Genomic DNA, 72,089 nt, shown 5'->3' with positions numbered 1-72,089 from the left:
TGTCTGACCTTGCTATTCTTCTCCTCAAGAATTATCTTTCTCCTTTTTGCCCTAAGGTAAAATGCAAAAGTCTGATATTTTGGCCTTTAAAACTTTCAAAGCCTACCTTTCCAGAACTAATTTCTCTTGTTCCCTTAAATACTCTCAGGATCCAGCTAAACTGGCTAGTTATTTTCCACTGAATTTTACATTGTTTTCTTCTTCCATGTTTTTGAACTCCTTCCTCATTACAGTCTTTTATATCTTTATTTTCTTTCAAGGTTCAACTCAGGAACCATCTCCTATGACTTTTTTTTCTGAATCCTCTCATTGTGAGCACTCTTTCTTTCCCCAAAATTTTCTCTATGTACCTATATCTATACATATTTATCCTTTATGAGCCACCTTTAAGGAATTCTTATGCATTTTCCCTATATCTGTACTACATAGCTCAGTACCAAGCTACTTTCTTAATTGATTCCCCTGCTTTTCTTCTCTCTCCTCTCCATCCCATCTTCCATACAGTTACCCAAGTCATCTTCCTGAAATATGTTTCTTCTATTTTACTACCATATCATCATAGGTGCTTACTCAATAAATGATAAATTGAATTGACCATGGTAGATAGCTGGTGGTGCGTTAGTTAGATCACTGTGCCTGGAATCAGAAATATGAGTTCAAATCTGACCTCAGATACTTATTAGCTTCATGATTTTGGGCAAGTAGCTTAACCTAACTTTGCCTCAGTTTCATCAAGCATAAAATGGAGCTAATTATAGCACCTATCTCAAAGAATTGTTATGAGGATGGAATGAGATAATATTTGTGTATTGGGGGGAATTTTCTGCTGTCATAAAATGTTTATTCCTTCCCTTTCCTTTCTACTGGTCCCATGCCTTCCAAAGGAATGTGGATGGATTTTCACAAGTTTGTAGAAAACTCTTTAAACTCAGTTCCTTACCTTGAGAGACTGTGGACTTTCCACACTCCACCCCTAAATACAAGAAACCTAGATGCAATGTTTTAGACTTTCAAATGACAGCAACAGGGCAAATAAGATGGATCTGGGGTGATTTCCCAAATAAGATGGCCCTAAAAAGAAAATCGGGCTCATTATCTTCAGGACCAATATTTTACCAGGAATGCAAGAAAGGGACAAATCAAGAAGCAAATGTGAATGTGATTAGTTCAGAAAGGTTTTTGTAAATAAATCGTTCTAAGATTCTGGGTAGACTCAACATTTCTCTTGTGTAGGGAATGAATAAGCAGGGATTCAAAGGGAATGCAGCATTTTGGAGACAGCATTCCTGGTGAGTGCCTGCTTGACCTTGGGGTGAGACACAGTGCTTATTTTTATATTACTTGCTCAAAACAAAATGTGCTGGTCTGCTGAGGTTGACACTGCAAAATGATTTATCTAGGTTCAAAAGGTTTTAGATTAATCTCACCCTAATTTCGCAGATGATGGTACCTGAAAGCATTTTGTTACCACCCCCAGGATAATGGATATTTTGACCCTGGGGCATGTTTTTCTAATATCAGATGTTCCTTCCTCTATTTCTTCATCCCTCTCTAAGTGATTCCCAGAAAAACTCACATATACTGGACTGCACAGAATCAAATCACGATAGTCAGAATGTTTTAGAGTTGGAAGCAAACTTGGCAATTATGGAGTCCAAACCACAGCCCCAAAGCTTTCCCTCTTAAACATATCTGAGAAGTGGTCAGTCATTCACACTGTGCTTGAACACCTCTAGTAAAGAGGAACTCAATCACCTTCTGAAACAGTCTTGTGCACAATGGAGTAGCTATAATTGTTAAGGATATTTTTCCTGACATCAAACTGAGGTTCTTTGAAACTTCCAAATGTGGAACAAATTTATTTCTTTCCATGTGACAACACTTTGAGCAATTAAAGACAGCTATTTCCTCTATGCCCAAGATTTCTCTTCTCTAAGCTAATAATTCCCAGTTCAGTTATTCAATCTATTGATTCCAGCCTGTACTTGTTGTGTTCATTGATAAACATAACGTGGTTAAAAAAAACAGTGTATTTTATAAATCACAATATATCTCCAATGTGAAAAACTCCTATTATTCTAGCTCTATGATGGAACTTGTTTTGGGGTCATTCAGGAAAGTTTCTTTTGAAGTCTATCTTTGTGTTTATGGCTTATCAATTTCATCCATTTTCCACTTGTCATGCGACAACTAACTCATTTTCATTTTAAGTCTAGCTCTTTTAAAATTGGTATTTTTGTTTTCATGATCTTGTAAAATTTAAAAATATATTTGTTCCTCCTTTCCTTGCTAATGAGCCATCCCTTCTCATGAGGAATATTAAATGAAAAATTTTCAAAGCATCTACTTAAAATTAATCTGAATCTGGTATTGTGTAGATTCAGGCCCATCCAGCATCACCTGATTTTTGGATTGAATGGGGAATGCAAAAATAGAAGAGCTACCTAGTAGCAGTGAGGTCTGTATGTACCTTGAACATGTCTCTAGAGGAAAATTTTGCCCAGATTGTAATCCATCTCAGATCCAGGAGAGCTATAATTTCATTCTTCTACAAAGTCCCATACAGACAGAATCAATCCATTACATATATCAACTTCAAAGGCTTGCACTGAAGTTAAGAAGTGTATGGACTAAGTACAAGAGGGGGAGATCTGATTAGCAGCAGTTCATATGAAAATCAGGTAAATGTTTTCATTTACTATATATCCAATATGAATCAAAAGGATAGTGTAGATGACCAAACCTATCTGTAGCTCCCCCCCACCCCAAAGAAACAAAACAAAAGAATCTACAAACAAATCCCTAATGAAATCTTGAACTATATTGATAGAATTCAAGGTCAAGGAGTTAAAATTTTCATGATTTCATTAGATGCTTTGCTGGTCAGTCCATGGTATTTTGTTCATTTCTAGACACTGCAGTTTATAAGGGAGAATGATGAACTTGATGTCATCCAAAGGAGAGTAAATAAAATAAAGCAAAATTTGAAAACTGAATAAGTAGAAGAATGGTTTAAAGGGACTGAAAACTTTTTTTTTTTAATTTCAGTTAACAAATGTATACTTTTCACCAAACTATCTTGTATGTATTATGAGTACAGTTATTCTTTTCACACCATGACTTTCCCCATTATGGTTTTGATATATCATAGGTCAGCATAAGAAATTAAATGAGAATTTTGGAGGAGTTTTGTGGGAGTACTGATGACATGTTGAGGCCAGCAGATGATATAGAAAAAGTTTAGAAATGCAGAACTCTATAAAAATATACATTGTATTGTATAATATCAACATATTTTATCTTTTAATACCATAATAATTCATTATTCTTCCCTGGTATGTGGAGTAGGTTAAAACATTTTCTGTGGATTCCAGATGCTAGGGGAACTATGCCTCTATCCTTTAAACATGCATAATATATATGGATATATAGAAACATATACATATATAATGATATATATATGCATATATATTATATATCCACATGTGTACATGTTATTTCTCCTGTTAAACTGTAAGCTTTCTTTGAAGAAAGGGACTATTTTTTGTGTCTTAAACCCTACTTCTCCATTTACAAAGTGGACCTCTAAATGCTTGTTGATTCATTGATATAGAGATATAAAATGATAATCACTTATATTTATGTTGGACTTATAGATTTATAAAACATATATTATTTTAGAATTATATTATTTTCCTGTAAAGGTACATATGGACATTTGTGTATATATAGCTACATATAATAAATAATATATATGTGAATATATTACATACACACAGTCATACATATACAGATAGAAACATGTGGTATGTGAAATATATATGTATGTATTATGCATGTATACATACACACATATCCACACTTCTACATCTTGATACTATATTGTTATTTTTCTTATTACAGGGCATTCAAAAGCACTCAAAGTCTTTAAAAATTATCTAGGATACCAAGAGATACTACTATCTGTCAGTGGTAGGATTAAAAATGGGCCTTCCTGATTCTAAGGTCAGCGCTCTACACATTCTGCCATGTAGTTTTTGTGAAAGAGCTCAAAATATTACTATGCCTTTTGTTTTATGGAAAAGGAAACTAAGGTTCAGAAAGTCTGTATAGTTTGTCCAGAATTATGCAACTCATAGGCATTAGAGCTTGAATTTGAACCTAGATGTGCCTTTCACTTCACAGCACTTGCCATAACATTCATTATTTCAAATATCTGATTTTATCATAAGAATCAAATAGAAAATATGATTTTATTTACAGAAATTTATTTTATAACCAAATCTTAAATATTATTTCTTAAAGCAAGAAACAAGATGAAAATAACACACACTTATCTTGAAGTATTTTTTCTGAGTCTCTATTATACACTTAGCAGTCATGTAACCACAGAGACAGATGCAAAGCAATTATTGAAAGATATATCAATGCATAATTCTAACCCGTTCAGTTGACACAGGAATTCTGAGCTGAAATTCCTGTTCTATCTAGGAGAACTGAGAACATGTCCTTGTGACTGGCTTTCCACTTAATAGTGCCAAGAATGCAGTTTCACTGAAGAAGGTTCATGATTTTCATTTCTTGACAATCACAGATAATTTGTTTATGCCAAATTAATGTTTAATGACTGTAACCTGGGGAATAATATGAATGTCTTTCCAGCCTCTTGTTGGAATGACAAATTGAACATATTTTTCTCTCCAATGGATTTGTGATCATCTTGACATAGTTATCTCTTCCAATATTGCAAATTGTAACCCTTTTTCTGCTTTCCCATTCTTTGTGACTCTTGTTGATATTTTCCAGTAAATTCATTACAAATAGCCCACCCACAATGTCTTTACTTCTACTGATATCTCAATGATAGCAGTATCTTATGGGAAAGTCATTGCATCCTTAATCTCAGGATGCAAGGCCATAAGAAAGTTGTTTGTTTGCTTGTTTTTTTTAATGAACCCAGGCTTTCTTCTAAAACAAACATTCATATTTTAAATACCAACATTCTCCTGATAAGAGACATCAATCAATGAGAGACACCATGATATAGGGTACAGCAGAGCTCTCAGAGTTGAGAAAACATGAGTCACCTTTCTGATGCGCTTATGCTGTTTGACAAGTCAAATTATTTAACCTTTCTTTGCCCCAGGCAGTTCTCTGAGATCATAAGCAACAGATATCCATGGATGAAGGAAGTTTCTGTCACTCTGAGTTTCCTGTATTAATAAAATTGCATACCTCTAGCTCCAGTTTGAGTGATTTTTCACTGACTTCTTCCTAGTAGAATGGATTCTCTTCTTGGCTTAGACAAATCAAATCTACATATTACTTTATGATGCAGGCTTGGCAGCATCTTCTTTATCAAGCCTTTGTTAATCCTATGGAACCCACAACTGCTAATGCCATCTGTTTCTATTCAACTGCTTTATATGTGGATAAGTATATTTGTCAATAGTACATTTCTTGTATATCTCTTTATATGCCCTTGTCTCTCCAGTAGAATGTAAGCTCATTGTCATCAGGTATTGTTTTATTCTTTGTATCTTCATCCCTGGGACCTAGCACAATTCATGGCTCATAATAGGTGCTTAAAAATGTTTTCTGATTGATTAATATAGGAAAGAAGTTTAAGAGGTAATAGCAGAAAGATAGGGCTCCATCTTTTAGAGCTTAAAAGTCAGATGGAGGAGCATAGATTTGGTATAAAAGGGAATAGAGAGACATTATAGATTTCCCTAATGGAGGTATGGTGTGATAAAAATAGTGTCTAAGGAAGATTAATCCGGCTATAGTGGGCAAAATGGTTTGTCACAATGACAGACTAGAGACAGAGAGGCCAGTTTAGAGGCTGAAGCAATAAACTAAGAATTCAGTCATGAGGCTGAAGATCAGAATGGTGACACACATGAATAGAAAGGAAGAGATTATAGAGATTTTATATATATATATGACATTTCAAAGGAAAAAAAATTCACAAAACTTAGTAACTGACTAAACAAAGAGATGAAGAAGAGGGATGAATAAAATATATTTCAGAACTCCATTTAGACCCTGATATATGCAAGTAAAAATAGTAATTGTCAAGAGATTCTTTGCAATGTTTACCCAGAATGAATTTAATATAGTCAGAGAAGTCTAAGTCAAAAAATTCACAGATACTTCCTGAAGCCTCATTTGTTTTATTATTTATTTTTAGATTTTTAAAAGCACACTCACTATAATAGTATCTGGGGGGGGAAAATCAATAAGAAATCTTACATGCAGGAGAAGCCAGCCACAACCTTCACTTTATCATCCCATTAGGTAAATGATTCAATAACATCACTGTAAAGACAGAGATTGTTTAGCAACATGATTAGGGAAAGTTCATAAGATGCTACCCACCTGGAATTCACAATCTTTTCATGTGTGTTTTTCTTGTATTTTCTCTTTCTTTTCTACTATATTCTATACAAGTTTTGCTTAAGGCTGTCTGCCATTGGATAGCTGAATTGTTCCTTGAAGAGACCATCCATAATGAAAACTGCAAGGAGAATTCAGACTAAAAATGATTTATTTTTAAACTGTGATGCTCTAGTGATTAGCTATAGTATGTGTGTGTGACAGCATTGCTTTGGCTTGTTAGCTACTCCCTTCATGGTCACAAAGGATAACTTGACTTAATGCAATCTGATCAGGCAGCTACTTCTCTATGTCTTACACATGACAATATTTTTGTAACTAAAAGAATCATAATTTGCTATAGATCCTTTTGCCTCAAGAGAGCATCACAAAATATTCCCAAAATACAGGCAAATTCAGTTTCAGTATAAGGGTACAAAGCTTGACCTCTGAAACCATGTTATGGAGAAGACATAATGACTCAAATTACAAGAGGTTGTAATTAGAAATGGCTTTAGGAAGAGGTGGAGAAAGAGATGGAATTATTTTTAATAACTAGGTACTAAGGTAATTTTTTGATCTGCTAAAAGCCTTCTCCCATATGCTGTCAAAACTCTAGATTTCCACAAGTTGGAGCAAGGTCCCACCCTTATTATGGCTTTGGGGATAACATTCCATCTCAGAAAAAAAAAGGGTGATAAATTGTTGTTCCCAACCTTGACCCCTACTCCTACTCTCTCACCACCCCCCCCACAAATATACGCCACACAGCACCACATCACACCCGACATATTTTCTTCACTTATGTACATCCTCTCCTCTGATAATCAATGCCAGATGACATTGAAATTAAAAGACTAACTCATGAACTGGTAATTGTAGTCCTACTTCATCCATAGTGAGATAATCTGGTTGAGTAAAGAATGAATGACAAAACTTGGTTTCTCATTCTTGCTCTTGGGACAGTCACATGATAAAGAGGCTGCAGCTGTGGACCTGGATTCAGGAAAGCCTTTAGTTAAAATTTCTTTTCAGATATGAGTTCTGTGATCATGAGAAAATCACCAAATATCTGTCTGCCTCAGCTTTTTCATCTATAAAATGGAGATAATAATATTACTACCACATATTTACCAGGGTTGTTGGGAGAATCAAATAAGATATTTGTAAAGCCCATTGGAAACCTTAATCCACTATATAAATGCTAATTTTTATTATTACTGCTCTGATACTAACTCTGTTTGACTTTGGAAAATATCTTTGTGCTTCTGTTTTCTCCCTCAAAACAGTATGGAGTCCTTATTGGCTCCAGTATAAAATAAGAACTCCTTTAGCATTAATAACTGTGTTTCTTTACTCTGGACTTCTGATGCTAGTTTCCTGCATATTGGCCATAATTACTACAATTCCAGCATTACTGATCTATTTGTAGTTCTCCACCTCCATTTTTTTACATTGGCCACCCCTTGTGTCTATTCACTCACCTCCCCTTTTGCTTTCCCTTCCTTTATTCAAGTGACCAATAAATAGTACAGTGGGAAAAAGTACTGGGCTTGGCACAAGCAAGATCAGAGAACTTGGACTCAGTTCTAAAGTCTGCCTTTTGCCACTGGTATGACTTTGGAAGAATCATTTGCCCATACTTTTCCAGTTTTCCATTTGCTTGGTTGTAAAAGGAAGAAACTAAGCTCAAGCTAGAAATCTACACTCTTTTGAGCTTTCAACTCTCAGCTCTAAAACTCTGGTTCTAAATAAGGAACACAATCTTAAAATATTCAAGATTAAAAGGAGAATTATTTCACCCAGAGAAACAAAGTAAAACAATGGGAATCTCTGCTTTATAAAACTTGCATGAGTAGACAAATGAGTTTCTATTTAGTCTACCATCAACTCTATACTTGTAGGCATCGATTGGTTATTCATTAAAATTTACTTTATACATGACCTTCACATTTCCCCATGAGGTTATGGATGAAAAAAAGAGGTGGGTCATATATTGGTTGATGAGATTATTTATGTACATTTCTTCTGGTGATAAAACAGTTTACATTTCAACAAAGTGGCTTCATCACACTCAATAAGAAAATCATTATGATGAAGAATAATGTCTCTGTAGTCTCCTTGGAATTAGCCAATTGCAAGTCATATTGTAAAGGAAATGAGGAGGATGCAGGGGGGTGGTGGAGAAGACCTAGAAATTTTAGCTAACAATGCTGATTCTGGCTTCTCGGGTTCATTCAAGTGACTGCAATGGCTTAGTTTAAGTTAGTTAGAGTGTTACAGCATGGTAATTTATCTTTATTTGTCAACTCCTAAGAGTTGAGCTTTTTTCAAAGGCAAAAGTGAGTAAGAGGCAAAAATAACTGCCTGATTTTGACTCATGATTGCCCTCAGATGTTGTGGCGAAGTCACTTTAAAAGTGTTCTCATTGAAAGAAAAAAATGAGCCCTTCCTCTAAGAGGTGAAAGCATAATTTAGTGGAAAATGGGAAATATTAATATATTCCATATTTTCTTCCTTGTAAAATTGTGATCAGATTAATGGTATTTGCCAGTCACTCAATAGACAAGTGGCATTGATTTCATGTAAATCAAAAAGTGCTAGGTCAGAGTAGAGTTATGTCATTGTGCAAGAGACATTTGACTCGGTTAATTTTTATATCAATGACATGCATTTGAAATCTCAGGCTCAGAAAGACTGGCATAAAACAAATGAAGGAAGTCTCCTAGGACTTTTCTGAGGTTCAAAAGTATATCTAGTCTCTTCTCTAAACCTCACAGTGAGAGAAATGGATGGTGTTTCCTTCCCTTTATGATACCTCATTGATTCCTATAACAAAACAGAAGTGTAATGAGCAATTCTGGCCCCAAAGCAATTCATTTTAATTCAATCCAGCACAGATTTATTAAGCACCTATTGTGTGCCAGACATGTTACAAAACTTAACTAAAATATCCAACTAAAAAGAATCCTTCAAAGTGAGAGGCAGTATTACCTAGTGAATAGTCTGGGTCCAAATCCTACCTTAGAGTCTATTAGCTGTGTGATCCTAGGAAAGTAACATATATTTTATGTTCTACAATTTCTTCATCGATAAAATGAGACCTTATTGGTCTTCTTTAAAATACCTCCAAGATTTAGAACTATGGTTTTATGAAATCAAGTTTCAAAAACAAAATAAATGTAAGAGCAAGGATGCTCCAAAACAAGGAGAATGGGGTCATCTCATGGCTTCCTACGGTAAATCCTCTAGCTGATTCATGTTAAATTTCAAGGGTCTTTATTGCATATGAATGTGTGTCATTATTAGCATATTACAAATTTCAACACTTTAGTTATCCGGTTCTAGTTACAACTCTGTGATTCAAAGAACTAAATAAGTGAAAATGAGCCCTCTGGTAAGCAATTACCCTCCAATACAATGGGAAAAAATGAAACCCCAGACTCTGGTTAAAGGTTTGTTCATTTTTAATGGTTGACTTCCTTTTTAGCTAATTATAAGTTTCTAGAGAGCAGAAACAATACCTTTTAATTCTGTTTCATACATAATCATGTATAATGAATGGCTACTTAGTAAATGCTTTTGGTGTAATACTATGTTGGTCATTATAATAACTATAGTCAAAGAGGATTCATTTGTTTGTCTAGTTAATATGATATTATCGTGTAACGATGCAATGGCTAGAGAGAAGGTCTCAGAGGCAGAAAGAACAGTGTTCAAGTTTTATCTCCAACACATTAAAAATGTTTGACTCTTGTAAAGTTACTTAACTCTCCCACATCCCAGGAAATTGTCTAAGAAAAAATTTTCCTTCAATTTTTCTATATTATAATTAACAATAATAATAACTAAAATTTATATACCCTTTGTTATGTACTAGGTGCTTCACAATTATCATCTCATTTGACTCACAACAATCCTAGGAGGATAAGTACTATTGCTATCCTCAGTTTACAGATGAGAAAACTGAAGCAAACAGAATTTAAATAACTAATCCGAGTCACACAGGTAGTAAGTCTCTTAAAGCCTCAGATCTTCCTTACTCCAGGGCTAGAGAGGAGCTCTCTTTCCATTGCTCCACTTAGCTGTGGATCCTTTTGTGAAGTCTGGCAAAGCTTCAGGGCTAATATCTTAGTATAATGTTTGTAAATGGAGAAGATAAAACACATAGAAAACTAATTGTATTGAAATACAATTAAAAGAGAAACACAGATCCTAACTTAATAGCATATGCTCTAAAAGTTGCATAGAAAGTGCTTATTAAGCATTAATAAAGAGTATTTTCTCATTCTGGAGATAACATGATAGGAGATGATATGCAACATAACATTATAACCTAACACAATATATGTCATAATGTTGAGGTATAGACCAAATGTTGAGGTCTAGATTTGGGGTACCTAAATGAAATTAGGGTTTAGTTAAGGTCTAGTGTCAGGTTTGGGGTACAGGGAGTGAAGCAAAGCTCCCCTGCAACCCGCTTGGATTCGGCGCAAGGATACGGTGGTAAATGAAGTCTAGTAGTGGCGCGAGTCCCCAATAAAAGCATTTATTAGCCCGAGAGCTAGATTGATAAAAGAGGTTTATTATTGAGTTTAGAAGTAGGGGATAGGTGAAGGTGGAGATAAGGAGGGCACTGGACAGAGGGTCCAATGGACAGAGGGTCCTCACATGGCGACCATGTTTGGAATCTCTGCAAAGAGGGGGTTCCCAGCGTGACCCTTTTGTAATAGGAGACTTAGCTCGAGGGGTTTTTGGATGTAGCCCCAAAGTTGGCTCAGATCCGGGTGGGGCTGGGACAGGTCCCAATCTTCTATTGGAATTCAAAGGGACCAGGATTTGTGAGTCAAAGGGTAATTTACATTAACTAGGGGGGTTGGGAATCAAAGATTGGAATCTTTCCCACATCAATAACATCATTACATGACAATATAATAATATAGCAATATGATATATATGAATAACAACTTACAAAGAATTGGAATACAATTTAACAATAAATACATATTAAACTTGCTTTCATCTTCATTTAATTCAGAAGACACTTTTGGTGGCATTTTGCAGAACCTCAAGGTCTTCATTAGGATATTGTACTGATAGCCCATGAAGAGCTGTCATCCAAGGGAAGCAGAGTACATCAAGCCTCCATTTAATTATTTTCTTTTCTGGTAGAGATGTTATTTACTTCAGAATATTGTGGTCTTGTAGAAAGAGCATTAGATTGGGAATGAGAAAATCTTAATTTTTTCCCTGCCACTCACTTATGGACTAGAAAAGCTAGAGCAAATGACTTATTTCTATACCTCAGTTGCTCCATTTGAAAAATACAAGCAGTGGAATGGATGTCATAGAATCTAAAAGTTAGAAAGCACTTTAGAAATCTCCAGTCTAGAAGTATCTAACTTACTCTATGTCTATCATATCCTTGATAGGTGAACATCTAGCCTTAGCGTTGACACATCCAGTGATAGAAAGCTCACTACTTCATACGGTTGTTCACTTTCTTTAGCACAGCTCTAATTGTTAAATGATTCTTCCTTAATAGATAATTATGAAGCATGTGTGAGAATAAAAGAAGAGTAATACATTATTGGTATATCCATCTCCAATAACGTGGGGAGAAAAACCTTGGAATTATGTGAAAAGCCATTTATTTTTATCCACTAACATTAGTTGACATATTATTCTTTTTTTTTATTATTTAATAGCCTTTTATTTACAGGTTATATGCATGGGTAACTTTACAGCATTAACAATTGCCAAACCTCTTGTTCCAATTTTTCACCTCTTACTCCCCACCCCCTCCCCCAGATGGCAGGATGACCAGTAGATGTTAAATATATTAAAATATAAATTAGATACACAATAAGTATACATGACCAAACCGTTATTTTGCTGTACAAAAAGAATCAGACTCTGAAATATTGTACAATTAGCTTGGAAAGGAAATCAAAAATGCAGGTGGGCATAAATATGAGGATTGGGAATTCAATGTAATGGTTTTTAGTCATCTCTCAGAGTTCTTTCTCTGGGCATATCTGCTTCAGTTCATTACTGCTCCATTGGAAATGATTTGGTTGATCTCCTTGCTGAGGATGGCCAGGTCCATCAGAACTGGTCATCATATAGTATTGTTGTTGAAGGATATAATGATCTCCTGGTCCTGATCATTTCACTCAGCATCAGTTCTTGCCTGTCTCTCCAGGCCTTTCTGAAATCATCCTGTTGGTCATTTCTTACAGAACAATAATATTCCATAATATTCATATACCACAATTTATTCAGCCATTCTCCAACTGATAGGCATCCATTCACTTTCCAGTTTCTAGTCACTACAAAGAGGGCTGCCACAAACATTTGTGCACATACAGGTCCCTTTCCCTTCTTTATAATCTCTTTGGGATATAAGCCCAGTAGTAACACTGCTGGATCAAAGGGTATGCACAGTTTGATAACTTTTTGAGCATAGTTCCAAACTACTCTCCAAAATGGTTGGATTGGTTCACAACTCCACCAACAATGCATCAATGTCCCAGTTTTCCTGCATCCCCTCCAACAATGACATATTATTCTTAATACTGAATATATACCCAAAAAGAAGTTAAAGACAGAATGGTCCCGTGTGTGTGTGTGTGTGTATGTGTGTGTGTGTACACATTAATAATGGCTCTTTTTTGGGATCAAAGAACTGGAAATAAAGAAGAATGCACTGAATGAGGACTGATTAAAAATTGTGGCAAATGAATATGATATAATACAATTATCCTACCATAAAAATGACAAATGTGAAAAATTCAAATAAATGAGGAAATACTTCAATAAGTCAGTGCAGAATGTGGCAAGTATAAACAGGTAAACAATCTACACATCAACTACAACAAAATATATGTAAACAAACAAAAAACAGGACTAAATGTTTTGTAATTATGATGATTGGCCTTTCAAAAGAGATAAGGAAATATGTCTTTTTCCTTTCACTGGAGAGGTGGGATATCCTGGGAATGAAATATGCCATATACTTCCAGGTGTCATCAATGAATTATTTGCTTCATTTAACTGATGTGTTGCTACTGCTGTTATTTTAAATTTTATTTTGGTACAATGAAAGATACCCCCTAGAAGTGAGGGTGAAAATCAAATGGAAGAATGTCTTGGAATGATCGTAAGGAAAAAAACAAATTAAGATTAGAGATTTAGAGTAGTAAAGGACCTTACTCCTTTGTGAAGACCGCGTATTTTAAAATTAGCTGGAGTCAGGAATTCAGGTTAGGGGAAAATCGTCAATCTTTATTCTCAGTGAAGAAAGATTGGAGGTGGAAGAGAATGGGCAATAGCAATGTGTGTAGCGGAGTCAAGAAGCTAGCTAGACCAGCAGCCACATGACCAGAAGCTAGGAGCATGGACCCAGACTCAATCTCTCCCAGCTTCTCTTCTTGTCTCCCTCTGCCTCCACCCACCAAAATCGTCATTTCCTCTACAACACATCAGGACTTGCACAGAGAGTGGGCGGGGGCCATTCTTTATCCAATCATGTATATTAATAGAGTATGGTCCAATTACTATTTAGCCTCATGTGCTTGGGACCTCAGTGCATCAACTCAAGCCTCAGCTCATTACACTCCTTCATTTTACAAATCTTATGTGACCCTGGGCAAGTTATTAACCTCTGTCTCATTTCCCTCACTTGTAAAATGGGTTGTAGTTTTCTCATTTGTAAAGAGAAGTATTCATTTCTAATACAGTAACAAAGCACATTTCCTCATCTCTTCTTTGAATCCATCCTTCTTAACTTTATGACATTACTCTATCCATTACACCATTTCTTTCTACGGATCCAAAATCTACCTGCAGCTTTTACTTTTTTGGTACTAATTCTGTTGTAGAAACTTAATTAGGCTAAAGAAATTCTCTCTTTTACAAAACAGCCTCTCAAACTTTTAAAAACAACTATCATGTAGTAATTAAATATATATAATAATAATAAAAAAACTTTATTGCTGCCAATTGTTCTTCACATTTCACAATTTCTGAGTCCTTTATCATTTGGATCATTCATCCAGGAATACACTGCCGATAGTCAATATCTATCTTACAATGTGGTGCCCAGAAGAAGTAAGCACTACATAGGTGGTCTGACCTGTATCAAATCCATCAGAAATATAAGGTTCTTTCTGACTCAAAAATTCTCTGAATTCCCCACAGTATCTTGTCAGACATAATGCCTGTGGAGAGCACTTGATCAATGCTGCGATCTTTTAAGATGTTTTTGAAGGTCATACAGAAAAATTTGAGGCTGAACCCAGTGATATTTTTGCCACTTAGGATCTTGTTAGTATCATGATACACACAAAAAGATTAAGAACACCTGTGTTAGAGAGAGCCTATCTCTTCAAAAGTAAGACACTGGAAACTATTTTGGAGGGCTAGTGGGTATTTTTACTATGCTATAGAATCCAAAATAAGGACAACCCAAAGGGTTACTGACCTAGATTGTGAAAGTCAAGCCCCCAAACATCACAGAATGTTTGTGTGATATAGGAACTTTGAGATCATGGAATCCAATCCATCATTTTATGAGAAAACTAGGGTCTACAAGTGTTGTAAAGGGAAGGTCTTCAAAGCAGAAGAGAGATTAAGTTCATTGGATCAAAATATTATACATTTAGAGTCAGAAGGAATTTCATATGCCATTGGGTCCAAACCCCTCATTTTATAGATGAGGAAACTAGGGTCCAGTAAATGTACATGACTTGTTCAGGGACATAGAGAGAGTACATGACAGAACTGTGATTTGAACACAATTCCTCTTCCTTCAAAGTCAGCATTCTCCACAGAAACATACTCAGGAGCAATTTGAACCCAGAACTTTTTTTTAATTTTTATTCTAATGCTTTTTGCATGCAATTCCTCTCTGATTCTGTCCTGTCCCATTTTGTCTGTGTTCATACTGAAGTGCCAAGAATCCATAGACTAATTTCTACCTTGGTATTTGGGCACATACAATTTCAGATTTGGGGTTGGAGAAGATCTTAAAGGTCATTTAGTTATAGGATTTCAGGCTTAGGATTAAAGGTCATCAAAACCAACTTCTCTCATTTTGCTTTTTTCATTAAATGTTTTATTAATTAACAAAAATCTATTTTTTTGTCTCTCCTAACATCCCTCAAATTGGAAAAAAACACAAAAGTTCTGTCATCAATATCCATAATAGCACAAAATAGATTCCAACATTTACCATGTTCAAAAACATAGGTTTTGTTCTGTACTCTGTCAGATGACACATAACATCTTTCAATCTCCTTATTTTATGGAAGAGGCAAAAATGTCCAGCAATTTTGATTGGCTTGCTCAAAGCCATATGGATTATCAGTGGCAGTTTTTGGATTTGAACCCAAGTATTTTGTATCCAATGTTCTTTGCACTGCTCAGTTATGAGCAGATATAGGTCATGCAATCTTCTAGAACTGGATAAATTCTATCTCCCTTGTTCTGGAGATGCTCACTGGCCAAATAAGAGGGTCCTACAGACAGCCACATCGGACTGTATGCCAAAATGGCATGGGTAAATCTCATGATGAATCAAAAGCCATCTATAAATCCATGTCCTTTTCTAATGGCATCACTATTCTTTCTAAATTGAGTTTCAGAATCTGTTTGTGAGAGAAAGAAATTCCTTTCAATCAAGAACTGATGACTGACAACAAGGATGTAAATTAGACTGAATCTTTACATGCCTTAGAAAAGTGGATTCATATCTGAAAGCCCCACATGTTTTTTATGGCAGTAGACAAACCTTATTTTTGTGACATTTCATTCTTTCTGCATCAGTATTTGAGTTCTCACAAACTACAATAGGTAAATGTTGCAAATGTCTCCTCCCACTCCACAAATCCCTTGAGATTAACTTTACGAAAATTCAAACTACTTTTGATGTTTATAGCTTTCCCATTGGGCTGGTTGAATATTTGTGCATGAGGATTTTCCCTAGGGGAGTAACATGGTATTTTTTAACAATGGAATGAAAAAAAATCTATTTTCTAAAAACAGAAACAAAACTTGACATTTATATTCACAGAGCAGCATGGATAAAATGCAATTTCTTTTGGTTATCCCATTGATATTGCTTAGAAATATATTTAAGAACTTGTTATCAATATAGAGCTTTTACCATTTGATGCCTGGAATGATACGGGAAACTACTTTTTGGAACAGGATAGGGTTATTAGGGCTTTGTATTAGGGTACATTTTTTTTTGTTCTTTTGTTATGTTTGTCCCTCTTTGTATTCTCAGTATTTAACTCAGTACTTGGCAAACATAGTAAATATTTATTTAATGTATGCTTTTTGACATGACTGGTTAGCTTATGAGGCTGAGGAGTAGAGATAATGTAAACTTCTCCTCTAGTTATGTTTACAAACTATCAATCCTTGACAGTCTCCCCACCATGCCATTTTATATATATATCCTTCTTCTCCTGCCCATTGCTTTTCATCTATTTCTCTGGGAAAAATAAACCAATCAACTCTGTCTTTGCTTCTGGGAAAGACATAATAATTGACTACCCAGTGGCTCCATTCATCCTTCCTGTAACTTCTCAAAAGAAAACACTTTTAACCTGTTAATTATATGTATCATTTCCCCCACCGGAATATTGGTTCCTTGATGGCAGAGATTATTTTATTCTTGTTTTTTATGCCCATAGTTTAGCAAATAAATGGCAAATATTGATTTTTCTTCCATCCATCCATTCATTTACCATGACACATACTTCTGGTCCTATGCTGGAGAGTTCACTCCTAAAGTTCTCTCCTAGGATATACTTTCCTTGATAAGTTTACTTTCCTTCTACCTCTTCTGAAGTAGTTGTTAAGTTAACAACCAAGGCTTTTCCTTGGGGGAAGGAGTGGGAGGTAAAGCTACTATCTTAGGGACAGGTACCCTCTCCCCTGGCATAATTGCATCCAGCCATGGCTGATTGTCCCACTTGGCCCTATCTGATGAGTGATTCCTTGTACTAAAATTCCCAATTACATCTCTGCCTCTATGAGTCATAAGAATAAGCTAGCACTTGAAGATTTGCGAAGTCCTGTATTTATAATAATTCTGTGAGGTAATAGTAATTGACATTTATGTAGTTCTTTAAAGTCTCAAAAATGTTCTGCATTTATAATCTCCAGAGATGTTCATAGAGGGTGGGCTGAGTGTGTCTGTCTGAGTAGGAATATAATGTTCATCATCCCTCACCCCATGGCGAACTGGCCTATCTGCTTCACATTTTAAGCACATTTATGATGATCTCCTTGAGTCATATAATAATGCAATGAGGTTAATACTATAATCATTCTTAGGGTCATTTTTTACAGATCATCAGAATCGCTATGTGATTTGCCTATTTTGATCACATAGGCAGCAAGTCTCAAAGAAGTTATTTGAACTCAAGTCTCCCTGATTCAAAATCCAGCAGCCTGCCCTACCTCTTTTTGGGAGCTAATATGAATGTCACAGTATGTGATGGGGTATGATTTAAAACTCCTTCTCTATTTGGAGTTCAAATCCCAGCATTGCCACTTACATATACTCTCTGTCACTGCACAAATCATTTGCCAATTCCCCTAAGCCTCATTTTACCAATCTGTAAAATGTGAGAGGCTTGAACTACGTGCCCTCTAAAGTTTTTTTTTTTTTTTCTAGATAATCCTATCATCATAGTAAGCACTATCAATATCCTGTGTCTGATATTGGACTTTGCTACCAAAGTGACTTTGACTTAACCATTGCCTTTCTCTGAAATTCAGTTTTATTCTCTGAAAAAAATGATTGCTATGGATCAGATGATTTCTAATCATCCCTTCAGTTTTAAATCCTTTGATTGTATAGTCCCTGTTCTGTAGATAAAGAAGGAAGCCCTCAAGGAAGAGTAAAGTGATCTCTCAGATCCTTGGTTCAAATCTGGGGTTCCTGGATTCAAATGCAATGTCTTTCCATTTTACTACCAAACCCAGCTTACAAGAGTCCAGGTCTTCTTGAAAGCAGAGATAGGAACAATATTTATGGGAGTGAGTTGAGTTGACTTGGATGGTTCTACAGCATACTTAGAATATCATATAGCATCAAGCATATACCATGGAAACATGGGATTAGCACTAATGCTCATCCAAGACCTTCTCTGAAATGCCGAGAAATTCTCATTGGTTTTGTCTTTGCTCTGAGAGCTCACATTAGTTAACTTCTGTTTGGATACTTACCTGTTTGTTCTTTTTGTGTGTATTTGATTTATTTACTCATTCCCAAGTCCTAGTTCATCCCATTCCTTGCATCATCAAATCTAGGGCCTAATGATCATGAAAGGATGTCTAAGTTGCTTTCCTGCTTGACTACAATCTTTCATTTACATGGGCACCTTTTTGGCAAGGCTTTCTATCAATGGCAGTCTGCCAAGAAAGTGTGGAAAGTTGATAAAAAAAATTAACTGAAATTCTTGATACTCACTTTTGCTAGAATCTATTTTCATTCGTGCTGAGAAATGAAATATATAAAAATGGGAATTGGACTTTCAATTCCTTTTGGGTAGGGATCATGACTCTGAGGAATTGCATGATGGTGCTTTATCAATTGACATGACAATATCTAAACATCCCCAGAACGCCACCTTATTGAAAGAAATTCCTTTATTTCAGAAGTGACGAAGGGTATTAAATTTGTCCACATATTTATTTCACATGTCCACATCTGACTGATTTGGGGAATTCGATTCCAAGTACAGTTTTAAAGGAGGTGTTATTTATCATGAGATTTCCCTTTCTTCAAACATTTGGATGAAAATGGCAAATGTGACAAAAGTATTGATAAGAAAACAAGTCAGATAGAACTGTAACTAAGCAGACCATTCGAACCCTACCTCTGACGCTTACAGAGCAAATCATTTAACTTTGATGAACCTAAAAAGTTTCCTTGACTGTAACTCATTTAACTTCCTTAGGCCTCATCTGGAAAATCAAGGGGTTATGATCAAAATGGGCAGATAGGCGGAAACTAGGTTATCCTGAATATTCTAGACTAGAACTTCTCTGCTTGAACCAAACGTTGTGTCAAACTTGTATCCCATTGCCGGTAGCTCAAATTAGATTCTTGGTAGTCTTTAGTACCAGTTTTATTTTATTTATTTTTAAACTCTATTTATCTCAGTTTCTTCATCTGTAAAATAAGGAAATGGAAAACTACTCCAGTGTCTTTGCTAAGAAAAACCCAAATGGGGTCACAAAGAATTGGACATGATGGAAACAATTAAACAACAAGACATGATCAAGACACACTGGCATATTTGCTTATTCTCAAATATAACAAAACTTCTTACTTTTTTCATTCAAGATCTCTTTTCCTGAGAAATTTTTTATGTAGTCCCGGGTATGTAAATATATAAAATAGATATAAAAATCAAACATGCACTTGAACATAAATCATAATTTTATGACCCTCATATTCATGAGACGCATATGGGGGTTAGGACCCACAGTTTAAGAAGCTGGGTTATATAATACTTTATTTTCCATCCTTGAGTCTTTGTAAAGCTGGAATGCTCTTCTTTCTCCCTTTGATACTTAATTTCCCTGACTTTCTTGAAGTCTATGGTCAAATCTTACCTTTTGCAGGAAGCCTCTCCCACTCTTCTCACTTATTAATATCTTTTCCTCTGAGATTACTTTCTATCTATTCTATTTCTTTTATGTACCTAATTATTTATGTATTGCTAAGTAACTGCCCATTGCCCTTTGAGTCACCATTTTGATTCTTTGGGGACATGGCTCTAGTATTCTAAGCTATATAGAATTGCAGTGGTGTTCATTCAATGATACCAAGCTGTTCTCTGTCAGTGATACTCATTAAAAATAAATAAAATAAAACTGATACTAAAGACTACCAAGAATCTAATTTGAGCTACCAGTAATGGGATACAAGTTTGACAGAATTTTTGGTTCAAGCAGAAGAGTTCTAGTCTAGAATGTTATTATTTTTTAAAGCTATGAAAGATAAAGCAGGAAAGAGGATATTTTGGTTCAGCCTTTGCCCCCATGTTGAGCTTTGATGATAGGAACCAGTCTGCTGAAAATATTGTTAACTGGCTCCTATAATCTCATTTCAGAAATGAAGCTAAATAGAACCCTTAGTGAAATTAGCAAAGAGCAGTGAAAACTCATTTATTCTACAAATATCCATTAAACACCATTTTGTGCAAGGCAATGTATGTGGCAAATATGAAGATAAGTTAAACTCTCTTATATGGATTATTTTTGCTCCATCATTTGCTATTTTAAAATCACTTGAAATAATGCCAACAACCTAAAAGGGTTGAGGTTATATTCAATCTGGTTCTTTTTAAAATCCTGATGTTCTATTTTTTCATACTTTCAGCTTTGTACTCTTCCAAAATGACATTTTTTTGAGTCAAAATGGCCTTCTAAAATAGTCTTAGAAAAGGCTTTGGAATTTTATTAAAAACATTTCTGTCTGTTTCACAGCATACTCTAAAAACTAGTGGCTGAATTATTAACACACGTTTTGGTCACATCCACCAAGATGGCAGGTTATTGCAATGAAACAGTTTCTATGGCTTCACAAGTTTGCTTGTTAATGTGTACCATGCCCATCTGCTATTGAAGCATTAACACCAAAGAACCCATAAAGCTTCCATTACCCGAAAATTCTTTTACAGTGAGCCTTTACTGAGCTGCACTACAAGGAATTAAATCACATTATAGATAATGACTGTTTGATTATTTAATTACTTTTGTCTGGTTTTCTTCCCAAGCCACTGGGGGGAAACGTTTCAGAGTTTCTCAGGACTTGTTTCTATGTAGAAACTTCTTGAAAATAAATCATGATGGAAAACTAAGTCCCCTGAAAAGATTGGAGTTCCCCATTCTAAACAAACTGGCCTACTAGCTGCTCCCTCTGAGTAAAACTTTGCTTTTATATAGGTAGCCTCCTTTGGTGCAATTAACTTCCTCTTCAGCTTCATCTCTTAGAAACCTAGATTTCCTTCAAAGACCATGGTCCTCATCTTATTCCAGGCCTTTTTGATCCCAGTTGTTAGTATTTTCTCTCACTTGAAATTTCCTATATTGCATTGTATCATAATTATAATTAGATTATTTATTTTGGTACATATTAAATTGCCCCAGTAAAATGTAAGCACCTTGATATTCTATTGAATTCTATTGTTGGGTCTTATATTTCCACATCTTATACACAGTAGGTGCTTGATAAGCATAATTAGTGACCCAGTATCTGAACTTCCCCTAAACTCTTTGTTTCCAAAGACCAAAATTAAGAGCTATTCCTTTCCTACACACACACACACACACACACACACACACACACACACACCATAATGCCCTTATCCAGGGTTTACTCATAATAGAGCTCATTTCTAGGTCTGCACAAATGTGATTAAAAGGTCTCCCCAGTTCCCATAAATTCCTCAAGATAACAAGTGCATCTGTGGAATAATATGGTCTTTATTTCACTGCATAGAAAATGCAATACAAGGGACAGCTAAGGGGTACAGTGGACAGAGCACCAGCCCTGAGGCAGGAAGACCCGAGTTCAAATTTGACCTTAGATACTTAACATGTCCTAGCTGTGTGACTCTGGGCAAGTCACTTAACTCTAATTGCCTCAGCAAAAACAAACAAACAAACAAACAAAATTGCAATACAAGGATTAAGGTATTTGACAATTGCATTCATCCCCTTCTCCTCTTCTACTTAGGGTTGAGTTAGTTCTGAAAATTAAGTACTTTGAATTCTAGCTAAATTTACTTGGAAATGTAGTCCAGTGTGTGGACGGAGCTACTAATGCATTATAAATTGCAGGGTGAGATTAAGCCAGGGTGGGAGATATTGGGACCTGTCTTAGAGTTGAAAAGGAGATGCATAGAAAGGAGGACTATGGAGGGAGATAATAGAGTTGAGTCTAGTAAGAATCTATTAGAGCCTTATAGATCTTTCAAACAGAAGTAGAAAAGACAGCACTGACCAGAACAAGAAACAAGTTTTATAGACTTTATTGTCCAACAGGAGAGACAGTAGTGAGTGAAGTATCATTATTCTTTTTTTTTTTTTTTTTTTTTTGCTTTCCCTTTCTTTCCTTCTATCAGAAAAAAGATAGAGATTTAAATCAAAGTTCCATTTTCCATTTCCATTTTCAACTGCTCTTTAATGTTTCAATATTGTCTAAGTCTGGCCTTTAGGTAAAAGATGAGATTAACATCAATTATTTTATACCAAAAAAGGAGTCTCTGCTTGTTATCCTTCAGATAAGGAAACTCCCTGGAAAGGTAGTTGCCTTCTAGTTCAGGGCAGATATCCCAGTCTTAAACAATTTGTTACAGGATTTGTAACTGGGGTAATGACAACAAGCTATTTGTATTTAATTAATAATTCTATATAATTCCCAGAGCCAATTTCTTTTTTTTTATTTATTTAATAGCCTTTTATTTACAGGATATATACATGGGTAACTTTACAGCATTAACAATTGCCAAACCTCTTGTTCCAATTTTTCACCTCTTAACCCCCCCACCCCCTCCCCTAGATGGCAGGATGACCAGTAGATGTTAAATATATTAAAATAGAACTTAGATACACAATAAGTATACATGACCAAAACGTTATTTTGCTGTACAAAAAGAATCAGACTCTGAAATATTGTACAATTAGCTTGTGAAGGAAATCAAAAATGCAGGTGTGCATAAATATAGGGATTGGGAATTCAATGTAATGGTTTTTAGTCATCTCCCAGAGTTCTTTTTCTGGGCATAGCTAGTTCAGTTCATTACTGCTCCATTAGAAATGATTTGGTTGATCTCGTTGCTGAGGATGGCCTGGTCCATCAGAACTGGTCATCATATAGTATTGTTGTTGAAGTATATAATGATCTCCTGGTCCTGCTCATTTCACTCAGCATCAGTTCGTGTAAGTCTCTCCAGGCCTTTCTGAAATCATCCTGTTGGTCATTTCTTACAGAACAGTAATATTCCATAATTTTCATATACCACAATTTATTCAGCCATTCTCCAACTGATGGACATCCATTCAGTTTCCAGTTTCTAGCCACTACAAAAAGGGCTGCCACAAACATTCGTGCACATACAGGTCACTTTCCCTTCTTTATAATCTCTTTGGGATATAATCCCAGTAGTAACACTGCTGGATCAAAGGGTATGCACAGTTTGATAACTTTTTGAGCATAGTTCCAAACTACTCTCCAAAATGGTTGGATTCGTTCACAACTCCACCAACAATGAATCAATGTCCCAGTTTTCCCACATCCCCTCCAACAATCATCATTATTTTTTCCTGTCATCTTAGCCAATCTGACAGGTGTGTAGTGGTATCTTAGAGTTGTCTTAATTTGCATTTCTCTGATTAATAATGACTTGGAGCATCTTTTCATATGACTAGAAATAGTTTCAATTTCTTCATCTGAGAATTGTCTGTTCATATCCTTTGACCATTTTTCAATTGGAGAATGGCTTGATTTTTTATAAATTAGAGTTAATTCTCTATATATTTTGGAAATGAGGCCTTTATCAGAACCTTTGACTGTTAAAAATATTTTCCCAGTTTATTGCTTCCCTTCTAATCTTGTCTGCATTAGTTTTGTTTGTACAAAAACTTTTCAGTTTGGTATAATCAAAATTTTCTATTTTGTGATCAGTAATGATCTCTAGTTCTGCTTTGGTCATAAAGACCTTCCCCTTCCACAGGTCTGAGAGGTAAACTATCCTATGTTCCTCTAATTTATTAATAATTTCATTCTTTATGCCTAGGTCATGAACCCATTTTGACCTTATCTTGGTGTACGACGTTAAGTATGGATCAATGCCTAGTTTCTGCCATATTAGTTTCCAATTTTCCCAGCAATTTTTATCAAACAGTAAGTTCTTATCCCAAAAGCTGGGAACCCAGAGCCAATTTCAATGATGGAACCTGGAACTTTTCTTTCATCCTAACCCTAGACCAATCCATTCATTGTTGTAGCTAGAGTTGGGCACTGAATGTGGTTTTCTGAAAATATTCCTTTGGAAGGGAGAGGAAAAAAAAATAGACAGTAACAAAATAAAACACAGAGACTGGGAGAGACAGAGATGGACATGGAAAAAAAATCAAATTAGATACAGGAATCTAAAGGGAAGCCTCTGTCCTGAGTTGACTCTGGTTAGAGAAGATAGTCGTGTTTCATTTCTAACATATGTTTCTACAACTAGAATAGAAATATTACTTGAGACCTAAGAATATTTCCTTTGCTTCACTATTCTTTCATATTCCTAAGGATGGTGCTTTGCAAATATTGGATTTCCAAGGAATATTTCTTTATTTTTAGTTCCTTAATAGATGGATCCTTTTTTCCAGCTTTTCTGATTCCAGGTTTTGTATCTTAAATCCCTAGCATTGTGCCTGGAATAGAGTAGACATTTAGTAAAATTATTTGCTGCTTGATTGATTATCTAATTATAATAAATTCTAATTCCATAAAGTGTTACAAAATATATTTTCTCATTCCACTGTATTTCTGATGATTACTACTTGAGTAGATAAGTCAATCTATATATGTAGGATTCAGTTTCCTCATCTATAATCAGTTAGCCAATCAATAAGCATTTATTAAATACATACTAACTATTAGGTTCTATGGGATACAAAAAAAAAAAAACCCAAAAAAGCAAAAGACAATCTCTGCCATCAAAGAGCTTACAATGTATTGGAGGAGAAAAAAATGTAAGTGACTCTGGACTCTCCACAAACACTATAGATTGGTAAAATTAGAGAGATGATTCCTAAGGTCTTTTCTTTTTTCTAGAATCATGATTTTATGACCTTCAGACCAGTCTAAGATTTGTGGTGTAGGAGTTATTATTTACATATTATAAATGGGGAAACATGTCCAAGGACATATAAGTAACAAGTGTTAAAACCAGGATTGGAAATCAAGTCTTACAACTTGAAGTTCAGTGTCCCTTTGCCTTAATTACATGACTGCTATGATCTAATGTAGCTTGTCCACAAAGTCAAGCTTGTACTTCTTTTAAAAAAAATATAATAGAATGAAGCTTCTTTATTACTCTTACTTCCCAAATATCATTCATCAGGTCATGGGATCACAGGTTTAGAGGGAGAAGTCATCTTAGTTTTCATTCATCTCCCACTTCCTTCCCATCATTTTCTTCTTATAGATAAGGAAACTGTAGCCTAGTGAAGACCACAGGTTAACGAGCAACAGAACCAGAGTTTAAGCTATTTGCTTTGATTCCAAAGCCAATTCTCTGGCCTATTTTTCTCCAAACCACCTTTGAAAGGAGAGGGAGACTATTCCACTTTCAAACCATAGAATTTTATACAAGGTCTTTTTATACAATGATTGGATGATTCACTTTCATATGATGATTCACCTTCCAAGCCTCCAACCACAATGGTAGTAACTAAGAATGGTTTTATTGATCCATTTTTAAAACCAGAGAGGAAAACAAATGGCCCCAAGCTTTTTTTATTGGCATTGGTCACTAGAGTCTAGAGAGAGATACTAGAAAATTTGGCTTTTAGAGTGTAATTCAAAAATCCTTTGCAAACTATGGAAACAGGAACATGAATCATTTCATACTGGGGGCTGGGAAGATAATGATGATAAATGCCCTTTGAAAGCTTTGGGTGCCAAGCATTAATGCTTCTCTAACAGCTCATCAGAGTTGATAAGAAGCTTTGAAAATTCCATTATTGTCAAAGGCAGATCACTCAGCCATTCCCCTTTGGTGGAAAGTATTGATGTGTAAATATAGAAGTGGTGTTTGTTAATTGAATAATAGCACTTTGTTTGATCATACAGTGCACATATTACTCATTAGAAAAATGAGGTGGGTTTTTTTTTCTAATTTAGAGATATTATAGTATTATAGGGCTATATAAGGCTTCAGAAATTAACTAGTCCAACTTCCTCATTATAGAGATGAAGGAACTGAAGCAAAGAAAGCAAACGACTCTCCAAAACTCACTTAGCTTATAAGTGGCAGAATCTGGACTAAAACTCAAGATTTCTAATTCTTAAGTACAGTGTTCCTGCTCTGATGGCTCAATTGTAGTTTTAGTGAAGATATGGATGAATTGAATGTCCAATTTTCATAGCCTTTTATTTAGGCTTAGAGTTTTGATATTTCTAAGTGTGTGTGTGTGTGTGTGTGTGTGTGTGTGTGTGTGTGTGCTGTGCAGAAAAGGAAAATCTCCAATTCAATTCAATTTAATGCATTGTAATGCTAAGCAATGCAACAAACATTTCTCAAGTACCTAATTTTGTACCAGGCACTATGCTGACTATTGGAGTAAAAAAAAGACAAAGACTAACACAGTTACTCCCCTCAGAGAACTTACATTCTACTGGACTAAACAATGTCTAAAGAGAAAACAAAAAAACAAATATGTACAAAGTGAATATAATATAATGTGAGCCTATGGGGGGATAAGCACAAAGAACTAGGGATGAGGGGCAATCTGGGAAGATAATTTGTGGGGAATTACTTGTCTTAGATTCAGAAAACTTTAATTCTAATCTCAGTTCTTATCCTGTTATTTTTCAGAAGATTGCATAACTCCCCACATACCCTTAGCACCTCAGCTCCCTTAACTGTCACATGAATGATTTAATGATTTTAATGATTAGATGATTTATGATATGATCTCCAACTGTTGAAAATGAAACTAAATAAATGCTAATAGTTTTATTTCATCAAGTATGCTTATAAATAAAATGAACTTTTATCATGGGGTCATGATATCAGGGATGAAACTTAAGTTGGATCTACGTGATGCCAAAAGAGCAAATTAAAAATTGAAAAATTCATCAATCTGTCTACACATCACAAAGTAGTTGGTTTGACAGGCTATTTTCAACAAATTGACATTTTGATTGACTTGCTTGATTTAATGTTATGTAAACATTGACTAAAATGACTGTAGCCTATAACTCCATTTTCCTAATTTTAAAAATAACAAATCAGGATATGAATTGAAAGATGGCTGGCAGCTAGGTAGCAGATGAATAGAGTGCTGAACATAAAATTCAAATCCTCCCTCAGATGTGTTCTAGATACATCATCCTGGACAAATCACTTTTTAACAGTAATTTCTTCATCTCTGAAATGGAATTAATAACAGAATCCACCTCCTAAGCAAGTGTGTTAATTGTGTTTGTGAATGTAAAATACTTTGTAAACCTTAGAGTGCTATATAAATACTATATCTGAACTGGTCATTTTAACTATGGAAAAATTTAGCTGACTTCTGAAATATTTGGAAACCCTTTTTCTCAGCATGAACATCTCGAATCATCTGCATTTAATATTTTGTCATCGTCATAGTCATCATCATTACCATCATTCTTTCTCTGTGACATCTGCTCACTCAATATATGTAATTCAGGAGAAAAATTTAAGAGGTGGAAAAAATCACAAAAGGATTTTTTAGAGAGCATTAAAGAGAAGTTTAAAATGCAATACAGATACCTTTAAATTTAACTAGTTTGTGGATAAAATACTGGGAAATACACACACATGGATATTAAAAAGAAATGGAAATGTATAGAGCTAGGAGGCACCCTCAGGGATCCTCAAGTTCATTCTTACTCTTCCAAAGAGAACCATATTTAAACTTGAAATTGATGAAATTCTTTGCTATTTTAAGGTTTTCTATGAAGAAGATTCTACAGTTGCCCTATTTATTTCTATTCCAAAAATAACTCTCATGGTCAGTATTTTTTCCCCCTTGAATCACACCTAATTTTGTCATGGCATATTTTTTCTTTTATTTTACCCTTATACTCAAGGTGGATACTAGTGGGACTTCATCCCTTCTATAAAAGCCCTTCACATACACAGACACACACACAAACTCATATTTATATATTCCTGCACATATACCTCCCTCTCTCTCTCTGTCTCTTTCTCTCTCTCTCTCTCTTTCTCTGTCTCTGCCTCTCTCTCTCTCTCTCTCTCTCTCTCTCTCTCTCTCTCTCTCATTTATTGTTAAATTACACCAGATTTTTTTCTTCTTCTGGTGAAAGAATTCTAGTTTCTTCAATCTTTCCTCACTGGTGTTTCATGCACATTGTTTGCTTTAACATTTAATATTCTTCATTGTAATTTTTTTCCATCCTCCCTCCCTGCCTCCCTCCCTCCTTCCCTTCCTTCCTTCCTTCCTTCCTTCCTTCTTTCTTTTTTGAAAAGGCATTATAGCCATCTTATCTTTGTTTACTTTCCAAAATCATGGAGTGCTGAGTTTTTACTATGCATAGGATACTGTGCAAAGTACCAATGATACAAAAAAGAAAAATGTATAGTACTTTCTTTAAAGGAATTAAAATCTGTTTGAAACATACTGTAATTAGTGGAGAAAATAGCTGATAGAACAGAAGACTCAAAAGAGAGACTATTGAAGTTTAGGAACAAACATTGACCTCCTCTTATTGTAGTCACACATAAAGCCATATGAAAATCATTGAGAATCTACAGATATCTGGGAAAAAGTGGCTCATTGTAAAAGAGTAACTTCTGAACATTGTGAGAATGAAGCCCTTAAGAACCATTCAGGTAGAGATGGCAAGCACAGTTAATAATGTAGGGCTAGCTCTGAACTCAGAGAGCCTAGACTTGGATTTTTCTTGTAAACTGTGATTCTCCTATAAGCCAAATCATTTCACCTCTCTGGGTCTCAGTTTCTTTGTTTGTAAAATAATGGGTGATTATGTTAATGAACTTTACAATTGCTTTTGACTCTATGATCATACAAGATGGCCTCTGAAACCTATTCCTGTTCCATATCAATGAAAGAATGAATCAATAACCATTTATCCAGCAGCTATGTGGCTAGCACTCTGCTAGGTACAAGGGATAGAAAGACAAAAATGAAGCATTTGAGAGCTAAAGAAGGAGATTAGGAGGGTGATAAATAGAAACATAGAAATACAGAAAGACAAGATAGATAAATGAAAATAGATGGATGATCCTTCATGAAATAATGAAGAGTGAAATGAGCACAACTAAGAGAATAGCAATGCTGTTTTAAGAATGACTTTGAGTGAATAAATTATTTTGATAATTATAAATAACCAAGTTTACTGTGAAGGATATATAAAAACTCACTCTGCATCCAGAAAAAGAACTAATAAATACAAGGATAAAATAATTATGTGTGTGTGTGTGTGTGTGTGTGTGTATGTATGTATGTATGTATGTGTGTGTGTGTGTTTGGTCCTAATGGTAGCCATCTTTAGGGCTAGGTAGGAGGATGAAAAAAATATATTTATATGATAATTTTGTAGTATATTTGAAAGGAATAAAAAGTTGTAGATTTGCAGTTTCATGTACAATTATCTTTTTAATTGTATTATGTTATGGAAATGCTCATTTTATTTCACAAAATAAAAATAAATAAATAATATTACATATGTCTGTACACATATAGGGTCTCTCTCTCTCTCTCTCTCTCTCTCTCTATATATATATATATATATATATATATATTTGAATGCATTTTCACAGAACATATATATATATGTGTATATATATATATATATACACATACACATACATATATATATACATACATATACATATATATATACATACACATATATATATATATATATATATATATATATATGTTCTGTGAAAATGCATTCCTAGGAACAGGAGAATGTACATGGAATAAATTTCAACATTTGTCCTATGAACATTTTCTGCTTTTGGACTTTGTTAATTTCCTCCAAAATGTAGGACCTTGAAGTTGGGAGGAACCTCAGAGGTCAGGTACTCTGTTCTAATAAACAGACATCCAGATTTTGCCTACTTACTTCTAGTGAGGAGAGATCAGCTCATTCCATTTTTCACCAGCTCCAATATATAGGAAATATGTTTTAATCAGGATAGTTCTTGCCACTTCTACCCTTTGGAATCAAGAAGAACTTTAATTCAAATCCTACCTCTGATACCTATTTTTTTCTAGGACCAATGTTTTCACTGCATGGGGCTGTTATAAGACTGGGATAATATGGGAAAGGTACTTAGCAAGTATCTTTCCTTCCCTGAGCTTTAATTTTTCTACTTATAAAAGAAAGGAATCACAATTGATCTGATCCTATAATTTCTTTTGATAGCTCCTTTTTAATTTAAATTGGGAATTTTTTTAGGTTAAAATTGTAGTTTCAAACTCACATCTCAGGAGATTCAAGGAAAAGCCAACAACATATTAGGTGGACCATTGGAGAGCTATCAATAAAAATCATAGAAGAGGAATTTGCTATCTAAATTTTTGAAGGTAGTACCAATGGATCAAGGAAATTATGGCTCTATTTGAGTTATCAACGTATTGAAGAGTGTGTAGCCATAGAAACTAAAGAAAGGGAAAGAGAAGCAGAATTTAAGGATAGGATAAAATAGCAGATGCTATTTTGCAATGGTCTTTCCAATGGTCATAGGGAACCCTGAGGTGATGCAAGTGCTCAGAACTCTCTAGTTAAATAGAGATCAGAGGAAGTTGGTGCAGCTGTGCGATTGGTCACTGAAGCACATGTGCTTCCATATAGACTCACTTGGAGTGGTCAATTGAGATCCCTCTTTATCTGTCAAGATATCCTATTCCTTGACTGTTGGATGGGAAGATGAAATCTGCCTGATCTGGTTTTACATCCTGTATTTGACACTCAGGAACAGTGCGAACTTCTGTCAATCATATTACATGACAATTTCATTTCCCTTTTCTGTAAAATTGAGATAATACCCATGAAGTCTGTTGGGAAGCCAAGATAGCAAGTAAGTTAAGAGACATTTGTAATGGACTTAATATGTGTTAGATGTTGCGACTCAGAAAAGGCAAAAAAAAAAAAAAAAAGAACAAGAAAAACATCCCAGTGATAATATATATATATATTAAGAACTTTGTTAATTCTTTCTATTTCTAAATCAATTTCATTTCTGGAGGGGTGCAACCAAGATGAAGTAGCAAAGTTAGGAAGCTTCTCAAGCTCCCCCAGTTTCCCTCAAAAACCACATGAAAATAAGCCTCTGAACAGAGTCTGGCAGAATGGAACCATTCTCCAGCTCAAGATAGAGTGGAAGGATTTCAAAAAATGTCAGTTTCACTGTGGTGAAAAGTATGTTCAGCCCAGGTCAGACAAACTCTGGAAAGCTGGTGAAAGGGTCTTAATCACAATAAATCAGCAATAAGACTTTAGTCCTGGCTCAGTAAAGGAGCAAATCAGTAGGGCAGCTTCCAATCTTCACTCTGAAGGCAAACCGGAAAAAACAGACTGTTTTATGAACAGAGTAGGCAAAACTACCCCCTACAAATACAAGGGGCTCTTGTATTCAAAGTTAAGGTTCAGAACTGCACTGGAAGCTTGGGACAGTGCCTCCTTTACATCAGTAGCAGAGTTCCACCTTAAAAGCAAAAAAAAAGAGGAAATATCAAAAGGAAAGAAAATGAGCATGAAACAGAAAAAGCAAAACAAAACAAACAAAAAAAAAACTTTGACCATAAAAATCTATGGTGACAGGGAAGACCAAAACACAAACTCAGATGAAAACAGAATGTCTACAAAAGAAATATTAAAGAGTAAGATAAATTTGTTTTAAACCCAAAGAGGCTTGTTGGAAATGCTCATGAAAGATTTCAAAAGATAAATAAGAGAGGTAGAAGAAAAAATGAGAAAATAAATGAGACATATACAAGAGAGAGTCAACAGTTTGGAAAAGGAAGGAAAAAATTCTCTGAAGAAAACAACTCCTTAAAAAGTAGAATAAACCAAATGGAAAAAGAGATACAAAAGATAATTGAAGAAAATCACACAGTAAAAATTAGAACAGAACAAATGGAAATTAATGACCTTATGATTTTAAAATCAGCCAGAGTCAGGAATTCAGGTTAGGGGAAAATCGTCAGTCTTTATTCTCAGTGAAGAAAGATCAGAGGTGGAAGGGAATCGGCGATAGCAATGTGTGCAGCTGAGTCAAGAAGCTAGCTAGACCAGCAGCCACATGACCAGCTGCTAGGAGTATGGAACATAGGCCCAATCTCTCCCAGACTCTCTTCCTGTCTCTCTCTGCCTCCACCCATCAAAATCGTCATTTCCTATACAACACATCAGGACTTGCACAGAGAGTGGGCAGGGACCATTCTTTATCCAATCATGTATATTAATAGAATATAGCCCAATTACGATTTAGCCTCATGTACTTGGGACCTCAGTGCAACAACTCAAACATCAGCCCATTACATTATGAGATGGCAAGAATCAATCAAACTAACTAAAAAAAAAAAAAATGAAGAAATGGAAGAAAATGTGAAATATCTCATTGGCAAAGTAGCTGACCTGAAAAATAGATCTAGAAGAGATAATTTTAAAATTATTGACCTACCTGAAGGCCATAACCAAAAAACAGCCTGGAAACCATTCTACAAGAAATCATTAAGGAAAACTGCCCCAATATTCTATAAATATCAATTATTACTACTGAACTCTTTTGTTCTTTTCCTTGAACTTTGCCTCATTTTCTCAGTTTCTCCTTCTCAGACCTTGTATTGGTTTCTGGTTTTGGTTCTGCTTCGGTCATTATGTCTTTCAACTCTGGCCTCTTTCTGATGTCCAACTTTTTTCACCAAGATTTAATCTTTCATTTATTGTTTGTTTGCCCCACAATTAGAGGGTAACAGTGTAATAAGACCCTGAAATCACTTTTTTCCCTCTTAAAACAATTTTCATTTTTATGAGCTGCTTCTAATATTCTGACCATCATTTCTCATGGTTTTCGAAGATTTTGTAGTGAGTTGGAAATAAGAACAAAAGAAAGATTGGAAGAAATTGAGGGCATTCTGAAGGGTTTCTAGCTTCTTATAAATGGAATTACATTGAAAATTCCTTTCTGGATAGATTTGGGTTGCTATGTTCAATTCATCCATTACCAATTGGGTAATCTAGAGGTGATGAACTTCATCATCCTTATCTTGACTGGTCCTTGGCAGCTGGCTATGTACTATTGTTGATGCTATGTTCTATATCTTCCAGCCTCTGCTAGAACACTGGTTCTCTTTCCACCTATCTTTGTATCACTGAGGGGAGCAATTCCTGAGCAGAAGGGATCCACCACTCTTATCAACTCCAACTTCAACTGCTGAGCAGCTGCAAATGGTGGGCATATAAGTTATGATCCATGAGAATAGCAGTATTCTTCCCCTGGACTGTTGACTGTTTTTAGCCTAACCCCCAAAATATACTATCAAAGAAAGCACCCTTTGAGGAGAAAATACAAATGTCCTCATCACCTGCCAACCATCTGCCATCTGAAGAGAAGAAAAGTCAGTTTCAGTGAAATAGAAAGGAAAGAAAGAAGGATATATTGCCAAGTGAATCATACCATTAAAATTATTACTGCCTCAATTATTACCTCTGCTTAAACCCTGATAGAAACTCAAAGCCCCAAGAATAGCATTACTTCTCTTCCTCATCCTAACCCTTGAATACTGGACCTGTTTCCATCCCAACTCTTACAGCTATAATGGAAATGGAATCTGGTAATTTCTTCTCATACTGTAGCCACAGCTACTTATGGACCCAGAAAAGAATGTTTTCACTGCCAAAGTCCTTACCATTGTTGAATAGTTCAACATTATAAACTCAAACGATTTTATTTCTGAAAATGACCTTGAAGAAAATGAATTGCCCTCTACCTTGCCACTGCACCCCAAGAAGCACTAGTCCTTTCCACTGACTTGCAGTTTAAACCTCTTATCTTTCTGGCTACCTCTCCCCCTAATTAAAATGTTAAGTTTTTGAACCAAGGGACTGGCTTTTTCCTTTTTTGTATGTCCCTAGTACTTAGCATAATACCTGGCACATAAAAAGTCCTTAATAAATATTTATTGGTTGATTGACTAAACATATTATCTTCTCTATTGTTATGTGACTTTCTTTGGTGAAGGAGGGGACTGTCTTTGCTTTTCTATTTCTATCTCTAGTTCTTGACATATAGTAAATTCTTAATAAACATTTTGCATATATTTAGGTTGATAGAATCTGTCATAATTTTCCCTCCAATGCCATAATATTCAAGAAGACAGGATGACATACTCAGACCAAAGAGGCAGCAGAATAAGACCTCTACACAAGTCATCTGAGATACTCAGGCATTATGATTGTAGTTTGCATTTGTGAAAGTGAAAATTCACATTAAGGAAATGACAAATTTGTTGGGAAATTACAACATTCTGGTTGAAACAAATCAAAAACGTCTTTCTCATTGGGTGCTAACTGATGATGAAACATATCAACATTATAACTGGATGCAATGCCACCTAAAATATAGATATTAATCACATTTCTAAAGACTGGATAAAAAGAAAAAGAAGTGACAAAGACATGACACATGTTAGATGGAAAGGACATCAAAAACAATTATCTGGATATTTTTCATAGCAACACAGATTTAGAGCTAAGAGTGATCTTGGAAATCATCTCCTTAAACTTCCTCATTTTAAACATGAGGAAGATGAAGCCCAGAAATAGTAAGGGATTCCTTTAATACCATAGTAGTAGTAAATGACAGAGGTTGATTAAAAATGGGTCTTCTGTTTTCAAATCTCTTACCCCCTATCTTTCTATAGCTGGTATAAAACAATATAGAGAACAGTGGAGAATAGCCTTTACTGAATTTTTGCATCAACTCAGTTAATCTTGTTCAAGTCCTCATTTCATTTTATTGAAAACACACACACACACGAATTCTTATGTTTATAACTCCAAATGGGCAATTATATGTCATATGAATTTATTTATACCTATTTCTTTCTCAGTCTGTTAGCTTGAGATATTTATGTTGCTGTGGGAATTGTTACCATGGTTGTTCCAATAGCATTTGCAAATTTGCCCAGCTTTCCACTCTTGATATTTCTTTCTTCTCTAAGATTAGCATCAGTGAAAGTAGTTGTGAGAGTCAATATCACATCTTTTGAGCAGAATAATTGGGATGAGATAGTAAAGTGAGTGGAATTATTTTACATAAAGTCATTAAATGATCAGTCTTGAAGGGTATTTTACAATGGCAGCAAATGTGTGGGTTATTAAATGTGTTTGAGAATACAAGTATTCCATTCTTTTTAAATTATTTTAACTAATATCTTCTTTTCATTTGTACTTTATCATATTTATTCCCAATATCTCTCCTTCCCCCACTTCCAGAGGGCCATTTCTGAAAACAAGTAATATTTTTCAAAGAGGAAAAGATATCAGCAAAACTGAATAATACACTGGAAAAAATCCAAAAAAAAAAAAAAGTGAAATGTATATTACTTGTGGATTTCCCATCTCATGAAAGTGTGGATTGGAATGTATTCTCTCATATCTCTTTGTTCAAGACATGCTTGGTCTCCATACTTTCGCTGCATTCAATTTTGGTTATTGTTTCCATTTTCATTGTTGTAATCATTGTATATATTATTTTCTTAGCTTTACTTGTTACTTTGTATCAGTTATAGATCTTTCCATAGTTCTCCATATTTTACACATATATAATTTCCCTCCACACAGTAATATTCCATTATACTTATATGCCACAGGTTGTTTAGCCATTCCCCAGTCTACAATGAACCTGTACTTTATTTTTAATTCCTCATTGTAAAAAATGTTGCTACGAATCATGTTATATTGTTACTTCTTTTTCATTGATGGATTCCTGCAGGCATTACAAAATCTCAGCTTGAAAGGATGTAGACATTTTAGTCACTTCATTTGTATAATTCTAAATTACTTTTTAAAAAGGTTGTACCATTTCAAAGCTCCACTAATTATATATCTATTATTATTCTACCACCTTGCCAACATTGAGTATTACTATTTTTACGCATCTTTTCCAGTTTTCAGATTGTGTTGTGAAGCTCTGTTTTGATTTGTATTTCTCTTCTTGTTAGTGACTTGAAGCATTCCTTTATGTTGAGAATACTTTGCAATTTTGCTCTTGGAAAACTTTTTATATCTTAGGACCATTTATCTATTAGAGAATTGTTTACATATATGATACTAAACCCTTATCAGAGAAATTTATACAGATATTTCCCCCCATTCAAAGACTTCTCTTCTTCTCTAAGGTGCATTAATTTGGTCTATGCAAAAGCATTCTGGATTTAATGTAATCAAAGACATCTATTTTATCTTTTGTAATTGCCTCTCTCTCCTATGGTTAATGTGTCTGACTCATAAGCGTGAGAAGCATATTATCTGCCTCTCTTCAATTGTTTCTTATAATATAATCTTCAACATTACGGTTGCATTTCCATTTAGAAGTTACTACTGATTGTGCCGTTGGTCTAAGCCCAATTTCTGTCAAACTGCTTTCCAGGTTTTCCCCTGAGTTTTAATCAAATAAGGAACATTTTCCTAGTTAATTTATGTTTTCCCCTTTATCAAACTTTCTTGTTTCTGGTTCTCCCTTGTGTACTCTGTTCTGTTGATATCTCTTTCTATTTTGTAACCAATACCAGATGGTGTTGATGACCACAGCTTTATAATATAGCTTGAGGCTTGGAAATTTATTTCTCCTTTATCCCTCCTTCTTTTCATCATTTCCTTAAAATTGTTTCTCCAAATTAATGTTATTATTTTTATCAGTCTCTATAAAGAATGTCCCCAGTAATTTCATTGTTATAGAATTCAAAGTGTAAAAATACTTTGATAGTATTGTCATTTTAATTGTAATGGCACAGACTAGCCATAAACACCAAATATTTCTCCAGTTATTTAAGTTTATTTCTTCCGTTTATTTTGGTGGATTGATCCCCAGATATATTTTGTGCTTATTTAAATTGAAATTTCACTTTCTATCATTTTCTTCTTTTGTTTTGTTATCATTATATAGAGAGATGCTGTTGATTTTTGAGGGCATATTTTATATTCTGCCACTTTGCTGAAGATATTAATTTTCTTAGTTAGAAACTTTGCTGATTCCCTAGGATTTTCCAAGCACATTATCATATCATCAGCAAATGGGAAAAGTTTTATCTCACTTTTCGCTATTTTTATGATTTTAATTTTTTAATATTTCCAGAACTTTATCAAATAGTGAGGAAAATACACATCTTTGCTATCTCATATTTATTGGAAAAAGTTCTAGTGAATCCTCATCGAAAATGATGCTTGTTTGTGATGTTAAATAAATTTTTGTGTGTTCCTAAAAAGGATCTTCTGTTACTATAATCTGTAGAGTGTTTAACATAAAATAATATTGCACTTATTGATTGTTTTCCTAATGTTGAACCATCCTTTTAAAGTTGATATAAATCTCACTTGGTTATAATGAATGAAGACTTCATTACCAAAGGAAAGCATCTGTGATTGTCCCCCTTTTTAAATCCTTCCCCTTACTATTTGTATTATCATATCTTCCTGAGACCCTAGGAATCAACTTTTCCTCGTTGCTAGCCTTTGTTTTATGTGGGCACATTACATATCCTCTATATACTCTTCCTTCCCTCCCCCTCTTTCATAAATTCTTCAATTTTGTAATATAATCTGTTTGCTTTACCTGTAATAAAAATGTTGCCAGATTCATCCATAATACCCTAAAGTTTTCTCTTCACTGTTATGCTGTCTAACTTTAGCCTTCTCTATTATATTCTTGGGCCAATTTAGGAAGAAGGCTATTAATACTTTGTTGCTTTATTTATTTACAGGTCTTTTGCTCCTGTAAATATTCAATCCTGTATTTATATTGCCTGGGATATTTGAAAAGAAAATACTCTCTTAAAGTGTGGTTTTCTAAGAATATTTCAAATGACTCTTTATTGTGAAATAACAGCCTTTCTTTATATTTGTTTAGATTTTCAGGGAAGGTCACTCTGATCAGTATCCTGAGCTCCATAGTTCTTTGGAATACATTATTCCATTCTTTTTTTGTATTTTTTAGCAGATTGAGAATGGTCTTGAGTTATTGAAATTCTCCTTTCTTTTTTATTTGAAAGACCTTTAATCACTTGGAGAAATTATTATTTCTGAATTGCATTGTTAAACTTAACCACTTTATGTCTTAAAGTTTGTATGTAGCCTTCTTTCTCCTTGATAAATTTATGAATTCCTTTGATTTTTATTTCATTTTCTGCGTTTAGAAATTCTGAGTTTTCTTGCATTATTTTTTATATTATAGTGTTTAGTTTTTTTTTTTTTTTGAGCTACCATGTTTTTCTGGTTGTCTTTACACATTTTGCCTTTGAGATTAGTATACTTTACTTGGATAGTGAGTATATTTTCCTTTAATGTGACATTTTTTGCTTCTCTTTTTTTTAAAAGCTCGTCCTTCACTTCTATATATTTCATCCCCAATCCTGTTCTCTCTTTTGTTTCTTTTGGGAAGATTTGAAATTGCAAAGTCAGATTCAATTTTTTCTAGACTGTACATTATTTTTGTTCTTTAAATAAAAATTATTCCTTTATAATTATCAATTCTTTTTAAAACCATTTAAAAACAGTGTATTGTGTTTTAATGATCTCAAATTTTACAGGGTCTCCTGTCTCATTAAGTGCTGGAGTTTGCCTTTATTTTGGAATGTTTATTCATAGAGACTTAAACTCATTGACAAGATTTGGAGGCTATTTTTCTTTCTGTTGCTAATGTTTTCCTTGTTGATCTTTGTGTTTATGTCCAATGTCTGAGTTTTTATCTTCCTGAGATTTTTGATATTTTGAGTTTGGGTCTCTCTTCCATTTTCCCCTACTGGTTAGTTTCTGATTCCTTTTCTTCTGATAGCCTCTTTCCACTTTGAGCAATCCATAATTCATTAGCCTGGGTCTCTCTCCCAAGTGTCTTTTTAGAGATAGAACTATCACCAATTCTTTCCTTCTGGTTTAGTAGAGTATCCCACAGTCTATTTACCACCCTCCCTGTGGTGACCTTTCACAGTATTCTGTCCTGCTCCACATGTTCCTTAGTCTAAACTGATTTCTATTTCTAAGATTTTAGTGTGAGGAGTTGAGTTTTATTGTGTCCTGTCCTTTCTCTCTGTTCTTCCACTCTCCTGCAGAGATTTTTTTGCAGCATAGAATGTTACCTCTGTGGCTCTGGCTCTCTGTCATTCCCTGAACAAATTTCCATAGCCTAGAGCTGGATCTCTGTAGAACTGGAAATGTGGTGCTGGTGGAGATAGTAATGGGAAACCAGATTGTGTTGTTGGATTTTCTTAAAAACCTGTTTGTTTGTTTTTTCATGATTTTGTTGTAAAGCCATTTGTTGTTTCTTTAAGTTTCTGCAATAGGGCTATGTGTCAGGTTTTTGAATCAACTAGTGTACTCTTTCTGTTGGTAGAAAATGAGAGAAATGTACTGAGTCAGCTCAGCATTAATTTTAGTCCATCATTACTATTTCTTAAACATTCCTTTGGATTTTGCATGTCCTAGACTATGGAGGCAGCTGAAGTTGTTTTATTTTTGACATATAAGGACTTTTTTGAAGATGTTTGAGAGATCCTTGGGATCAGAGAAAATATTTAGTCCTCTCTTTAGTTGATCATATGGTGCAAACATCCAAGTACCCCATTTTGATAGGAATAGCATCTTCACTTACAGTAGGCAAGGAAACATTCTGCAAAAAGGAAGAAAGAAAGAAATAGAGATATACAGAGACACAGAGAGAATGACAGAGACAGAAGGAAAAAAGAGACAGAGAGAGAAGAGAAGAGAAGAGAAGAGAAGAGAAGAGAAGAGAAGAGAAGAGAAGAGAAGAGAAGAGAAGAGAAGAGAAGGGAAGAGAAGAGAAGAGAGAAAGAAATGATTATCCTTAACTATATTTTGTGATGAATTTTAATCCTTTTGAGGTCAGAAATAGCAATGTTATATTGGTATCCTTAATACCTAGCACAGATCCTGTCACATAGAGCTTAGTAAATGTCTGATGATTGATTGATTCATTGAAAGAATGAAATCTGGCAATTTTAGGGAAAACAGTGTAGTAAGATATGGTTGCAAGTTGATTAAAAAAAACAGAAATCCCAGAACATTTGTTTAAGAAAATATAAATTCTTTTTAATTGATGTTTGGGGAGAAATGAAAAGTAATTTTTAATATCTCAAGATCTTACATCCAGAGCTGAAAAGTATCTTGGAGATCATTTAGTCCAATCCCTTGATGTCACAGATTTGGAAACTAATGCTCAGAGAACCTGGGGGACTTGATGCAATCACACAGGTAATAAGGGAGAAAACCAAGGTTCATCCCAGGTTCTCTCATTTCAAATTCAGCTCTCTTCCCACTTAAACATGAGGTTTCTTAAGCAGAAAAATAATGAAAAATTCAACCAAAATAATTTCAAATGTGTAATCTCTACTTAGTTACTAGAATATAATTTAAGTTACTCATGTGTCATTTCTGGTCCCGTTAGAATTAAGCCTCTTAGACTGGCAGAGTTTTTAGTGGTCAAAGGATGTTACATTATTAGGCCAATATAATCTTTTAGGAGGTAAATTCTTTATGTATTATGCTAAATCAACTGGAAAATTAACTAGCACATGGGCAGGAAATTTTTGATTATCTTATTAAACACAACTAAATGGAAATAAAAAGACACGTCCAATTCTTTGGTGATTCTTTTCTGAATAAATGCCTTAATTTAAATTCATTTTTCCTAGATTTCAGATTTGTTAGGCTACTAAAAGCATCATGACAGAGATTGTAGGTCATGTCCTCAAGTAGAGTCTTTATGTTTCGGGGATAGTAGTACAGGGTAGAATAGGAATATTGATGTCTCTTCTTGGAATAGTTTCAAAGGAAAGATCTGTTCACTTGGCTGGGCTAGAAACAAGCTGTTATAATGCTTTGAGGCACATAAATTGACCTCAGAGGTAAATCCAAATGATACCTATACTATGTTATTTCATGAAACTGCTTTTCACATTAAAATAAGCAGTTTATAAATCTAAGTATTTATCCCAAAGGCAATTCCTAGTTCCCTAAACTCAAATAATACCAAAGCTTTGGGAAAATTTTCACTAAAAGGCTGTGGTCCTCTCCTATGCCTACAGGAATAACAGACATTGTGACAGCCAACAATTCATCTGTACAGAGGAGACTTCAGCATCAACTAGATTCAACACAGACTTATTAAAAGCCTGCTAAATGCTAACTGGGCTAGAAGCTGGTGATACAAAGATTTACCTAAAAAAGAAAGAAAAGAAAAAGATATAGTCCATAGTTTCCAGGGGATGTCATTGTTGGAAAATATAAAGCACCCCTAAATAAATATGGAATGGTTAAAGGTCTCTATGACCAGTGTCTAGTCCTTTAATAGAAATCAGAATCCACCACATAGTTTATCACCTAATCCCTTTGCCTTTCATTTTACTTTCTTACACTCTTTGAGATAAAAGTATATTTTATTCAAACTCTCATGTCCCATAAACTTGTTCTGACCCCACTCCATTATGACTCCATTCATTTTCTTTCTCCTCATGTTCCTTCATTTATGACTTTTCCTCAATGTTCTAATTTTACACATAAAAAGAGAGATGGTATAGTATAGTGAAAAGAAAAGTGAATTTGGAATAAAAAATCCTGAGTAAAAATTCTGTACCTCTCACTTACTATACATGTGATCTTTGGCAAAGGACTTCTCTGTGAAGATTCAGTTATGTCTGAAAAATTAGGAGCAGAGTAGACCACAAAGTCTCTGAAATCCTCTTCAGTTTGAAATTTGTGAACTATAATTCTGTTACAGTACAAAATAAAATCAGAAGCATTTATCTAATAATATAACATAGACCACATCCACATTATTTCAGGTACAATTCATCCTTTTTTACCCATAACAGAAAATGGCCTAATTTTGCTTCCATTTTGTTATAGTTTGAGTTATAGACAATGGATATTATATCTGGTCATAGATATTCCACCTTTCAACTGAAATACAGGCCATGAGTTTTCAATAAGGACTTGTCATTTTTTTTTTGTTGTTTTTCTATTTCCAAAATCTGGCACAGTGCCTGACAATAATAAAATACTGGTTAACTGATAGAAAGCTTAAAATCTGAAAAACTCTTTTTGTGTAGGATGGGGTCCATCAATTACTTCCTCCTCTTTTTCCTCCCAATTTGAAGTCTCTTTTCACTTTCTTAGTAATTTGCTTAAATCGGTCACTTATGGGTTTTGGATGGTATCTGGTCCTTTCAGTCCTATCTTCATAGAGTCATGTCTTAGAAGCTCTTTTGGTTAACATGACTGGAAATCAGTTATTAATTTGCATACCTCCAGAGACACAGAGAAGAGGTTCAAGGATTTTAGTTACTTTTGGAAGGGCATGTGTCCCAGGGAAAGAAGCATCTCTATATTGTTGACTGATGGCAAAGCCCCATTGTCTTCCAGCAATTAGAGACATTTTGTTTGTATGTTTAAGACCATAAAGCAGATCCTAGAACCAGGAGGATTGTGTTCAAACCTAGCTTCAGCTGCTTATTATATGTGCCATTTAACACTCTTTAGCTCAGTTCCTCATCTGTAAAATGAACTGGAGAAGGAAATAGCAAACTACTTCAGTATCTTTGCTAATGGGTTTGCAGAGAATTAGACATCACTGAAATGATTCAACAGCAAAAGAAATATTGCTTAAGAAAAACAGCTGTCAGTCCCAGTCTCTCCCTTTTTATTTTTTGCAAGGCAATTGAGATTAGATAACTTGCTCAGGGTCATACAACTAGGAAGTGCTTAGTATCTGAGGTCACATTTGAACTCAGATCCTTCTTACTCCAGGACCAATACTCTATCCACTGTGCCATCTTACTGCTCCACAATCCTAGTCTCTTAGAGATAAACTTCTGCAATCATTCTATGCAATCTATAGTTCTTTTAGTTCATTGATTAAAATTGGGACAAAATTTCAGAAAATATAATTTAGAATCATAGATAGATCACCTATGAGAAAATTTAAAAATCATCTATTCTTAAATATTCATTTTATAGGTAGGGAAATTGAGACCTCGTAGGTTTATCAAGGTCACACAGATAGCAAGTGGCAAATCTAATCCTCATATTCAGATTCTCTCATTCTGAATCCAACAACCTCTCTACTACATCATGCTGAGACCAGCCTGAGGGAGCATTTTTGAGAAAGTTCCATGGAGACCCTAATGACACATATAACAGTAAGGTCTTTTTTCTATTCCAAAAACTTTCCCCTAAAGACAAAGTGAGGTCAGTATTTTGGTGGTGAGTGCCAAAAGACCCACCAGGTCTGATTTCCTTGGTAAACAGAGAGTCATCATCATCTATCTTCAGCAGTTCATGCTGTGCCCATCTGGGCCTGTTAGCAACAACACACTGTTTGCTTGTGTATAAGACTGATGTGACTGCATCCTAGAGGAACATCCTTCTTTCTGTTTGTACTGTTTCCTAGTGCCTTCTTTATCAGTGGGATGGCCCTAAGCAAAATTTCTGGCTTCATTTTTGGCTCCCCATCTCTGCCTTCCATCTGGCAATCTCCCTCCATGTAATTAGTGCCCTCTGATACCCCCAGAACAACCCCCCACTCCACATTTATACATGGCAGACTTCACTCTTGCTCACCCCAATCCTTCTTTCTCACATCTCGCCCCATAACAATTAAGCAGCTTCTTTTCCTCATTCTCAATGCAATGGCAAAGTTCCACTTGAGAGTGCCTTCATAGCTTCTAGGAATGAGAAAATAACTGTTTCTCAATACTCTGCCCTAGTCAGATCACATCTATAGTACTGGGCTCAATTTTAGATATTACATCTTGGAAAGGACATTGGCAAACTGATGAGTATTCAGGGGGCTGGCAACCAGGAAGGTAAAGGGTCTTGAATTCATGCCATTCATTAAAGGAATTGGGGAAGAGTCTTGAATCTGTGTAGTTAGTTAAAGAATCTGGGAAGTTTCATCTGAAAAGAAAAGTTACAAGGCCTTTCTTTAAGATCAAACTAAAAGCCCACTTTTAATGAGAAGTCTTCCCCTATCTCTTCTATTTTTCTTTCTATCTTTCTATATTTTTCCTATTGCTTATTTGCTATTGATCTTACATAGTTTGCTTTATATATATTTGCTTACGTGTTGTTTCAACCATTAGATTGTAAGCTATATTGTAAGACATAAACTATTTTTTATCTTTTTTTATTCTTAACATTTAGCATAATACCTAGAACATATTAATAACTTAATTTATCAATAAATATTCAATATCAATAATCAATAAATATTTATTGATATAATCTGTGTTTAACTATTTGAAATATTATGACATGAAAAAGGATTAGAAATGTTTTGTTTGTGTTGGTGAAGTTGTAAAATGATTTAACCATTCTGGAGAGTAATTTGGAACTGTGACTAAAGGAGTATAAAACTGTGCTTACCCTTTGGTCTAACAAAACCACTGCTGGGTTTGTAACCCAAAGAGATCATAAAAAAATGGAAAGCATTCACATGTACAGAAATATTTGTATCAACTCTTTTTGTGGTGTCAAGGAATTGGAAGTTGAGGGGATGCCCATTGATTAAAAATGGCTGAATAACATGTGGTACTATGAATATAATGAAATATTATTATTCAATAAGAAATGATGAATAAAAACCTGGAAGGATTTACATGAATTGATGATTAATAAAGTGAGCAGAACCAGGAGAACTTTGTATACAGTCACAGCAACACTGTATGATGATCAACTATGATAGATTTAACTCTGCTCAGCAAAATAAATGGTTCAGGACAATTCCAGCAGACTCATGATGAAAAATGTCATTCATCTTTTGAGAGAGAATTGATTAAGTGTGAATGCAGATGAAAGCATATTACTTTTCATTTTAGTCTTTCATGGCCTTTTTTGGTGGGACAGGTCTATGTTTTGTTTTGCAACATGAGTGATATGGAAATATGTTTTGCATTGTTTCACATATATAACCTATATTAAATGACTTAATTAACCTCTCAAGGGGAGAAGGGAGAGGAAGGGGAGAATTTACAAATCAAAATTTTTAAAAATTGTTAAAATTTCTTTTATACACAATTAGAGAAAATATTATAACATTTTAAAAGACTTACTAACTCCAAGTCTGTGGAAGAAGGGGACTGACTGTAAATATGCAGATTATGTATGTAGTAAGTGTCAGAGTAGGGTAGGGGTGAAATTCAAACCCAAGTCACCTTATTCTAAATTGATAAGCACAAAGACCCATACTACCAGGATAAGGATTTGCTATTAGGGGAAAAGCTTCTGGGAAAATTGGGCAGTGTAGAAGAAATTAGAATTAGACCAACATCTTAGACCTTATACAAAATTTAGGTCAAAGGGAATACATGACCTACGTACAAAATATCACACAATCAACAAATTAGAAACATGGAAAACATCATCTATGGATAAGAGAAAAATCCCCAATGAAATAAGCAATATGAGTGCCATAAAACATGAAATAGATAATTTTATTGCATAAAATTTTAAAGTTTTTGCATAAACAAATCCAATAAATTTATGATCTAAAGGGAAACAATTAACTGGGAAGGATCCAGAACATATTTTACTATATTACTTCAAAGATAATCTTCATCCTTGAAAAGTTATAAAGAAAGGGCAAAGGCACATGAAAGGAAGTCACATGAGACTGGAGACATTCCACACAAGAAACAAAAGGATTAAAGGGACTGGCTTGATGGAAAGAAAATTCTTGGATTCTGTTCCAATTAGGGAGAATTTTTTAAAATTATATTTGTGTACCTTAATTAGTCTTACTAATCATTAATATCTAAGCATACAATAATTAATTATGCTACAAACTATGACCTAAAACTTTGTCTCTTTCTAGAGAATCCTAGTTTCTTGAAGGAAAAGTAAACTTTAAAAACTCTCATCATTAAAAGGGAATTGTTGATATGTAGTTTATCATTTTCTCTTATATAGAATCAAGCTGGCAAATATTTATTGAGTCCCTACTATGTGCAAAGTTCTCTTCTAAACCCTCAAGGAAATATATGACAGTAGAATTCCATGGATATTGTAAAACTGGAATTGATCTGGTACCTTTTGGTCAAGATGGGAAGATGTAAATGACTCTATAATATTGAGATTTAGGAAGCGATTGGTTGACTAGAATTATGGTATTAGAAAAAGCACAGAACCTGTTGTCAATAGACAAAGCTCAAGAATATTAGAGTGGGCAAACACTTCAGAAGTCATCTCCTCTAATCTATAGAACAGGCACACCCATTCAATCTACAGTGTAAGTACACTCACTACATTCTTAAGTCATTTTCCAGGGTCTTCTTGAAGATTTACAACGATGTAGGTCTATTCAATGTATTTTATAGTAATCCATTCCACTTTTGGAGTACTCTAATTGTTAGGAGTTTTTGTTTGTTTTGTTTTTTTCCCTTAAAGTGGGTCATTTTAATGTCCATTCCTTTTACTTCTAGTCTTCTGGGAATAATAGAGGGTAGCTTAGGAAGGGAAGGAGAAAATAATCCTTATTCCTATTCTATATGATGAACCTTCAAGATATTGGATGATAACTATTTTGCTTTCTACTTCATACAGGACTTGATATCAAATCCTTTGTTTGATCTTTAAAGTCCTTTCCAAGATAAGTATTTGCTGTATTTTCAATATTCTTTATATCCCTCCATGCACTATACAATTCAGTGACACTGAACTTCTTGCTATTCCTCAAACATGACACTTCTCCCTACTCTGTGAGTATTTATTGATTATTCTTATGCCTAGAATTTTCTCCTTTCTCTGCCTCCTAGTTTCTCTGGCTTTTTCTAAGTCTCAATTAAATTGCACCATCTGCCAGAAGCCTTTCCCAATCTTCCTTAATGTTAATGCTTTATGAAGATTATCTCCAATTGATCCCCTATATAAATTAGTTTATATAATATATTAATATAACATAATATGAAATAATAAACATAGCATATATATATATATATATATATATATATATATATGTTTGCATACTGTCTCCTCCACTCATTTTTCAATTTACTGGGAGCAGAGGCTGTTTTTGCCTTTAATTTTATGTCTAATATTTATTGGTGCCTGGTGTCTTGGTGTCTGACACATATTAATTAATACCTAACCATTTAATAAATAGTTTTTTTCTTGACTTAACTTGAAAATCATGTTCCTGAGAAGTCTCTTCTTCTCTAAACTAAATACATGCATTTCTTTCTATATCTATATATAGACTATCCTTCAGTTCTGATTCCCTTACCATCTTGCTCCTCTTTTCTCTGGACACACAATGCTTTGTTAATTAAATAAATATTTCAGATGTACTTTGATAATAGTAGTATATAGTAGCCTTATCACAACCCTCATTCTGTATATTTTTGACATTCTAAATCATACCTTCATCAGTGGAGGGAAAATCCATTATAGAAAATCTCTTTACTCATATTAGATAACAATTGTTTCATAAGTTTCAGACTTAGAAAATAAAGCCATTTGGCTGCTAGACTAGTGATCTTTGACAGTCCTGTCCTAATGTTACGTCCTGAATTCATAACTCTAGTGATGTTGCTGCCATTGGTTACCAAAATGCTCGGCTAATGAATACCTGTTGTTCTGCCCTACTGTGCCACTTAGTTGCCCCTTTATGATCTTAGATAGTGTTAATAGAAGAATACTTTTCAGCCAAAATGACAAGATAGTTCTGCTGTACTCATTTGGGGTATTATGTCCAGTTCTTTGTGTCCCATTTTAGAAATTCAATTAACAGTTTTAGAAATTCAACTGACAATCACAGGCAGGCAAGCAGGGTTAATCAACCAGTCTACAAGCATTTGTTAAATTCATGGTATGTGCCCAGCAGTGGCAGGCTCCGAAGATATAAATAAAATAGGAAACATTCATAGTTTCAAAGAGTTCATATTCTAAGAAGGGACTTTTGAGGAGAATTGAAACCATGCCAAAAAAGACTCAGTTAAAGGAAATAGAGTTATTAAACATGATAAAACCAAAACAAAACAACCACATCAAAAAAACTTAGAATCACTATCTTCTTAGATTTCTTTAGATTAATTCCAGGGAGTAGAAGGAGGGTGAAAGAGTGAAAGAAAACAGATTTCAAGTCAACTTTAAGCAAAACTTTCCTAAAATTACATCTGTTCAAACATAGACCTATGGATATCTTCAAATTGAATTTGGATAACTACTTTTGTGGTTGTAATATGTAATGATGTAATTATAAGAAAATAGGTCACATTTTTATAGTGTTTCAAATGGACTTCAGTGGTAAGTTCCAAATCTGTAGAAAGCATTTCATGCCCATTTCCCCTAAGTCAGGCCTTTTTGGAATTCTATAAAATAGATTAGCAGGGGGAGAACAATCCTAATCCCTATTCCATATGATGAGCCTTTAAGATATTGGATAACTATAGTGCTCCCTTCTGAAATAGTCCAGTATATATTGTCTAAAGATCATTTGACAATTAGTCATTAACTGGCTTATGAAATGGTTTCTTTGATTTTGACTTTTTTATGGCTCTTGAATTATTACTCAAGTTTGAGCATCAGTAGCAAAATTCCTTCCAGCTCTATATATCTGTGGTCTTGGCACTTTAAACTGCAAGCAAATGGGAGCCATTAAATACTTTCTGTTTGTTCCTCTGCTTGGTTGTACCAACCCATTTAAGATAATAGAAGTGAGACTGTTCTCTTCCTGTCTGGTCAATGGCCAAAGTAAATTTTGCACAGTATTTATTAGTAGTGATGAAGGACGGAGTCTTCCTCACTCCAGTTTGCAAATTGAATTTCAGACAAGCATAGGTTAGTCTCAGTAGATGCATTTAGAATCTTCATTAAAGTCACAGAATTTTCACCTTCTATTTTTTAAAAATTTGATTTGTTTTATGTGTACTTAGGATGGATTTTTACAAGCTTCTGTGCTTTAAACAATGTTATCAAAATTAAATAAAACTGGGAGCCACTATTTCATATAAAAGGAGCCCTTTTGTTCTTCAGTCATGTTTGATTCTTCATGTTGGCTATTTTTTTGCTCACTTCATTTTATAAGTGAGGAAATGAGGCAAACAGGGTTAAGTAACTTGTTCAAGGTCACACAGCTAGTAAGTGTCTGAGGCCACATTTGAATGTAGGAAAATGAGTTTTCACTATCTATTGCTCCATTTAGCTGTCCTTGCTCCATCTAGCTACCCTCAAGATCCTTATGGATGTTGGAGTCAAGCTGTACTGTGTCAGACTAGCTGATCAGATCAATATAAGATCGGAGGGTTCTATTATACAAAAAAGTCCATATGACCATTTGAAGTGGACTGGCTCTAAATCTGCATATCTTATATTTCTTTTGAGTTACTGCAATTATTTTTCTCATACAACACAGCACCTTTTTTGATATAGACACACCATATCTAGTGGTTCCTATATTTCGCAATCAATTCCAAAGTTCTTCAGAGAAATATGGGGAGTGTCCAGAGCCTTTTGATGGAAGCAGAGACTTCAGCTATATTGGGTGTTGCTTCTGGCTGTTAGCTTCTGCATTTCGCATTGCTCTAGTCTTGTTGTGTACAATGACCAGATACTCTGATTGATAAGGTGAAATTGGCATTGTTCTACTTTGAGTCATCATATACAGGTAAATAAAAATCAAGAAATATGTCTCCAACTTCTGTGATGAGGATATTGAGGCTGAATGAAGTAACTCGCCTATAGTCATACAACTGTTCTCATGATAGAAATAGATATTAAACTTCATCTGCTGTCTGCAAGTTCAACACCTCTCCTCCCCCAGACAAATACATACATCATTTTGTCCCATGGTTTACAGAAATCTCCATTCTATAAAATGATTCTTCCAAAAAATCCCCCCCCAAAGAAATAAGTTTTTATGTTCTAAAATTATTCTGTTTGTACAAATCCAACCTCTATACTTTTTGAATAAAAATAGTATTTTTTAAATAAAAAGTATCCCTGGATATCTCTTTTAATACTCTTTTAAATCCAGAAGAATACTCTTTTAAATCCAGATCCTGGAAAGGTTGAGGCTGGTGGACAGTTTGAGCTCAGGTGTACTGAGCTTTAGTGATTCTTGGTCCACATTAAATCTAGTATTGTGTAGTGAACTCTCATGAACCAAGGGTCACCAGCTTACAGGAAGGGAGAATTAATCAGGTTGGAAACAAAGCAGGTTATAATTTCTGTGCTATCAGACTAGTAGTCCAAGAATAGACTTTATATTTCCAGCCGGGAGCAGATGGGTAGATCTAGTCTATTATAACATCAATAAAGGAAAGTACTCTTTTTCACTAGCTCTCTTTAATTCTCACACTTTAACTTATAACTTTAGAGCTTGTTCAGTTGCATCCAACTCTTTGTGACTTCACAGATGATAATATCTATGGGTTGTTGTTTTTGTTTGTTTGTTTTTGCCAAGAATAATGAAGTGGTTTTCCATTTCCTTCTCCAGTGGATTAAGGCAAATAAGTTAAGTGACTTGCCTAGGGCTACACAGGTAGAAGTATCTGAGACTGGATTTGAACTCCTTTATCATAACTTCAGGTTTACTGCTCTGTTCTCTGATCCCCGAGTTAATTAGCTGCCTCTAACTTTAGAGCTATGGATCATTAATCTTATTATATATATATATATATATATATATATATATATATCCACAGTCTTTCCCAGTTTTGTGATCATGAGGAAGTGAGACAATGCTCCTTGCCCATTCTTAAGATCATTGTAAAATAGTAGGTTTCAAAATGAGCAAGAAAAACCTGAATCATCCTTCTCTGAATCAAATTCCAGAAGTTAAAACTTGCCTGGTATTTGTGAATGGCAGTGCTGTTATCCAGCCTTACTGTCTATGCTGTGCTGGCTGCTGGAAAGGGAATCACAGACACAAGTTTGCGTGGTGGTCAATATGTTTGAAAAGTACAAAATCTTATTGTTATGTTTCCTTTGGGATGGCCAGGACTAAGTCATCTTAAAAGCATTCTTGTGTTGGTCCAATTAGCTTGTGATTTAATATTTCCCCTCCTAGTCAGATAAAGAACACATTTCCCTTACAATGATATTTCTCACCCCACTACAGAACATCCAAGCTGGGATTATTTTTTCTTCAGAAAAAGATGCAAATTTGGGGAGGAATATTTGTAAGTTGTTTCAAGAAGAGAGTTTGGTGGAGAACAGATGGACTCCCACCATTATACATATTCATGAGAGTGCTGATTACATTATACTATCCCCTGGGAAACTCCACACTTCAGCTTTTATAAGTTTGTTTGGCCATCAAATTGAGCAGTCAGAAACCCGCTGTCACCAAAAGTGTTGTGGCAGAAATTGAAGAAAAGTTTAATTGGAGTACTTGCACTTTTGTCTTGACTTTTCTCCCTAAAACACCTGTTATTTCAAGATCTGAATCTAGGATAGCATCAAGCATAATCAATGTTAAATGTTGATAGCTAAACTGACATGTTCAATTAATCTGCTGAATGGGCTGTCTATTTGGGGAATCCCTAAGCACAGTATACAGTTAATTTCATAAAGCTGATGGATGGAAGGAGTTACTACTGTGCTTTGGAGGCCTTCTAAGAACAACCTCAGGTTCTCCCCAATGTAGACATACATCCCTCAAATGAAATGGGACAGTTCTATTGGTACACTATTTGTGGTTCAGATTCTCCGTTTATCTGATGATGTGGCAAAAATCCAGTCTCTGTCACAATCTTTCATGTTGTAACATGGGTCATCGGCAGGAGTAGGAATGAATATACATCCTTTCAAGTCCCTTTTAAAAACATGTTCTAGATAAAGATCAATGGATGAATCAAAATAGTGCATGAGTTCAATGTTGTTATCACTATTTTTAAGCTTTCCAACTCAAGCAAGCAAAAATATACTTCAAGCTTTTTTCCTATATGGTTTTTAAGTACCATCGTATATGACAGTGGATGGCTCAGGTCTCTCTATCTCCATCAGTAAAATGGGAATAATAATAATAGCTTGTCATTTGTCTATAGAGATCCCACGGGGTGGGGTTGGGGTTGGGGATTGGGGAGAATCTTTTCCAAGAGTTACTAGTTTAGCTCTTAACAAAGTAAGTTCCCTGTTTGTCTGTTTAAATACTCACTCTATTTCCTAGTCACAGGTATTTCTTCAGCGAAATTAGGGTTGTTGGTCCACGTTGGGTGCCAATTGTAGAGTACGGGCTAGCTTCCTGGAGGAGTTCAGGGTCAGCCAGAATCAGAATAAATCAAAGTTCTTGGTCTTTAGGGGGAGAAATGAACAAAGCAGCCAAGCAGAATCCTGGATTCAGGAGGCTGGAGTCACCAACTTCTCTCCTCTCCTGCTGTCTGGCCCTTCTCTTTCCATCCTCCAATCCCTGCTTATGATTATCTTAACACCAAACATTCAGCAAGCATCCAACAGTGAGAAGAGCCATTTATCCAAACATATGCAAATAGATTCATTGTCTCACATCAAATAGGCAATTAGTCGTAAGGGCTCTATTGCTTGATTCAAGTATACCTTTTTGGGTTTCAGGCCTCTATACTCTGACCCTTACTAATTGGGTGACTGGGGAAAACATTTTATCTCTTTGGGTCTCATTTTCCTTATCTATAAGATGAGAGAATTTGATGATATCTTCTAAGTTCCCCCTGGGTTTCAAATATATGATCTATGAGATATGATAGGTCACTTGTTTGAGTGTCAATTTTTTTTTCATCTGTAAGACAAATGTATTTGACGACATGATCTCTAATGTGTGAGCTTGGATCCTGTTATCTATTAGACAAAGATTTTAGAGATAATAGATCACTGTTGTCACCTACTTCCATTTAGAAGAGTACAAAAAAAGATAGATTATGCCCCTGTCCAGCAATTAATTTCTAAATACTTAAAGCCTGATTCATTTATTAAAACACCAGCATATCAAATATTTTTTGAACTGTGATTAGGAATAGGAATAGGGTCAGTAGATCTGCCTTTAAATTCAGATCAAATTCAATTCATTAGTCATTTGCGAAATGCTTACTATATATGAGGTATTATGCTAAGTTCAAGAGATGAAAAAATAAAAATTAAATAACCCTTGTCCCTAAGGAGGCTTACATATTTGTGGAGAAAATATCCAACATATATGCTCATACATACATGCACATATGGACATATGCACATAATTTCAAAGGAAGGAAAAGACTAAAAACTAAAATGAATAAATGGGGTGATTAGAAAAGGCTTTATCCCAAACATATATCCAATGATCTGAAACTGATATTAGGTATCAGGGTTCTAAAAAGTGGGGAAGAAAGAACTTGAAGCTCTTCTAAAATGTGGCCAATATAATACAGACACTAAATAGAATATCAAGTATTATATAAAAGGTTTAATTAAATAGAAGGCTTTTTTTTTCCATTCAGAGGAGGCTAAAAACCACTCATCAAAGGACTTCTGTTATATGAGATATTTCTGTGTTCCAAAGTCAGAGTGGAGACATAAATCATGGAAAATGCCATCTCACATTGGTATCTGAATGATATAAATGGTTTTAGCAGAAAGAGATTTCTTACTGAATGAAGCATAAAAATGATTGATAAGAATGATTTCATGTCTATATTTCTTCCAACTTTTTGTTTAAATGCCCCAAATAAGTCCCAAATAAATAACATAGCATGAGTTCATATTCTTGTATAATAGCAGTTGCTCAATTCCAAGGATTTTCGAATAGGTCTCTTGAACTGATTCCTCAGTTTGACATTCTATTCTTGCTTTTATGTGTCTATTATGATATTATTTTTCTTTCCTCTTTGAATGTCAGGCCTATTCTATTCTATCCATTTGTTTACGAGAGACCCCAACCAAAATATAAGCCAATGAAACTATTTGACTTGTAAATCCCCAGTTCACAAAATTCTAAGGCTACAACCAAATTAGAGACCTAGCATTTCCCTCCTCTTTCCCAATTCTCAATCACTTTTATGCTTACTATGGTACAGTTACAGTCAAGTTTCCTGCCTTCCTGCCCCTCATTTGTTATTAAGAAATTCCAATAATACCTTCATTTTAGTGGCTCACATTATGATACATCACTGGTGTTGGGACAAATTTCTGCCACAGGGATACACTTGATTTTTTTTTATCTAAAAACTATCCAAGTTCAAACTCTGAGTAGCTTTTGGTCTTTCAACAGAGTGCTGATCCTACTACATGTCTAGGGTACCAAATGTAAATGTGAAAGGCAATGGGAATAAATGGGTACATTTATTCTACTTCCCACAGTTTCTGTTCTCCTCTGATTTTTCTATCAGTGAAACTTTATTAATTGGTATGAGCAATTTTCAAAAACAACTTTCTTCCCTTTAATATATACAAATTGAGTTGATATTGTGGAGGAATGAATATATCCATTTTCTTGTCTAAATTGAAAGGAGTTTAAGAGAAGGCTAGAATAACACTTGTAGAGTATGATGTACATACTCTGGAAAGACTCTGGAATCAAAAGACCTCAGTGCAAAATTTGCTTCTTATTCTTACTACCTGTGTGATTTGGGGCAAGCCATTTAATTTCCCTTAGACTCATTTCTTCATTTGTAAAAGAAGGGATATAGACATGGTAGCTTCTGAAATCTATTCCAGCTCTACATCTGTGGTTCAATATTTTCTATTCATGTATAGACTGGCCTGGATGATTGCTGAAAATCCTTTCCAATCCTGAGACTATTACATGTGACCCTTATTACTAGATATGGCAGAAGACAGGATAAAAATGTCAAAAATTTCTCTATCCCCTGGAGTTTTTCTTTATAGTTTATATAAACATACAATTTCCAAATTGATCCAGGAGAGGGGTCAAACCACAGCACAATCAACTTGTACACATAGATGTAAGAAAGCATATGATTTCCTTAGCTGAAAATAAGTTTTTAAAAAAAAAAACTAATTTCATTTTGCCTGAGGGGATAGAATCTAAAAAGTCAACTGCTATGTGCCTCAATAAAAGAAGGCTGCCAGCCTCAGGACATTTTGCTATTGCTGATAGTGGAATAAGTCTGGTTGAAGATGGAGTATAAATGGTGATTGAATATATGTAGAAAGCAGGAATGGTGACAATAGCTGACCTTTATGCAATGCTTTAACATTGGAGGGACAAAAAGACCAAAATTTATATGCATCCCTTTATTTGGGCTTCCCCATAATCCTGAGATCACTACTCCAAGTATTATTATTCCTGTTTTTCACTTGGGGAAATAGGGAGGCAAAAAGTTTTAAGATTTTTAGCTTATTTGCTTGTCTTTCACAACTAGTCAGTCAAAAGAAGGATTTGAATTCAGGTCTTTCTGATTTTGAGTGTAGAACTGCACTGTATTATTCTGCTTCACAAAAAGAGATGTGATTAGAGAAAGAAATGACTATCTTGAGACTCAGGCAATCCAAGGCAGTTTGAGAAATATGGATCTGAGTCTATGATCTTACTGGCATGGCTAACTCAGAAGATAGTTTTAACAGAGATAATTAAGAAATGTGCCAATATAATCCAGGCTGGGGAATATAAAACATTGTTATAACAAATCAAAGTTTGAGGAAGTTTCTTAAGTAAGATATAAAAATACTCATACTCATACTGAGACATTACATGTATCTGTGATTGTAATAAAATGTAATATATCTCTGATAAGGAATCTCCACCATAAAATCCTGAACAAATGGTGATCCAGCTTTTCTTGGAGTAATTCATTCTAATGTTGGATATTTGTAATCATTAGTAAGTTTCTTCTAAAATTAAGCCAATATTTCCGTTTTTGGCAATTTGCTCTTTTCTATCCCACAATACAAAATAAAATAAGAATAAATCCTCTTCCACATGGTGACAACTTTTTGAGTACATCCTCCTTTGCTGCTCTCCTCCCAAAGTCTCTATTCCAGACTTAACATATGCAGTTTTTTCATTTGATGCATCAACCTAGAACCTGGTCTCAAGGTTCTTCATTGTCATGGTTGTGTTCCTCTGGACATCCTCCAACTACTCAATATCTTGTCTGAAATGAATGTTCCTGAATCATCACTTGACATACCATTACAGTGGTGTCACATGGGAGGACTTGGGAAGCTACCTGTTGGCCCCAGGTTTGCAAGTATAGTTGTTGAATGCCAGCTTCCAAATAGTGGTGGAGATACTGAAGTCAAAGACCTTGGATTTCATTAGTTGAATTTCTAAAGAGATGACTAGAAACACCACAAATAAGGAAGGAATGCCTCATAGATATGTCAAGATATGTTTCTCTATCTACATCAGACAAGAATTATATATCACTGGAACTTCTTAAGCAAGAACATACTCAAGGCTTTATAATTATCTTTTGTTTGATTCTGGTTAATATTATGGGAATGAGATTAAGGGTAGTAGAATATTCTTAACTTAAAACAGAGATTTTCATTGCACTACATGTTGGAAAAACACAATTATGCAAGCAAATGGCAGGAGATGTGCAAATCCCTGAATGTTTTGAAGGAGTAACACTTGAATCATATTCCTTGATACAGAAGGAAGTTTTATGGTTGCCACTGCCTTTGTTCAGTAGCTTCACCTTAATTTCAGGATTATACTTGGAAGAAGAGCACTAAAAACATTAGAGAATTCCCTAGAAAGCACATTATCCCATATATATTTCACTGCCATAACTATGTGGAGCTTCATTTTGGAATATTAAAAGGTCCAACTGATTATACAGGATAGAACTGCATTTCCATTTCAGCACAGTTTTGAAAACTTCTCCCTTCAAACACTACTAAATGGACTAGCATAGCAGTTGATCAGCATGGCAAATAATCACAAATTAGCTGTGATTTGGACTAATCAGATGACAACAAAGATTGATATAAATCAATTCTTGCTAGTTCCTGCTTTAGAGAAAAGTTGGGGACATGCAGCTACAATTATATTAATCCTTCATGGACAAAAACAAATCACTAATACAGAAGGAGGCCACCATACTGTGTGACATAACAGCCCAAGGTTTTTGAAATGTGATTGTTCCTTCTCCATTATGATTTCCAGTGGAACTTTCAGTGAATGCCCCCAAAGCATTCATGAAAATAATATTGTAAAGATTTTTGTCTTGTGTGTGGCAAAAAAAAAATGTTGTAAAGACCATTTTATATAAGTGCTGGACACAGTTTACAAAAAGTATTTTAAGCAACCATAGAATATCTCTAACATCAACAATTGTATAGAATATATTCAAGCAATAAAAATTGTTGTAAATATTAAAATACATGAACATATAATCATAGTAAATTAATACCATTAACTTGGCACAAAAATAGTTCATATTGATCCACTTTATTATAGATATTCCGATTGACTATTAATGTCCCAAATCAGTAATTCAGTATACAGAAATATTTCTTATCCATCAAATTGTATCCCAAAACCTTCCAGTTATGCATGATTTGGTAATACTTCAATCTAATTTTAGCCTTGATAGCATAGGATCATTACCAGGATTTTTACCTTCTCAGAGCATCCATAATCAATGTGATAATGCATATTGAGATTTTTTTGACCCTCAAAAATTAAGATGAATATTCACTACTATACAAAATATCTACATGTGTTCTGAAGAATTCAGCATACAAAAGACTATAACCTCTATGTTTCTTGAAATTATACCACTCTTAATGCATCCCCAGATGCATTGTTTTCTTTTTCTTTTTTTAAAATAATATTTTCCCCAATTACATCTGCAGACAATTTTAGTATTCATTTTTACAAGATTTTGAGTTCCAAATTTTTTTCCCTCGCTCCTCCTTTTCCATTCTTACTAAAATGTCCAAGCAATTTGATGTTATATATGTACTAATATGTAAAACATATTTCCATATTAATCACAATTGTGAAAGAAGAAACAGAAGAAAAGGAAAAAAACACAAAAGAGAATAAAGTAAATGAAAAAAGTTATGCTTTGGTCTGCATTCAGAGTTCATCAGTTGTTTATCTGGATGTGGATATAATTTTCCTTCTGAAGTTGTTAATGCTTGTTTTAGATCATAATATTGCTAAGAAGAGTTGAATTGTTTCTATCTGGGTACTTGCAGTATTTTTTACTTTACCTGATAGTTCTAAAATTTGGCTAAAATATTCCCTGGAGTTTTTATTTTGGAGTCTCTTTCTGAGATGATCAGTGGATACTTTCAATTCCTACTTTGCCCTCTGCTTCCAAGATATGGGTGCCATTTTCCTTGATTATTTCTTGAAATATATCTCCTTTTGATTATGGCTGTTAAGTAGTCTAATGTTTCTCACATCTCTCCTGAATCTATTTTCTGGGTCAGCTCTTTCTCTAGTAAGGTATTTTTCATTTTCTTCTATTTTTCCCATTTTGTGTGGGGGGAGAATTTGATCAATTCTTGATATCTCATGGAGTTATTAGTTTCCACTTGCCCAATTCTTACTTTCAATAAGTTGCTTTCCTTAGATTTTGTCAATCCTTTTTCCATTTGGCCAGTATTACCATTTTAGGAGCTGTTTTCTTCTGTGGATTTTCATACTTCCTTTTCCCATTTGGTTAAGTGTATTTTTAAGCAATTGTTTTCTTTTTCCAAGTGTGTGTGTGTGTGTGTGTGTGTGTGTGTGTGTAAATTAATTTACAACTGAGTCAGAGAAATAGAAAATTTACATATAAGAACAATAGGAAATAAGATTATAATATTTAGTTTTATCTAGATCGTGAATGGCCTAAAATAACTTACACGATGGAGGGAATGCAGAACTCCTTGATTAGAGGTCTTCAAGCTAAGGCTCATCAAACATTTCAAAGGTAATATTTATAGCATCACTTTTTGGAGCAGCAAAATATTGGAAGCAAAGCAGATGCCCATTGATCAGGCAATAATGACAAATTGACTCATTTACTTATTGAAATATTATCCCACTGTAAGAAATACTGGATATGAAGCACACAGAGAAGCCTGAGCAGACTTATCTGAACTGATACAAAGACAACTTGAACCAGTAAAACAAGATATACAATGACTACATCAATGTACCTGGAAAGAAAATTTAAAAGAAAATGAAATTGAATGCCATTGCATAATTCCAATAACCAAATATCACCCTGAAAAATGAGATTTTTCAAAATGGTTTTCCTTCATATTATTATTATGATCATCATACCATTTGTTCTCCTGGTTCTGATCATTTCTCTTTGGTTCAGTTCATACAAATGTCTCCATAGATTTTTTTTTTCAGAATTGTTCATTAAAAAAAATCTCTTGTTATAGAAATATTCATTAGAAGAGAAGAATTTCAAGGGTAAGGTGATAAATTAGATAATTTAAAAAAATAGAATATCAGTTTAACATTCAAAATATACAGAAATAACCAACAAAATGTACAAAAACATATAGAGAATTGTGTTACTTCTTTATTAAACAAAAATATATATAATATATATATATATATATATATATACATACACACACTACACACACATATAATATATGAGCAAACTATCCTTTACAGACATTCACAGTTCCTTATATAGTACTTTTTTCCTTACTTTTCTTTGTATAATAGTATTATGTATGTTAGAAATTATTAATTAAATTAAAAGGAATGAGAATATACCTCTATTTCTTATTTTAACAGTAGCAGAGACCTTGTATGTAGAGCACTGCAAATAATGCTAAACTTATTTGTTTTCTATTGTTTAGCTTTCCTGAATTACTTTTTCTTTATTTTTTTTCTTTATTATAAGTTAATATACTCTTGGCCAGGAAGAGAGAAAGAATCATTGAGAAAAAAAGATAACGTCAAAAAAGTATCAATTTAAAAAATTAAATACAAGAAGGGTATTATTTGACCCTTTGGTTTAATTGACAAATGGTTTCTATTAATTTACTGAACTTGTTCACTATATTTTGGAAGCACTGTGAAAATGTCAATGGAATATGCTATTCCCTATGGATATTCATGACTTGCATTCTTTTTCAACATTCAGGAATGGAGTATAAATGAAATAGGTAATGTGTTTAATCATAGGAGTCATTGTTCATAAAAGAAGTTATTATTTGCTTTTGCTTACCTGCAATCAATCTTATTTTAGATTCTCAAGCAAGTTCATGAAAAAAAATGTTTAGAAAATCAAAATGAATTAAAAATCCACTTTCTTGGAAAATTCATCATGAGGACCATGCAAGGAAAAAATTAAATAAAATTGATTTAGGACATTATATGTTTTTATTATGAGAGTCCTAATTTTCTATTTTGAACAATGAGTTTAGAATATTCTGTCATTAACTTATATGATATGTTTGGAATATGAAATTCTACTGGCTTTATTTTGGGGGGGAGGGACTTAAACTATTAACTATTACTTGGCATAGTACCTTGAGTAGCAGATAAGTACTGTTCAGTATAGTCTACTTTCTCAGACAAGGAGACTAAAGCAAAGAGATTAATTAACTAATTAACTTGGTTCTGTTTTCAGATTTGAGACTAGCTTGTAAGAATTGGGTGATCAAAATGAGAATTCAGGAGATGCTGACCCTGGAGCACAGACAAATAAGACACCAAAAAACTTTCTCTGTTTTCCAAGGAAACTCTCATTGTTATTCTTGAAAGATTTTATAAGCCCTTGAACTTGGTGCTCTCAGATTTGTACTTGGAGGAGGAGGAGGAGGAGAAGGAGGAGAGAAAGAGAGAGGAGAGAGAGAGAGAGAGAGAGAGAGAGAGAGAGAGAGAGAAGAGGGAGAGGAAGAGGGAGGAGAGGGAGAGGGAGAGGGAAGTATAGAGGAGGGAGGGAGGGAGGGAAGGAGAGAGAGGAGCCAATAGATGGATGGATGGGTAACAAAGAGACAAAGACAGAGGTACAAACAGACAAAGATGATGAGAAAGAGACAGAGACAGAAAGGGAGACACAGACACAGACACAGACAAAGATATGGATATAGAGAGACAGAGACAGAGAGAAGTGATTTTTTTTTCAGAAAACTTTACTTTCAAAATGAAGGTAATAATAAAACAAAAATTTATACAAATCATTAGCATTTCTATATATTACCCCAAAAATTCAGCAGACAGAGAAAAATAAGTTCTATTTAAATCATTACAGACAGCATAAAATGCTTTGGGGTTTACTTGCTAAAATACATACAGAAACTACATGTCTGTAATTCTAAAACACTTTTCTCACAAATAAAGATAGATTTAAATAATTGGGAAAATAATTGCTCATGTATAATATAATATAATAAATATATTATATATATGTTTGAGTCAATATAATAAAATGAGTATACTATATATTTAGTTATTCAGTGCCATTCCAATAACTATGAAAGAATTCCTTTTTAGAACTAGGGAAAATAGCATTTATTGGGGGGATCAAATAATCAAGAACATCAATGCAATCAATAAAAAAAATGAAGGAAAAGAGACTAATACTATCATATTGGACAAGAAATAGAGTGGCTGATCAATGAATTAAATTAGGTACAAAACATACAAAGCCAATTAGCACAATTGAAGTGGTGGACAAATCTAAAAATCCCAACAATTGGGACAGGAAATCACCATTTGGCAAAAACTGCTGAGAAAACTGTGAAATAATTTGGTAGACTTTAGGGATAGATCAATATCCCACACTTTTTTTTATCATGGAAAGTTCAAAATTAGTAAATGATTTAACCCTACAGGATCCTATTACAAACAAATTAGAGGAATATGGAAGATCTTACCTATCAGTTCTATGGATAAGGGAAGACTAGACCACCAAACTAGATAGAGAGGATCATGGGAGATAAAATGGAGGACATTTATTATGTGAAATTTTAAAAAATTTTATATAAAAAAACACTGCAGTCAAAATTGGAAGGAAGGAAGGAAGGAAACAGAAAAAATTTTTACAGCATTTCTCTTATAAAGGTTTCCTTTCTCAAATATATAGAGAATTGAGCCGATTTTATAAAAATAAGAGCCATTCTCCAATTGATGAATAATTAAATAACATGACAAGCCATTTCTGAAAGTAGAAACCAGAGCTAGCATCATATTAAAAATTCTTTAAATCACTTTAAATTAGAGAAATAGATATTAAAACCTCTCTGAGATTCCATCTCATAACTCTCAGATTGGGTAAAGTGACAGAAAAGAAAAATGATCAAAACTGGAAGAAGTGACATAATGGGTATACTAATATACTGTTGATGAAACAATGACTTGGTCTAACCATTCTAGAGAATAACTGTGAACTGTGCCCAAAGAGAAACAAAACTATTTATACCTTTTGACATGGAAATCATCTAATTAGATTTGTATGCCAGAGATCAAAAGTAAGGAAAAAGACGCACATTCACAAAATATTTATAGCAGCAATTTTTTTGTGGTGGCAAAGAATTCAAAACTTAGGGGATGCCCATCAACAGGGGAATAACTGAAACAGATGTGGTATATAATTATGATGGAATACTATTGGGCTGCAAGAAATGATGAAGAAGATGATTTCAGAAAAAAATTTAGGAATAGTTATAGAATTGATGCAAAGTAAAGTGAGAAGAACCAAGAGAACACTGTACATTGTAACAGCAATATTTAACAATAATCAATGGAGAAATTTTTGGCAATTCTGATCAATGCAATGATCCACGACAATCCCAAAAAACTTGTGATAAAGTGTTCCAGACAGAGAACTGATAGATTCTGATTGTAGGTTGAAGCAAATTTTCTTCTTCTTTTTTGTATTCTTGCCTTTTCTTTTATAAAATCATTAATGTGGAAATGTTTTGCAGGCTGTCATATGTATAATAGGCTTCATATTTCTCACTTTCTCAATGAATGGAGGTGAAAGAAATGGAGAAAGGGAGAAAATTTGGAATTACAAATTTTAAAAGAAAAAAACAGGGCAGGGCAAGAATTTTGTCTCTCATTTAACCTTGAAAGTCTCACTTATTTTGGCTGTCAGTTGTGCCAAATCAATCTTAAGAATCATCATAAATCACAGAAAATTCTGGTGTTTGTTTTGCTTTGATGGTTTTTATGGGAAGAGTAAATGCTGGATTTGGAAATATGTGATATGCATTCAAATCCCAGTGCTACAATTGGTTGCCTGGATGGCCTCCAGCAAATCATTCAACCTCTGTTTATCTCCTCAGGCATTAAATGAAGAGATTTAACTATTTGACTTCTAAGGTCCTCTCTAGTTTTTCTCTAATGTTATGATTTTCATCAACCAACTCTTTCCACATATGAAATTCCATCGCAGATGGAAGTTTTAAGAGCTTGAACATAAGCTTATAACTTGATAACTGATTTTGTCTTCCATTTGAGGGGTTGGTTCTTGTTTGTGTCATTAGACAAACAGACCAATATAAAATTTTAGTTGAAGTTTTTTTTCAATTTTCAAACCATATTCAAGATGATTTTTCAACATTGACCCTTGAAAACCCTTGTGTTCCCATCTTTCCCCCCACTTTCTCCCCTAGATGGCAAGTAATCCAAAATATGTTAAACATGGTAAAAATATGTGTTAAATCCAATATAGGTATACATATTTATACAATTATCTAGCTGCACAAGAAAAATCACATCAAAAGGAAAAGTTGAGAAAGAAAATAAAATTCAAGCAAACCACAAGAAAAATAGTGAAAATACTATATTTTGATCTACTCTCAATCCCCACGATCCTTTCTGTGGGTGCAGATGGTTCTCCTCCTCACAAGATTATTGGAAGTGCCTGAATCATCTTATTGTTGAAGAGAGCCATGTCCATCAGAATTGACCATCATATCAATCTTGTGATTTCCAAGTATAATGATTTTCTGATTTTGCTCATTTCACTCAGCATCAGTTCATGTGAGTCTCTCCAGACTCTCTAAAATCATCTTGATGATAGTTTTTTATAGAACAATAATAATATTCCAGATCATTCATATACCATAACTTATTCAGCCAGTCATCAATTGATGGACATCCACTAAGTTTCCAGTTTCTTGCCACTACAAAAAGGGCTGCTGCAAACATTTTATACATGTGGGTGCCTTTCCCTCCTTTAAGATTTCTTTGGGATATAAGCCCAGTAGAAACACTGCTGGATCAAAGGGTATGCACAGTTTGATAGACCAATATAAATTAACTCTCCATAATGAGCATTCAAATTAATTTTTTAAACATTTCTTAAGTGCCTACTGTGTATAAAGCATTATTCTATGGACTGTGAATACAAACACACACACAAAAAACAACCCTTGCCCTCACAAAATATGCCTTTAGAAAATATGTAGTGGGATTGATTTTTGCAGACATGTATCATATATCTTAAGCTCCTAAATTAGTCCTATGTGAAATGTGCATAATACTCATTGAAGTGACTATAAAAAAGAGGGGGAAATTTCATTTTTCCATAGAGAATTTAAGAAGCAGCATTGTACAGTAAATAAAAGGTTAACCTTAGAGACATGAAAATCTAGTTCAAGGCTATTTCTACCAAATTCTAATTGGGGCATCATAAACAAGTCACTCAACTTCTCAGTATCCACAGCAGTTTCCTAGGTTGCCAAGTTATAGATCACTTTTCAATCTGCATTGATAGAAGAAATTTTCATACTAAGGAATTACCTGCACTGATGAAATCACTGGTTTAAATGAAAACAGAATTCTAAGATTGATCCCCAGATGGGACTTGGATGCCTTCATTCTGTTCTTCAGTTCACTCTGATGCATGCAATTGTAGTTTTAAAAAAGGTTTCAAAGGCATTCATTGGTGCACAGAATAGAGATCCTTGAAATGTGTCCTTGACTAATAAAAAGTAAAAAGGGGCTTCTATTATCTACTTTTTAATCATTAGAGCCCTATTGTATGGCTGAGTGATTAAAAATGGATAATGAAATGCATTAGGGGAATATGGATTAAGTCAGGAAATTAGCCTTTTCTCCTGGATGAACAAAGTGTATGGAGGTAAGTCTAAATGGCCATAAAAAGTGGTGAAGGTGAGCAGGAAGAAAATATCTGCCCTGGATTCAACTATTCATCATCCAACATGTCTTTACACCATCAAGGATTAATTAAGGGACTTTGCTAACCACAATGGGATAATTTTGAAAGTTACCATTGGCATTTTTGTAGTTTTATTAAGGTATTACTTTTCTTTATCATGTTTTTTTCTTTGTCTCTGGAAGCCCTCTATGCCAAACTTGGAAAGTACTTGACTCGTTTGTAAATTAACATACAGTCTTTCAATGACTGTATGTTACCAGTGGAAGTTATTAATTATTGTACTACTACATATTTTTCTAAACATTTACATTTTGGGATGATGAGCATGATCAATATCTGAGAAGATAACAGACAATTATTATATCAGGACTTGGAAGGGAGGAGAACAAGCGAGAAAAGGGAAATTACCATTGTAATCATCTGCATAGGATTCAATTCTAAAAAGAACAGGAGTGATTGTGAAGTTTCAATCTGCTTCAATTCCTCAGAAACAGCTTCACTTTTGTTACTGAAGTACACTTGAAATCTTTAATCTTTCCACCATCTGTGAGTTTCATAATGAGAGACTGAACTTGACTTTTTATATTGAGGTCTTACCTGGAGTGTTCGAAGAGGGAGGGGGCTGGTGAAGAAAATAAGAATTTCAATTTTGGATTGAAAATTGCAAATCCATTTCCTCACTTTTATTCTTGTCTCCACTCCTACTTCCCTTCCCTTTTCTGGTTTTGCCTTCCCTTATTTTCCTTGGCTCATATCTTTACTCTCCTTCCTCCCCCTATTAGAGCACACTAAAGTTCATAGAGCTTGAGAAGTGGAAGAAATTTTAAAGATTACTTGGCTCATCCTCTTTATTTTACAGCTAAGCCTCATAATAACAATCAGAATGATGAAGATGTGTTCCTGCATCTTCTCCCTGGAAAATTTCCACTGTGCTAGAGTCACAGAAGTGAAGACTGAGTTCAGTCTTTGGGAGCTTAGTGCCTTATTAGAGGATTTAGGCTCCTTTAATTATACTCTTTGACTCTTTACATTCTCATCCAAAAACCCAAGGAAAATTGTTTGAAGTTAGTTTTTACCTTATGTCTACGGTCTCTCCAAAAGAATCTTCCAATACAATGTAAATCAAGCACAGGACTGCTACTATTTCCTCGATACAAAAAGGAAGATTTAACACACATAATTGCCATATGCAATCATTAACAGAAATTAGAAAGCAGCAACAATTACTTAACTATTGTACAGCTATCCCAGGAAGTTGATATTTAACAACATCAAGACATGATGTAGTTTCCTGTGGGAATATTTTGTATTTCTTCTCAGCTCTGTAGAACCCAAATAATTCTCTCCCAAGCAACATCTTCTGGTGATCTCAGCCAAACACTGGTTTTCTCTCACTACTGATTTTTTTCCCTTCTGACACAGAATTTTCCTTTGCTGTTCCAGCAATCTCTGACCAAAAGACTCCACAAATTCACACAGTTTTCTCTAAGGGTGGTCATGGTCATCACAGGATCATTACTTATAAGGCAAAAAAAAAAAAAAAAAAGATATCAAGGCAATCCAGAGCCCTGCCAGGGTATGAGGATGGTTATTTTCCTTCTCTTATGTCCTCATGAAAAATATGGTAAGAAGATTCACTTGTCTTAAAGGAAAGTCAAAGGAAAAGTAATCCAGAAATTGTCATTTCTTTAAAAAATGCTTCAGTAAAAAACCTGGAAGGATTTACATGAACTGATACTGAATTAAGTGAACAGAAGCAGGAAAACATTGTATTCAGCAACAGCAAGATTATACAAGCAAGATTATATGTTGATCAACTTTGATAGATTTAGTTCTTCTCAGCAATGCAGTGATTCAAGGCAATTCCAATAAACTTTGGATGTAAAATGTCATCCACATCCAGAGAAAAAATTGTAGAGATTGAATGCAGATCAAAGTATATTATTTTCACTTTTTTTCTTTTGTTTAGTTCTTTTCTCTGTTGTGGTTTTCCTCTTATTCTGATTTTTCCATAGCATGATACATATGAAAATATGTTAAAAATGAATATACATTTATAACCTGTATCATGTTCCTTACTAGTGAGGGGAGGGGAGAGATAAGAGAGAGAGGAGGAAAAAAAAATGAAATGCAAAAATCCCACACAAAAAAATGAATGTTCAAATTCATCTTTACTTGTAATTGGAAAATTTATTATTAATTTTTTTTTAATTAAATGGTTTAGTATGTCACCATGGGGCTAAAGGACCATTGAGCAGGTTGGTTCAAAGTGCTACAGACATGGGAAACTCATCTGGGTAAGCTTCATGGGCTTTCTCCTTTACATGAGAAAACTATGGCCTAGGGAGTAACCTTCTCAAGATTAAAACACATATTAACTCTTAGAAGCAGGATTGCAAAGGGCCTTGACTCCAAATTTAAATCTGTTTAATAGGCTACATTGCCTCCCTGCAAAGTAGGACATGGATGGGAAAAGAGGCCTGTTTGGGAATTTTTGGTTCATAGCAAATGGAGTCCAGTCAATTCTCTTTTATCCCTAACTCAAGACATGGACTTTCTGATTTCAGTTGGAATCTGTTAACTCCTCCTTAAAATAAAAAATAAAGCAAAAAATAATCTTTTTCATAGCTCAGTCAATTCTATGTTGAGAATAGAGAACAATAAACCAGAAGTTAGAAGACCAGGATTCAAATTGCTGTAGTCATAGCTAGTGCTATGAGCTAAATCATTAAATTTCTCTTACTCATGGGTTTTAGCACCTGTAAAATGTGCCTACTTGCATAGCCTCCAACAGAAGTGTAGAAGCTAGGAGGTACAGTGGATATAGTTCTGAGCTTGGAGTCAAGAAAACCTGAGTTCAAATTTAGCCACAGGCATTATCTACCTGTATGACCGTAGGCAATCACTAAATCACTCTCTGCCTTAGTTTCCTTCAACATGATATAATAATAGGAACCTTAAAGTTCATTACAAATACTATTATCATTGTTAAAAATAACACATTTTATTAAGATATATAAATATTGAGTTATAATTCAAGATAGAACTGTAATTCTATTAGTATAAGGGTTTCCCAGATAAACAAATTACTTCAATATCAATGAAGCTGAGCACTTACTTACTGAGAGGCAAAGTTAAGTAACCCAGATTACTGGACACTACCAGGATGTGTCCAAGCTTCAGTCTGAACCTAGGTCTTTGTGCTCCTAAGATTTGTTCTCTACCCATTATACCTCACTATTTTCATTATAGCTACTTTGATGAAATATGACTTTCCCAAGTTTTCAGGATACTCAGAATGCCAAGCTATATTTATCTAGCATTGCTCATTACATCTCCTTTGGGTAAGTTGTGTAGCAGAATGCCCATTGACAAATAAAATAGAATTCTATTTGAAGATTTAAAACAATGTATGTACACCATGTCCATGGATTCACTGTAATGGAGATTATCTATAATTGCAATGCTAAAGTGGTGCTCTTCTTATAATGGAGCCCAAGGTTGTCTTTAACTTTCTCATAATTGGAGAAAATGGGTTCTTCATCACCGCAAATTTCCACTTTCCTTTCTAAAATCACATTGACAATCAAATTTGCTGCTAATGTATAGTTTAATATGTCTCTAAACCAACAAGGGATTTGACACCTAGATGCCAAAATCACTTTCAATCTTTCAAGAGGATTGCTAAAAGGTTTCATTTTCCACTAAGTATATATCTTTCTGATGACATTTGATATTTTGGATTCATGAAATTATATTTCCCTGATTTTCATTTGTAATTTGCTCATTTTCATTTTTGATCAACATTGTATGATTATATCCTTCATTTATCAGATATCATTTATTTTTTAAAATTCAACTGTCATCTCTTTATATAGATAAACTTCTAAATAATCTCCAAAATTCTACCATCCAAACTCAGACCCAATCTGCATTGAGGAAAAATCTCCTGTATCTTACTATGTTAGATATTGTCACGTAATAACACCAATATCTTTTTCTTGGGATATTTGAGAATTTTCATTGTTATTGGCCCAAAAGTTTTGAAGATTTTGGGGATTATCTATAAGGTTCAAGGGATTTATTACTTAGCAAAATATTATCTTCAGTTAAGCTCAGTTGCCCAGATTCTTTCCATGGTCAATGAAACTTTAATATGTGGAAGATATATTTCTTTATTCTGCTAGGATAAAATTTCATGATGACCATTTGTTTAATTGGTAGTTTTTGAAACTGTAAATGTCAATTTCATCCAGAAGACAAGCAAGGGAGAAACACTGAGGCATAAGAATATAAAATGAGAGAGAGTTTGACATATTAAAAGAGGAATAGGAACCACAGAAAACCTTAATTCTGTTGTTGGAAAGACCACATCTAAGTGAGAGAAAAGACAGGCCTTGATATCAACTTCTTGGCCATCTCCAAACCATGCTCTCTCTACTTTAGCCATTATTCCCAGTCAGAACCTTGGTCTCTGTCCTTGGGATACTGTACTCTTTTAGATGAATATTATTTTAATTTTATCTGAAACTTGGCCTCTATACCACTTTCTGGCCATCTCCTACCTCAAACACTTATTAATTCTGTTTACCTATCAAAATAACTCAACTTCCATCTACTTCTGGAAGGAGATGTAAATGCTAAAAAATAGATAATAGATAAGAATTAGATATAAAATTTCTAAGATGACAGATAATATTTTATCTCCATCTATCTATCTATCTATCTATCTATTACTTCTAAATATCTATCTCATCTCTAAAGTGAGAAGGCTAGATCTAAGAGTTTCTCAGGTCTCTTCTACTTATTAATCCATGATCCTGTGATTCTAATTTCAGCACTGCTTTGTCCTCTCCAGTTACTTTTATGTACTCATACACTATGATTTTTCTGCTTTTAGTTTTGAGATCATGATTTTCTGTTCTATTTCTTTCTATGAAATGAGGACATTGTATCCTCCCAGCTATCTCATGAGATAAATTATGGGATGATGATGATGAAGTCATGTAGATATGTGGCAGGTGTTGGCGTCTTGAGGTTCTTTCTAGCCTTGAGTACCAGAATTCAACTCAAATGCACTTTGATTTCTTATGCATTTAGTTTTTAATTGTTTTCTTTAGCAGCAATTTACAATTAGTTGTTCAGTGTCAATTGTAGATATATCTACTAGGTTGCAAAGAGTCATGTTGACATTATGGAACGGTAGAGATGAAAGATATAAGGAATAAGCGACATGATTGCTTCCTTTTTTATTATAACTTTTTATTGACAGAACATATGCCTAGATAATTTTTTACATCATTATCCCTTGCACTCACTTCTTCCAACTTTCCCTTCTTTCCCTCCACTTCCTCCCCTAGATGGCAAGCAGTCTTATACATGTTAAATATGTCACAGTATATCCTAGATAAAATATATGTGTGCAGAACCGAAAAGTTCTCTTGTTGCAAAGGGAGAATTGGATTCAGAGGGTATTTTTTACCTTCTAGGAAGATAAAACAAAAATGTAAACAATTTACATTCATTTCCCAGTGTTCTTTCTTTGGGTATAGCTGCTTCTGTCCATCATTGATCAATTGAAGCTGAGTTAGATCTTCTCTTTGTCGAAGAAATCCACTTCCATCAGAATACATCCTCATACAGTATCGTTGTCGAAGAATATAATGATCCTAGTTCTCATTTCACCTAGCATCAGTTCATGTAAGTCTCTCCAAGCCTCTCTGTATTCATCCTGCTGGTCATTTCTTAAAGAACAATAATATTCCATAACATTCATATACCACAATTTACCCAACCATTCTCCAGTTGATGGGCATCCATTCATTTTCACTTTCTAGCCACTACAAACAGGGCTGCCACAAACATTTTGGCACACACAAGTCCCTTTCCCTTCTTTAGTATTTCTTTGGGATATAAGCCCAGTAGTAACACGGCTGAGTCTAAGGATATGCACAGTTTCATAACTTTTGGGCATAATTCCAGATTGCTCTTCAGAATGGTTGGATTTGTTCACAACTCCACTAACAATGCATCACTGTCCCAGTTTTCCCACATCCCCTCCAGCATTCATCATTATTTTTTCCTGTCATCTTAGCCAATCTGACAGGTATACAGTGGTATCTCAGAGTTGACTTAATTTGCCTTTCTCTAATCAATAGTGACTGGAACACTTTCATATGAGTTTCATATGAGTTTCAATTTCATCATCTGAAAATTGTCTGTTCATATTCTTTGACCATTTATCAACTGGAGAATGGCTTTATTTCTTATAAATTAGAGCCAATTCTCTATATATTTTGGAGATTAGCCCTTTGACATGACTGCTTTCTATAGGAAAGATGGGAGTACATACAGGGAAAAGAATTATTGTTTAAAAGACTGTATGAAAATGCATAAATATTAATAATTTCTATTCATTAAAGGAACCATGTAGTAGATCAAGAACTGGCTTTAAAGTCAACAACACCTGGATTCAAATCCTGTCTCAGACACATTGGTCTGTACAAATCACTTAACCTCACAGTACTCTAGATAATTCTCTAATCTGATATCTTGCACATAAACAAAAAAGTGTCCAAATGCATTGGTAGAAAGATTTTCTTCAGCCAGGGGATTCATACACTAGTGAAATCATGGCTCCCATCTCCATCTCCATGCAAATTTAATTTTATGTCAATTGAATGAGT

General features: G+C 34.3%; 1 pseudogene; it reads left to right on the top strand.

The window, feature by feature from the left end:
• Nucleotides 1-56,457: 56,457 nt before the first annotated feature.
• On the top strand, nt 56,458-57,517 carry LOC111719436 (annotated as a pseudogene).
• The last annotated feature ends 14,572 nt before the right edge of the window (nt 57,518-72,089 follow it).

The sequence above is a fragment of the Sarcophilus harrisii genome, chromosome 1, assembly GCF_902635505.1.
Source record: "Sarcophilus harrisii chromosome 1, mSarHar1.11, whole genome shotgun sequence".
Classification (NCBI taxonomy): domain Eukaryota; kingdom Metazoa; phylum Chordata; class Mammalia; order Dasyuromorphia; family Dasyuridae; genus Sarcophilus; species Sarcophilus harrisii.
This window is presented reverse-complemented; position numbering and strand designations above follow the sequence as displayed.